We start from the raw sequence: 72,089 nt of genomic DNA on the forward strand, positions 1-72,089 counted from the left end.
GCTCCTCTGTCCATGGGATTCTCCAGGCAAGAATAGTGGACTGGATTGCTGTTTCCTTCTCCAGGGATCTTCCCAACCCAGGAATCGAACCTAGGTCTCCTGCATTGCAGGCAGATGCTTTACTGACTGAACTATGAGGGAAGCCTAACACAACATTGTAAACCAATTATACTTCAATTTAAAAAAGTTAAAAAAAAATAACTAACATTTAGGGGAAACATCATCATTTTGAGGTTCAGCATAAGGAAATCTGAAACATTTTTTCTCTTGGACCACCTCATCTTCTAAAAAAGTGACAGTGTTCCCTACAGCCTTGTACAGGGTCTTTATTTTAGAGAAGTGAAGGTCTATTATTTCTTGTCACCTTAAATCCCACATCACTCATCTATAGCCTACACTAAGTCAGGGCTTAGGGAGCAAATTACAAAATAGCAAAATAGCTTAGGAAAACAGCAACTTCCATTGTTGAAGGAAGAAGTGAAGGTGGGGATGTATGCTGTAACACACAATCTCTGGACATATCGAATTGATTCAGGCATTCCACTAAACCATCTCTTTCTAATTCATGAGCCAGAAAAATAACACCTTTTACCATTATAAGTCTACTCTAAAGTGGTAGAAATGTATACCACATAGCCTGGGACCCCCATTTCTTCATTTCAATAGCTGATCTCTAACATCTCAATTTGAAGAATCTGGATGTTAATCTTTATGAATTCCAGCACATCAGAAGGTTACTGATGTATCTGAACTACAGCACTGGAACTGAAATTTTCAATTCAATAGTCAGCAAATCCTCTAGGACTGATCAAGTCTTCTGACTTGGAAGACCCTTATATAGGTGTTATATTTAGCTTTCTTGAAACCCTATGCCCAAAGGAAAGCTACAAATCCACAGCTGGGCTCATAAATGCCTTAGAGATATAGGCATACCTCATTTCTCATAAAAGATATGCTCTTAGAATTTAATCATAATTTGGAACCTGCACAAAATCATATATGAGGCTTGTAAAAGGTAAATCACTTCTTGGTGTTATTAGTATTCCTATAAATAATTATTTCACAACAACAACAAAAATCACTCTTACTATTTTCATTTACCCCTTAAAAATAAATTCAAATGTTTATATTCAGGGTTTGTTTAGTGGACACTTGACTTTCTTATCGGTCATATTTTAGCCAGCTCTTAGGAGCCAGTTGTATTCCAGTAAATGTTACTAAAAACATTTGCTTTTCGACATGCAGACTGTCCCTGTCACCATGTGTACTGCAGAAAGGCTAGTTGTAAGAACATGGTGTGTGTGTGCTCATGTGCCTAGTCGCTCAGTTGTGTCTATCTCTTTGTGACCTCTTGGACTGTAGGCCATCAGGCTCTCTGGCCATGGGGATTCTCCAGGCAAGAATACTGGAGTAAGTTGCCATGCTCTCCTCCAGGGGATCTTCCCAACCCAGGGATCGAACCCAGATCTCCCGCATTGCAGGTGGATTCTTTGCCATCTGAGTCATCAGGGAAAAACATGGGGATCACAAGCTATATCCAGAAAAGTGCTTCCTACTGCTCCAAGTTTTTTTTTTTCTTTTTTATTCCCATTTGTGAAGGTTTCTCTCTTTAAGCTGAATCTCACCCTGTCAAGTTACACAGAATCCTTTAAGGAACAGAGATTCAAATCACAAACTTTAAATAACAGAGATGAAAGATAACTCTTAAAATGTGGAAGTTTAAATTCTGGCTGTTTAAAATTAGAAACTGAGGTCCAGGGAGATGAAGATAGTGTCCATTTTTATACCAGGAGTTATCAAAAGAGCCATGACAAAATCTAGGTCTTCTGATACTAAAATACATGCTCTTCCTAATATAAAATGTTGCCACGTCTGCAGTACTTGAATCCCTGTAAATGATATCTATTTCTAAGCCTAATTCGTAAGTAGCCAATATGATTAGAAAAAGATGACAGAGTCAAATACTAGCTCATATTTTTTCCTTTGAGTGTGTTTTCTAGGTTCATCTGAAATAAAACAGAAGGGTATTTTTAAAAGCTTTCTCCTATTCATAAAACTGTGAATTCATTCTTAAAAATGATGTTCACATTCTATGTAGATTCCAAATACAGAGATAACTAAGATGGGGAAATTTCAAACATAAAGATCTTGCAATTGAGATCCAATGACTTCCATCAGACTAGTGCTTCTGAGGTCTGAATCTAAGGGAATATTTTCAAAGATGAACATGAAACTGAAAGGCATTACAGCCTCCTATTATCTACCTGGAGCTTTAAAGTCATGAAAACCTTGTGTGCAGCTTTGAAAAATTTCCCTGGAACATGAAATACTGTCTCTTCTTCCCAGAGCTGAAGCTGGCTTCTTCCAACCCCAGCTTTGGTATTTCTCTGGATGGCCAGTTAAATGAAACCATCCTTTCAGAAAGTCTGAATGAGTCCAAGAGCCTCCCCAACCACAAACTTCATGCATGCTAAGTCACTTCAGTCATGTCTGACTCTTTGCAACCCCATGGACTGTAGTCCATCAGGCTCCTCTGTCCATGGAATTGTCCAGGCAAGGATACTGGAGTCGGTGGCCATGCCCCCCTCCAGGAGATCTTTCTGACCCAGGGATTCAACCCACGTCTCTTATGTCTCCTGCACTGGCAGGTAGGTTCTTTACCACTAGCACCACTTGGAAAGCCTAACGACAAACTAGGTAGAAAGAAAGTAAGCTCCAGTGGTGAGTAGCATGTAAAGATTTGGTTCCCAAACTTAGCTGCTCATTGAAATAATCCGGAGAACTTTAAAGGTATGAGCTGCTTGCAAACGTTGCAAATATTCAATGGTGTTATGGAAATTTACATTAATATGTTTCAAAAATTTTGACCTATAGATTGAATTTCTGTTTGATTAATTGATTTGTAAGAACCTATGTCCCTTTTATAACTCCTTTTCTGCCTTTTAGGGTTGGAGTTCCATTAAGTTTAACCAGATCTTGATGCACAGATATTACTTGATGATATTGAATGGATTTCCTCTACTATGTAATATTCCTCAACACTGTACATTGAGAAGCATTTTGGGTGCTTAAGAGGAAAACTAAAGCAAGTGCCCAATCCCCAAAGACTCTGAGTTAATAGATCTGAGGTTGCACCAGGGCTTAAATACTTTTTAAAAGCTTCCTGTAGTAGCTAGCCTTCTGGGTGGTCCCCAGTGAATGTCACCTACCAGTACTTGCCTCTTTATAAAGCATTCCTACATTGTGGCAAGGGCTGTTCTACATGACCAATAAAATAGTGCATAACTGATGACATAATTAGGTTATAAAAGACGCTGCAGTTTCCATCTTAGTTGCTTTATCTCTCGCAGATTTTTGCTCTGGGGAGGTCGATCACCATGCCATCAACAGCCCTCTGGAGACGCCTATGTGGCAAGGAACTGAGGCCTCTTGCCACTCGCCACATGAGTGAGTTTGCAAACTGATTCTCCAGCCCTGTCAAGCCTTTCCCTGGTGGCTCAGATAGTAAAAAACCCACCTGCAATGTAGGAGATCTGGGTTCGATCCCTGAGTTGGGAAGATCCCCTGCAGGAGGGCATGACAACCTGTTCCAGTATTCTTGCCTGGAGAATTTCCCATGTTCAGAGCAACCTGGTGGGCTACAGTCCATGGGTTTGCAAAGAGCTGGACATGACTGAGAGATTAAGCACAACACAGTCAAGACTATCAATGACTGTAATGGTCCACATTGACTGCAATCTCATGAGAGACCCTGAGCCAGACTCACCCAATTCAATGGCTCCCAGCCCCTCAAAAATTGTAAGAAAACAATTTCTCCTTCTTTTAAGGTGCTAAATTTCAGTAATTTGTCATACAGCAATAAATAGCTAATATACTCCTCACACGCTTTAATTAGCAGAAAAGAAAAAGTCAGGAAAAAGACTGAAGTTTCTGGATAACCATTATTATTGGCATCTAATTTAGTTCTATTATGATAAGAAGATATATGTGTAAAATTCCATTAAAAACTTTATTGAGTTCTTTTATGGTCCCCAAATGATACATCTTGTTGAAATTTCATGTGCACTTTACACTGATAAATGGAACAATTTGTTTTTCAAGTTAACCATATAATAAATCCTATTTACATATTAAAAAAAATAAAAATAAAAGAATGTGTCTGTTTTGCATTTGCTATATTGTACTGTAAATATCAGTTAGATGATGCTAATTGACAGTATTTTCCAGATCTGTGTTTTTACTCTCTTTCTGCCTAGTTAATCTGTCAATTTCTGAGAGAGGACTATTAAATCCTCCAACTATGATAATGGGTTTATCTATTTATCTTTTTAATTCTGTAAATTTTTGCTTCCTATATTTTGATACTCTATTGTTAGATACAAGAATATTTGTGATTGCTATATCCTATCAATTCACTATTTTTTCTTATTAGATATCCAAATATCCTTCCTTGTCTCTGGTATTTTGACTTAAACCATCAAAGTATAGTAGTAGGAATCCTGGCTTGAGTCTTGATATCTCTCCAACTGCCTAGTATTGTCCATGTAGTACTTCTGATTTTCCTCCTTCTGATCATAGAGTAAGATTGTATTTCCCAGCTTACTTGAAATTGCACAAGACCTATGATTTCCTTTGACTGATAAAATGTTGGCATTTGACTTCAAATTATGTGAGTTGTCCTTCCCTGAACCTTGCCATACTCCAGAGAGTGAAGCCTCCATCAACCTGAGATACCCTACCTCCAAAGACAAAAAGAAGCCACAGTGAGATCCTAGGAGGGGGCACAACCACGATAAAATCAAATCTCATACATGCCAGGTGGGTGACCTACAAACTGGAAAGTAATTATACCACAGAGGATCTCCCACAAGAAGGAAAGTTGTGAGCCCCATATCAGGCTCCCCAACCTGGATATCTGGTGACAGGAGAAGGGGCCCTCAGAGAATGTGACTTTGAAGACAAGTGGGGTTTGAGCACAGTAATTCTGCAGGGGGTTTGAGCATAGTAATTCTGCAGGGGGTTTGAGGACAGTAATTCTGCAGGGGGTTTGAGCACAGTAATTCTGCAGGGCTGGGGGAAACAAACTCCACTCTTGGATGGCACACACAAGGTTTCACACACCAGGACTCAGGGAGAAAAGCAGTGACTTCAAAGAGACTGGGCCAGATGGACTGAAAGTAATGGAGGGTTTCTTACAGATGCAGGGGATGGCTGTGGCTCACTGCAGAGACAAAGACACTGGTGGCAACAGTTCTGGGGAGTCCTCATTGGCCTCTTGAAGGTTGCCATTTTCTTACCAACACTTGGCACCACTCAACAGCCTGTAGTCTCCAGTGCTGGGATGCCTCAGGCTGATCAACAGGGCTGAAACACAGCCCCAACCATAAGCAGACAGGCTGCTTAAAGTCTTACTGAGCCCACAGCCCTCTAGACATGCCCCTTGATATGGCCCTGCCTCCTAGAAAGACAAAACCAGCTCCACCCACCAGTGGGCAGGAACCAGTCCCTCCAACCAAGAAGCCTGCACAAACTTCTTAGCCTCACCCACCAGGTGGCAGACAGCAGAAGCAAGAAGAACTATAACCCTGCAGCCTGCAGAATGGAAATCACAATCACAGAAAGTTAGACAAAATGAGATGCAGGAGGAATATGTCCCAATAAAGGAACAACATAAAATTCCAGAAGAACAACTAAGTGAAGTGAAGATATGCAATGTACCCCCAAATAAAGACCATATATCACAAAAGTGAAAGACTTTCACAAAAGTGAAAGTCACTCAGTTGTGTCCAGTTGTTTGTGACCCCATGGACTCTACAGTCCATGGAATTCTCCAGACCAGAATACTGAGGTGGGTAGCCTTTCCCTTCTCCAGGGGATCTCCCCAATCCAGGGATTAAACCCAGGTCTCCCACACTGCGGGTGGATTCTTTACTGGCTGAGCCACCAGGGAAGCCCAAGAACACTGGAGTGGCTAACCCATCCTTTCTGCAGTGAATCTTCCCAACCCAGGAAAATCAAACCAGGTTCTCCTGCACTGCAGCTGGATTCTTTACCAACTGAGCTATCAGGGAAGCCCATATACAACAGACGCCATGGCTAACATCATACTGAACTGTGAAAGGCTGAAATTTTTACTCTAAACTGGGAACAAGACAAAGATGCCCACTCTCAGCACTCTTGTTCAACATAGTTCAGGAAGTTCCTGTCAGAGCAATCAAAGAAAGATAAATAAATAAAAGGCATCCAAATTGTCAAGGAACAAGTAAAATTATGATTTTTTTACAGATAATACTGTATTATATATACAAAATACTAAAGACTCAAACAAAAGAATGGTTGAAATTAATTAACAAGTTCAGTAAGTTGCAGAATATAAATTAATATACAGAAATCAGTTGCATTTCTATATATTAATAATCAAATATCTTAAAAAGAAATGAAAAACAATGCCATTCATAGTAGCATCAAAACCAATAAAAGACTCATAAATAAATTTAACCAAGAAGTAAAAGACCTATATAATGAAAAACTACAAGACTTTGATGAAAGAGATTAAAGATATAAACAAATTGAAAAATAGCTCTTGTTTATGGATAGAAGAATTAGTGTTACGAAAGAGTACATTTTACTCAAAGTCATCTATAGTTTCAATGCAATCTCTATCAGGATTCCAGTGACATTTTTACAGAAATAGAAAAAAACAATTTTAAAATTTGTATAGAATCACAGAAGATCCCTTTGTATATTGTCACCCTGCTTATTTAACTTATATGCAGAGTACACCATGAGAAATGCCAGGCTGGATGAAGCACAAGCTGGAATCAAGATTGCCAGGAGAAATATCAATAACCTCAGATATGCAGATGACACCACCCTTATGGCAGAAAGTGAAGAGGAAGTGAAGAGGAACTAAATAGCCTCTTGATGAAAGTGAAAGATGAGGGTGAAAAAGTTGGCTTAAAGCTCAACGTTCAGAAAACTAAGATCATGGCATCCAGTCCCATCACTTCATGGCAAACAGATAGGGAAACAGTGAAAACAGTGGCTGACTTTATTTTTCTGGGCTCCAAAATCACTGCAGATGGTGACTGCAGCCATGAAATTAAAAGATGTTTGCTGCTTGGAAGAAAAGCTATGACCAACCTAGACAGCATATTAAAAAGCAGAGACAGTACTTTGTCAACAAAGGTCCATCTAGTCAAGACTATGGTTTTTCCAGTAGTCATGTATGGATATGACAGTTGGACTATAAAGAAGGCTTAGTGCCGAAGAATTGATGCTTTTGAACTATGGCGTTGGAGAAGACTCTTGAGTGTCCCTTGGACTGCAAGGAGATCCAACCAGTCCATCCTAAAGGAGATCAGTCCTAAGCGTTCACTGAAGGGTTCACTGGAAGGACTGATATCGAAGCTGAAACTCTAATGAAAGGTTGTTGCTGAATGAAAAGACGCCGGGATTCTTGGCCTCTGGAGGAGAAGAATTCAATCCGGGGCCAGAGATGAGGCCTGATCACTCAGAGCTTTTGTGTAATACAGTTTTATTAAAGTATAAAGGAGATAGAGAAAGATTCTGACATAGGCGTCAGAAGGGGGGCAGAAAGAGTACCCCACCATTAGTCTTCAGCTGGATGTTATGTAGTCACTAGCAGTCTGTTAATGAAAGAAAGGAATGTCTTAAAACTCAGAATGGCACCAGGACCCTCACCCATAAGATGTATTTTGGGGTAATCTTCACACCAGATGATTCATCCCGGGCCATAAAAAGATTAACTTGAATCTTGTAGAAAGGTAGATTACTATACAAATAGTTTCATTTACATAGATTAGGGGAACAATATCTGAGTATAACATACTGGTTTGTCAAGTAGGTTCTGAGCCATTAGGTGGAACCGACTTGAAGACAGAGTTTGGGGTAAATGCATAGTACATTAACATAGCTTAAGACAAACATTTCCATAAGAAAAATGTATTGGTTAACTCAAGGTTTGAGAATAATTAACTTCAAGTGAAACCAGGTGTCGTTATGGCAACACAGTATTTTAAGAGAAACCTCCTTTTAAATTTGTATACAGAAGAAGAAAATATCACTAGTTTGTTTCCTCCTGCCACTTAAGAGAGATAAAAATGTCTGACACTTACAGGCTATTTCCTCCATTTGGAGACCCCTGGCCTTCCTGCCTGTTACCCTCTCACTAATACTTTGGCCACCTGATGCAAAGAGTTGACTCATTTGAAGACACTGATGCTGGGAAAGATTGAAGTCAGGAGAAGAAGGGGACGACAGAGGATGAGATGTTTGCATGGCATCACCAACTCAATGGACATGAGTTTGGGTAAACTCTGGGAGTTGGTTTTGGACAGGGAGGCCTGGCGTCCTGCAGTCCATGGAGTCTTGAAGAGTCAGACACGACTGAGCGACTGGACTGAACTGAGCTAAACAGAAGATCCCAAACAGCCAAATTAATCTTGAGACAGAAGAACAAAGCTGGAAGCATTAAACTTTCTGATTTCAAACTGTAGTAAAAAGCTATAGCAATTAAAACAGTATACTAACTTGGCATAAAAATAGAACTGTACAAAAATGGAACAAAATAGAGATAAAAAATAAGCCTATGTATATGATCAACTAATAGTTAACAACAGAGCCAAGAATACTCATTTGGGAAAGATTAGTCTCTTCAATAAGTGGTGTTAAAAAAACTGGATGCAGAAAAGTGAAATTGGACTCCTATATTACATTAGTCACAAAAATTAGTTCAAAATTGATTAGAGACTTCAACAAAATATCTGAAATTGTAAAAACCCTAGAAGAAAGCATAGGGAAAAACCTTCATGTTGCTGTTCTCACTGATTTTTTTGGATATGATACCAAAAGCACAGTAACAAAATAAAAAATAAACAAATGGGAGACCATCAAACTATAAATCTTCTGCACAGCAAAAGAAACAACCAACCAATGAAAAGGTAACCTTTGGATAGAAGAAAATATCTGTAAACCATATATTGGATAAAGGATTAATATCCAAAATATATGAAGAACTCATACAATTCAATAATAATAATCAAAATGGACATAAGAATGAATAGAAATTTTTCTAAAGAATACATACAAGTGGATAACAGGTACATAGATAATTCTCAGTATCACTAATCATCAGATAAATGCAAATCAAAACCACAATAAGATATCACCTAACACCCATTAGACTGACTATCATCAAGAAGACAAGATTTAACAAGTGAGGATGTGGAGAATTGTGCACTATTTATATATAAATATAAATTGGTTCAGCTACTATGGAGAAAAGAATGAAAGTTCTTTAAAATACTTAAAATGGAACTATTAATGCCTTTTGACTGGCAATCCCACTTCTGAGTATATATCCAAAGGAAATGAAATCAGGATATTGAAAAGATATCTGCAGCCTCACAGCAGCATTATTCACAATAACCAAGACATAGAAACAACCTAAATCTCCATAAATCCATTGGATGAATAAGGAAGATATATCTCTGTATACACCTATGTATAGCTTCTGTGTCTATATCTATCTTCCCATAAAATGAAATATTATTCAGCCATGAGAAAGAAATTCTATTTCTGATAACACAGATTTTGAAAGCATTATGCTAAGTGAGATAAATCAGAGAGAACAATAAATACTCTATAATCGCATGTATATGTGTAACCTAAAAGCTAAACTTTTAGAAGCAGAGAGTAGAATAGTGGTTATTAGGGGCTGTGGATTACTCAGCTTGGGGAGATGTTCATTAAAAGGTACAAACTTCCAGTTAGAAGATCAGTAAGTTCTGGAGATCTCTCTAATCTAGTGATTATAGTTAACAATATTGTATTATACACCTCAATGGTTTTAGATCTTAAATGTTTTCTCAACAAAAAAGAAATAACTATGCAACATGAGAAAGATATTAGTTAATGCTATGGTGGTATTCATATCGTAGTATATAAAGGTATCAAATCAATATATCATACATCTTATATTCACACAATTTTATATGTCAATTATATCTCAATAAAAATAAAAGAAATGTTTTAAGATGATAGATTTTATATATGTAATCATTTTTCAAAGATTTGGTTGGTATGTTTCAGAGAATTTTTTTTTTTCCCTCAACACAAAATACAATATGAAACTAATTTAAAATACTCTGTGGAAGTGTTATATCTCTTTTAGAATTTGTCTAGCAGGTTTTCTGGGCCTCACCAGAAACCATTAGTTAGCATGCATGCTCACTGGGTCTGACTCTTTTGCAACCCCATGGGCTGTAGCCCACCAGGCTCTTCTGTCCATGGGTTATTTCCAGGGAAGAATACTGGAGCGGGTTGCCATTTCCTCCTCTAGGGGATCTTCCTGACCCAGGGATCAAACCAGTGTCTTCTGGTCTCCTGGATTAGCAGGTGGATTCTTTACCACTGAGCCACCTGGGAAGACCCACCAGAAACCACCCCTGCTCAAAATAATCTGTGGAGACAAATATGCTGATATTCATAAACAAGAATGCCTATATAGCAAACTTTTTACTTTTTGAAAAGAGGAGAGTGATACAAAACATCTGGCCACACATTAGGAACATAACTCAACCCCAGTGAGACCAAATCTATGATATAAACATACGTTTTACTACTCATGCTTTTTAAACAACATACAACCTTATGATGGGCATTTTCCAGGATTTCTATTTAGCAGAATTGGTCACCATGGTAACAGTGTGAACACAATGATTCCTATGCTTTCTCATGAAGGTTGAATGACCAAAGTAAGCCACTTGGGAGCTGAGGTTTTCAGTTATAGCAACACATACTCCCCACAAAGTTCATAAAATTGCTTCTCAGTTAATCTGAATCAATTGACATGGTAGTCAAAATGGCTGGCTGATGTTGCTGAAAATCCTGATATTTCCAGCATCTTACTCACCAGAGTTCACCAATGTGACCTCATAGTTTTCAAAGCAGCAGAGCACTGGCTATGCCCACAAGTCTTACATGGTGATTGGTTGCAAGCTAGATAATGGAAAAAGTCATGTAGTTGATTAAACAGGCATCTAGATAAAAACTAAAAATGATTAAAAACATGTGGATAATAAATTCAGATCAGTTCAGTTCAGTTGCTCAGTTGCATCCAACTCATTGCGACCCCAAGGACCACAGTGTTCCAGGCCTCCCTGTCCATCAGCAACTCCCAGAGTCTACTCAACTCATCTCCATTGAGTCGGTGATGCCATCCAACCATCTCATCCTCTGTCATCCCCTTCTCCTCCTGCCCTCAATCTTTCCCAGCATCAGGGTCTTTTCAAATAAGTCAGCTCTTCCCATCAGGTGGCCAAAGTATTGGAGTTTCAGCTTCAACATCAGTCCTTCAAATGAACACCAGGACTGATCTCCATTAGGATGGACTGGTTTGATCTCCTTGCAGTCCAAGGGACTCTCAAGAATCTTCTCCAACACCACAGTTCAAAAGCATCAATTCTTTGGCACTAAGCCTTCTTTATAGTCCAACTCTCACATCCATACATGACCACTGGAAAAACCATAGCCTTGACTAGATGGACCTTTGTTGGAAAAGTAATGTCTCTGCTTTTTAACATGCTGTCTAAGTTTGTCATAACTTTTCTTACAAGGAGCAAATGTCTTTTCATTTCATGCTGCAGTCACCATCTGCAGTGATTTTGGAGCCCAGAAAAATAAAGCCAGCCCCTGTTTTTACTGTTTCCCATCTATTTGCCATGAAGTGATGGGACAAGATGCCAAGATCTTCGTTTTCTGAATGTTGAGATTTAAGCCATCTTTTTCACTCTCCTCTTTCACTTTCATCAAGAGGCTCTTTAATTCTTTTTCACATTCTCCCATAAGGGTGTCATCTGCATCTAAGGTTATTGATATTTCTCCTGGCAATCTTGATTCCAGCTTGTGTTCATCCAGTCCAGCATTTCTCATGATGTACTCTGCATAGAAGTTAAATAAGCAGGGTGACAATATACAGCCTTGACGTACTCCTTTTCCTATTTGGAACCAGTTTGTTGTTCCATGTCCAGTTCTAACTGTTGCTTCCTGACCTGCATACAGATTTCTCAAGAGGCAGGTCAGGTGGTCTGGTATTCCCATCTCTTTCAGAATTTTCCACAGTTTATTGTGATCCACACAATCAAACGCTTTGGCAAGTCAGTAAAGCAAAAATAGATGATTTCTGGAACTCTTGTTTTTTTTGATAATCCAATGGCTGTTGGCAATTTGATCTCTGATTCCTCTGCTTTTTCTAAAACCAGCTTGGACATCTGGAAGTTCACAGTTCACATGTTCCTGAAGCCTGGCTTGGAGAATTTTGACCGTTACTTTACTAGTGCGCGAGATGAGTGCAATTGTGCAGTAGTTTGAGCATTCTTTGGCATTGCCTTTCTTTGGGATTGGAATGAAAACTGACCTTTTCCAGTCCTGTGACCACTGCTGAGTTTTCCAAATTTGCTGGCATATTGAGTGCAGCACTTTCACAACATCATCTTCCAGGATTTGAAATAGCTCCACTGGAATTCCATCACTTCCACTAGCTTTGTTTGTAGTGATGCCTCCCAAGGCCCACTTGATGTCACATTCCAGGATGTCTGGCTCTAGGTGAGTGATCATACCATCGTGATTATCTGGGTTGTGAAGATCTTTTTTGTACTGTTCTTCTGTGTGTTCTTGCCAACTCTTCTTAAAATCTTCTGCTTCTGTTACGTCCATACCAATAAAGATGGGCTTTATTGAGCCCATCGTTGCATGAAATATTCCCTTGGTATCTCTAATTTTCTTGAAGAGATCTCTGGTCTTTCCCATTTTATCGTTTTCCTCTATTTCTTTGCACTGATCACTGAGGAAGTCTTTCTTATGTCACCTGGCTATTCTTTGGAACTCTGCATTCAAATGGGTATATCTTTCCTTTCCTCCTTTGCTTTTCACTTCTCTTGTTTGCGTAGCTATTTGTAAGGCTTCATCGACAGCCATTTTGCTTTTTTGCATTTCTTTTCCATGGGGGTGATCTTGATCCCTGTCTCCTGTACAATGTCACAAACCTCCATCCATAGTTCTTCAGGCACTCTGTCTATCAGATATAGTCCCTTAAATCTATTTCTCTATACTTCCACTGTATAATTATAAGGAATATGATTTAGGTCATACCTGAATGGTCTAGTGGTTTTCCCTACTTTCTTCAATTTAAGTCTGAATTTGGCAATAAGGAGTTCATGATCTGAGCCACAGTCAGCTCCCAGTCTTGTTTTTGCTGGCTGTATAGAGCTTCTCTATCTTTGGCAGCAAAGAATATAATCAATTTGATTTCGATGTTGGCCATCTGGTGATGTTGAATCTTCAGTTCAGTTCAGTTCAGTCGCTCAGTCATGTCCAACTCTTTGCGACCTCATGAATCACAGCATGCCAGGCCTCCCTGTCCATCACCAACTCCCGGAGTTCACTCAAACTCACGTCCATCGAGCCAGTGATGCCATCCAGCCATCTCATTCTCTGTCATCCCTTTTCCTCCTGCCCCTAATCCCTCCCAGCATCAGAATCTTTTCCAGTAAATCAACTCTTCCCATCAGGTGGCCAAAGTACTGGAGTTTCAGCTTTAGTATCATCCCTTCCAAAGAACACCCAGGACTGATCTCCTTTAGAATGGACTGGTTGGATCTCCTTGCAGTCCAAGGGACTCTCAAGAGTCTTCTCCAACATCACAGTCCAAAAGCATCTATTCTTCAGCACTCAGCTTTCTTCACAGTCCAACTCTCACATCCACACATGACTACTGGAAAAACCATAGCCTTGACTAGATGGACCTTCATTGGCAAAGTAATGTCTCTGCTTTTCAATATGCTATCTAGATTGGTCATAACTTTCCTTCCAAGGAGTAAGCATCTTTTCATTTCATGGCTGCAATCACCATCTGCAGTTATTTAGGAGCCCCCCAAAATAAAATCTGACACTGTTTCCACTGTTTCCCCATCTATTTGCCATGAAGTGATGGGACCAGATGCCATGATATTCATTTTCTGAATTTTGAGCTTTAAGCCACCTTTTTCACTCTCCTCTTTCACTTTCTTCAAGAGGCTTTTTAGTTCCTCTTCACTTTTTGCCATAAGGGTGGTTACAGAGATACAAATAAATCTTTCATTTATAGCAATTTCAAAGTAGAATGATAACTGTTACTTTTCTTCTTTCACCTAAGCTGGCTCTAAAATTTACTCTGAGGAAGAGAATAGAGATTTTTATGAGTGAAATTGGCTAATGTTAGCTGATCAGTGTGTATTAGTTTAATAAATGAATAGAAAACTAATGCCAGTCAGTATTTTTAACAGGGAATCCTCATAGAAAAATCAACAAAGAATATTAATTAAAATATGTTTATGATTTTCTAGTTTGTAAATATAATCACAATAATTTAATTTTCAGTCTAGTGAGACAGTTTATAATTACTCCAGTTTTATAGATGAATAAATATAAGGTTAATAATGATTATGCAACTGAAATATACATAACAGGTAAGTGGCAGATTGAAATTAAGTTTAAGGCTTTCTAAAGGTACCACTCATATCTTTCATTAATATAATTCAATAAGGAACTCAAATATAGTAGATAAATTCAAAATGATGCTAAGGAAAACAATGAGGTGAGTTTTATTTATTTTATTACTGTTTCTGTAGACTTTGGAGGAGTTTGAATAAATAAAGTCCCAAATGTCAAAAACAAAATTTTAATAATTTAAGAAGAAAAAATAGGAAACTATCTTTTACACAAGGATAGAAAAGAAGCCTTTAAGTAAAGCACACAAAAAAGAACAAACCATGAATAAAAGATTGGTAACTTTACTGTATTAAAATTAAAGTCACATCTATGACAAAGAATCAATGACGAATAAACTCTAAAGGTGAGTCAAAGACCAAAAAATGTTATTTGCAATGTATATGACAAAAAAGAATTGTTACTCTGAATTTGTAGGGAAACTCTACAACTGAATAACCCTACAGAAGAATGAAGAAAGGAACAGGTATATGAAACTATGGTCAAGTTTGCTAGAAATGCAAGGTAAATAACACAAAGACATGCAGATTAAAACAATAAAATGCAGTTTCACATAGGCTATTTTGGAAGAGTTATAACCCTTGGGAGGAGCACTGACCAACAGACAGTGGCTTTGAAGGCAGCTGATTCAAGACAACCTTTCAGAGAGACAGCCAAGAGAAATAGATGCACTCACTTCACTCCTTCACTTCCATACTTCATTCTGATCTCCTGCTAGAGGTCCCTATTGGCTGAAACAAAACAGAAACTGGAGGGATATGAATATGTTGATATAGTCCATATGGCCAGAGTGCCAGCACAGGTAGGGGTGAGGCAAGGTAGTGAGTATATCTGGAAGGATAGATGAAAGATAGGTGACACAGAGCCTCTGATGTTGGGGTCCCCTGCACCAAATGACAAATGTCTTCAAATATTGCATTTGAAAAATGTACAATATGCGTACCTGAGAAAACTAAATTTTTAAAATGGGGAATGGAGAATATCATTCTTATTTTTAAAAGTCTAGATTTAAACATTGTATTAAAATCCCTCTGTTGATTGAAGTGCATACATTATCTTTCTCCTCGGAACAAGCTTTACAAAACAATCTATTGTCTAGATAGATTACAAAACTAGAGCGTTTTAGTGTATAATGCTGATTTCAAATAGTACATTTTGATGCTTTACAAAAAAGAGTCCTTGAGGGATAAATTTTAAAAAATAATTTCCTAGAAACAGTATAGAGTAGAGACCTATATTTATTCTTACTGTTCTACAAGATTTTTTTATGTTCTTTAAGGCATGACTTAGAGAAATTGCAGGTTCGTTCCAGACTACTACAATAAAGTGAGTATTGCGATAATGTAAGTCGTGAATTTTTTGATTTCCCAGTGCCTATAAAAGTTATGTAATAGCATTATGTCTAAAAAAATAATGTATAATACCTTAATCAAAAAAAATAATGCTGTTGGAAAAATGGCAGTGATAGACTTGTTCTTTGCAGGGTGACTGCAAACCTTCAGTTTAAAAAAAATGCAATATCTGCAAAGAACAGTAAATTGAAGTATGCTTGTAACTTGTTTTTATTTTACAAAGTTTGCTTTTAGCCTTTGCTAGTAATAATCTAAAATGTGAGAGTTCATTTTACGCACTTGACTAGCTCTTTTAATCATACCCTATGGCACTGAATGAGCATCTACATAGCCTAGTTCTCCCTGGATTTAGACAGAAGCATATAAATTGCAATCCAGTGAAAGTATCTCCAACAGCTTTCAACTGAGTTTGAAAATGGTTTTCTTTACTATGTGAGCCAGGGTAGTATCTGTATTAGTGAAGGTCATCCAAACAAAACAAACTTTTAGTTATTAGTAGCATAATGAAATTCAACAATTCACCCAACATATCCAACACTTGAGTACCTTCTAAATGTTCTAGATGTTTGATTTACATCACTGAATTACAGAGAAATATTTCTGTGCTACAGAAACTCATGTTCTAGCAATGGAGACAAGCAATACGTAATATACATAATAAGTTTATAAACTGCATAGTATATTAGAAAAGGATATCTGCTACAGAGAAAATAAAAAGTAGAGCAAGATAAGGGAGACTAGACTGTGGGGAGTATTGCAGAGTTAGGATTAGGATTAGGATTAGCTTCATTGATAAGGTAATGTTTATATCAAGGTTTGAAATAAGCGTGCGAGGTAACCAAGCCTATAACTGGAGGAAGAGCTATATGCTCTCTTTGCTCAGAGAGAAAAACGTCATAGGTATGTGTATGTATATATATATATATATGTGTGTGTGTGTGTGTGTGTATATATATATAAAAGAGTGTGTGTTCTGAAATTAAAAATGTAAATAAGGGTTAACTTAGTCAGTATACCACCTTTTTCCTTAATCTCTCCTTTATCACATCTAAAACACCATACTTTTTACCAAGAGTTCTGCTTCTCAGCTACGGTGGTGACAATAGAAGAATAGTCTCATAATTGTCCATTTACTTTACTTCTAATTATGTATGTAATACCAATTCTATTACCACCAATTATGGTAACTGAAAACAATTAAGAAATGTTTTTGGTTGTTTCCGTTTCCCTTATTGTGTGTGTGTGTGTGGCTTTTTGCATAACATTTGCATACAAGGGCATATAGCCATTACATACTATTTTCTCCCTTCTACTCACATTCACTATTAATTCGATTCATTGTTGTTCAGTCACTAAGTCATATTTAACTCTTTGCAGTCCTATGGACTGCAGCATGCCAGACTTCCCTTTTCTTTACTATCTCCTGGAGTTTGCTCAGATTCATGTCCATTGAGTCAGTGATGTCATCCAACCATCTAATCCTCTGTTGCCCCCTTCTCCTCTTGCCCTCAGTTTTTCTCAGCATCAGGGTCTTTTCCACTGAGTCAGTTCTTCATATCAGTGGCCAGAATATTGGCATTTCAGCTTCAGCATTGGTCTTCCCAATGAATATTGATTTCCTTTAGGATTGACTGGTTTGATCTCCTTGCTGTCCAAGGGACTCTCAGGAGTCTTCTGCAACACCACAATTTGAAGGCATCAGTTCTTCAGTGCTCTGCCTTCTTCATCCATACATGACTAATTACATGACTAGAATTAATTAATTCTATTAGTTATAGAATTATAACTATTAATTCTATAAGTAAGTGTATATTTGGTGCTCACCACCAGTCATATTGACGTATCTCTCTACATGTGGATTTTCTGAAGTTTGCTATTTAATTCCTCAGGGAGCATGGCAAGAGCACATTACTTCTTGTATGCCAATAACACATGTGCTATTCTATACTTGCAAGTCAGCATTGCTGGATACAAAGTCCTTTCCTATATATTAAGCCAATTTTCTCCGGTATAAAATTTTTGTTGTTCAGTTGCCAAGTTGTGTCCAACTCTTTGTGACCCCATGGACCGCAGCATTCAAGGCTTCCCTGTCCCTTACCTCCTGGAGTTTGACCAAGTTCATCCATTGAATTGGTGATGCCATCCAACCATCTCATCCTCTGTGGCCCTCTTCTCCTCCTGCCTTCAATTTTTCCCAGCATTGGTACTACTGTCTAATAGTTTGAAGATAACCTAGTATTATTTCTTATTTACTATTTTTGTCTAGATAACCAAATACTTTATTTTTAGAGTTGACACTAAAAAGTACCTTTCTGTTGATTGTTCTAGGTTGATATTCATAGGTACATACTACACTCTTTCAAATTATAGTTAAAGATATTTCATTTTAATTCAGAAAAGCTTTCTTGAATTATAGTTTTTCATATTTTCCCCCTTGCTTTGGCATTTTCTTCAGGAATGCATATGACTTATGTGTTGGATTTTCTTTGTCTATCTTCAGTATTGGTTATTTTCTCTTGAATTCTTTTCACCTCATTTCCTTTTTATTTTTATTTATATTAAGACATTATTTACTGTGTTTATTCATCTTTCTCCACTGTATTTTTTAGTCCAGTCTTAATTTCTAAAATTATTTCCCCCTTAGTTCTAATTCTTCTTTTAGTTTTATCTTCCCATTTCTAAGTTTTTCTAATTCCTATTTACATTGCTCTTTAAATCATATATTTATATTTTTGTTTTGAAACAGTAAGTTACAGTTTAAATTTTCTTATGGGGTGCCTATCTGGTATGCTTTGCTTATCTATAAGGATGTTATTTTTCTCTATATTCTTTTCTATAGTAATTTTGTGTGGGATTTGTTCCTAATACAGTAGATGCTGGTCAATCTATTTGCATCTAGTTTTCTTGGACTTTCAGAAGGCATAATTAAGGATCACTTTTTTTTTTTCTAGTCTAACAAGTCCCCTGTGTCCCCTATTGTTTTCACATAGTGTGCAAGAATTTGGTGACTTGCTCTCTGAAGCGTTCCAGCTCTGTTTCCCTCTCAATTTTTATCTTGATCTTCTCAGTCTTCTGTCTCCATTGCCCATACCCTATTCAATTTTGATTCTACTACTCCCACTAATTTCTCTTCACTGTTGAACCCTCTCTTGGAAGGGAGTCCTGCTCAGTGTCAAAGTTCACAGGGCCTAAACTGCTCAATTTCTTTAGACTTTGCTGTGGGTCCCTCATATGTCTCTACTTTTGAAGTGGTCAAAACCATTCTCAGCTTTAGATGTTGTTCTGAAGTTGGCTTCCCATGCTTTTAGTGAGTGCCTGGGTTGAGATTCTATATTCTTTGCTGGTGGTGGTGGTTTAGTAGCTAAGTTGTGTCCAACTCTTGTGACCCCATGGACCATAGCCCACCAGGATCCTCTCTCCATGGGGTTTCCTAGGCAAGAATACTGGAGCAGGTTGCCATTTCTTTCTCCAGGGATCGAACTTGCGTCTCCTACATTGCAGGCATATTCTTTACCACTGAACCACCATTGAAGCTCCCTATATTCTTTAGGTCACTCCATTTTTTTAGTTACTCCATTTATGCTTCCTCCTTCAGAAATTATGACACTAGGAAGTTCTAAAAGTTGGCAGATTTTTTTGTCACAAACTTGTACTTTGGGGTTAGAAAGAATATTATTTTTGTTATCCATAGGATTTTAGTTTTGCTATCTAGTTCTGTCTATGGGGATTGGGAAATTACTTCAACTATACTTCCTCTACTGCCTTCCTAGAATCTCCCTCATCTTACCTTTTAAGATTAAAATGTATCTGTTTAAGTTTTCAACTCATGGAAGACTTGAAAACATTATCTCATTTTTTCCATGGACTCTTGGAGTCCATAAATTGCCATAAGAATTGTCATAACAATTATCTAGAACAACCTATAAGATAACGAGCTGTCCTATTTAGTGGGTCACATTCAGTAATTTTTCTTAGCTGAATTCTTGCTAAGACTCAGACCTTTCAAAAGCTGGAAACTGGGATAAATGCCAAATATTCTTCAGGTGGAGGCAGCAACTTTTCTATTATGTACCCAGAATCATCTTTCTCAAAACTTCCGTCTTTCAGTAGAAAAACATGATCATGATTTTCCTTTCAGTGGTTATCACTGATCCCATCTGGACCTGAGTAAGCTAAAGATATTTTGGTAGGTGGCATATGTCCACATCTTCTAATGGGTCATATACCAGGGTTTCATTTTCAAGTTCCCCACAATCATATGAGAGATGAGATTTTGATATTTTAATATAGCTTTTTAAAGATAATCAATGAATCATCATAGTCATCCAATTATTTACTTTTATATTACCCACACAGTTTTTACTCATGATGTTATTTTTTGGGGACCAATCAGTCCCAATGTCTGACTTGTCTAAGATACAGACAGTCTTATTAATGAGTCATTGCCTGACACCCTGCATGATTCAAGAATGTCTTAAAACAACAGTTATCAGGATTTTCAAATCCAGGAAGAAGATTAAAGGACATTCTTTAAATAGATACAGTCAGTACCACAGCACCTAATTAAACAGATTTCTATTAGGAGGTGAAAATGTCATTAAGTTGGCTGTGTGCTGCTGTGACTCAATTTATTCAAGTAAATCTGTAAAGCCAAATGAATGTTCAAGCAGTCATGAGCTTTCTAATAATGTGTCTATTTTAAATTATTTTCCCCAGAAATCAACATGAATTTTGCTAGGCAGTGTTCAGAATCCATTACATTCTACTTTCTCAAAAACTCAGAAGAGATCAGCACCATTATTGTATCCATTACTCTTTGCACAATACTAGCTAGTTAGAATTTGTCAGAGTATACCAGAAGTGGTTCTTTCAGAAGTGACTTGGTTCCAATCCTCAATCCCTTCTCAAACGAAGGGAAATATGGCACTCACAGATTGTTGTGTGATATGTTATAACAAGTATTCTGGAGGGTGATTTGGAATTAGGTATCAAAAAGTCTAAACGAGAATGTTCCCTTAAATTCAGTAATCCCACTTTCAGGAATACATGTATTCTGAAGAATCAGTGAGAGCTGTACACCAAAGGTTATGTGGAAACTATTCTCAGGTGGCTCAATGGTAAAGAATCTGCGGCCAAGCAGGAGATGTGGGTTCAACCCTGGGTCAGGAAAATTTGGAGAAAGAAATGGCAACCCACTCCAGTATTCTTGCCTAGGAAATCCCATGGACAGAGGAGTCTGGCAGGCTAAAGTTCATGGAGTCTCAAAGAGTCAGACACAGCTTAGTGACTAAATAGCAATAGCACCATGCTGTTTAGTTGCTAAAGCACTTTTAGATTAGGGGAATCTAGAAACAGCCATGTTCCACCACCATTAAGGGAACTGATAAAGTATGCAACAGCTGCATAGATAGTGGGAAATCCTGCAGCCATAAGATACCATGTTTGGGAATACTTGAAACTAGGAAACGGTCATTAGGTTTTTTTTTAAGCAAGTTAAAATTGGTAAATTATGAATTTAAATTTGCTTTATGTACATGGACACTGCATGTGCCCATGTGTTCAGGGAAAGAGAGGAGACATAGAAAGACAAAGAGAGACACAGAGAAAGAATTTTAGACCCCACATCAGGCTATACAAAATGGTACATTTCTAGATTTCTTTAATTATTTCATGTCCTTCAATCCCCTCCTCACTCACTGTCATTCTTAGGGCCTCATTCTACCTCAAGGAACTTAAAAATAATATTGGATTTAATAGTTACAGAATATAGATGTAGGAATCAAGTTATTAATCTACAATAATTATCATTTTTTCAGGGCTCCTCGGCTACAGGCTATTCCTATCAAGTACGGTCCTTACCATTTGTCTTTCTCTCATTTATCTCTCTGCTTCTGGAAACTTCGGGGATATTTCTCACAGTGGTCCTGCACATTGACACACATTTGGAACCTGATAACTATTTTCCAGTCTAGAGATCTTTCTTCACTGCTCCCTAGTTCAGGGGGAAGCATTAAAATTCCCCTGGCTCTTTGCTTCTGACTCTTTCTCTCAGACTCTTCAGGGACCCACTGAATCCTCATAAAGGGAATTAAGCCTTAAAGTTCTCGGCTTTCACAATGGTTGGGAGGAGGTAAAAGGGAAACCAATTCTCTTTTCTATTCGTGGAAATGGGAAAAAGTGACGGGAGTACACATTTATTTCTTAGTCACTCTGTTACCTGAACAAGCAGAAAAAATTTAAAACCAGGAAGGTATATAACAAAACAATGTTCATCATTGGGTACAAGGATAATGAGTGGCGATTTTATTTACTTTGGTTTCGTTTTTAGTTTTAGCTATTTTCCTGATTTTCTATAATGAGCATGTAGAACTAGATAAAATTATGATCAGAAAAATAAACATTTCATAGTTAAAAACAGAAAAAACATCATCCTAAAATGACTGATAATTGGTCCCACTGAGAAGAATCATCAGGTATATTTGGTATAAAAATATGCTAAATGGACAGGGGCTCTATAACAATCTAGAAAGGTGGGATGGGGAAGGAGATGGGAGGGAGGTTCCAGAGGGAGGGGATATATGTATACCTATGGCTGATTCTTGTTGATGTTTGACAGAAAACAACGGAATTCTGTAAAGCAATTATCCTTCAGTTAAAAAAAATAAATTTTTTTTAATGCTAAATTTTTTTATTATTCAAGAATTATTGATGAAGAACCAATGTGACAAGACTAACTGGAATAATAAATATAGAATTCCAAATATTGTATATGAGCAGAGAGAAAGAATACGCAGAACTACAGAATATGTGAGCTTAAACTGAGAAGATAAAAAATGTAGGAATGAGGATGAAGAGACAAGATGGTTGCAAGTGAACAAACCAGTCTTTGATCTTATTATGAAAAGTCTACCTGGGAACCCTTAAGAGATAGATAGCAAAAAAGGAAAAGAAAGTTGGACGTAGAGAAGCATCTGTTGGCCTTTTGTCCAGGGCTGTTACCTGAAAAGAAAAAACACTCAAATAATTACTAGACAACAGATTCTGTGCTATCACAGTTTTCTCCTAGCATATTAAGTTAGTGACATATTAATCTCTTTAGGGTTTTCCTTCAAAAAATCCCTCATGAATCATCTTAATTAAGGTTTTTATCAATACCTATCTTGACATTTCATTCATACAGCCAATGGTTTCTGAAGGTCTTGCGTGCTCCAAAAGAGTCAGTACAGAATAAGAGAACAGAGAGTAGAGAGTAAGGGGGAAAGATGATTTAAATATGGCAGAAAGGATGGGTGTTTTAGAAGACCTAACAATGCAGAATAAGAAACATTTTTTTCCTAGTGTTACAAATAGTAAGCAGCCATGATTGGTTTTGTGCAAAGGAATGGAAATGTCAACGTGTGGTTCCCAGTAACATGAATTTAGCAGCAAGAAATACTGGGGCAAAAGTGAAATAAGAAAACACAGTTAAGCGGATATAATGATGTTGGTTTCTCTGTAGAAATAAGGGCCAACCAACTATACCTCCTCTCATTTTGGTGAATTTAGTACTCCATCTAACACCTTGCAGTCTCAGTTTGTAGTTTCCTCACTTCTAAGTATTCCTTCCTCCACCACCTCTCTGCCACCTGCTCACTTACTCACATTCTAAATTTTATCATTACAAAAAGTGGCATCAAACTCTAAAGGTCACCTGTCGCCTCACTAATCAGCAGGATTGATTCCATTTCTCTGGCTGGACAGGTGGAAGTCCTGCCATCCTTCTCCACTCCAAGTGTGTCCCTTCTGAACGTGAAGTGCATAATTCTCCTTGGTGAAGAAGACTATTCCCTCATCAAGAATCACTGATCAGCACAGCGCCATGTAGAAAAAAGCATGTCAGATCAAGAACTCAGTTCCTCTCACTACTATTTTGTTTGGTTCAGTTTTGTTTCCTCCTAAATGAGCACATAATGAGAGAATGCAGACTTTTGACTCTCATTTCTCATGACTCAACTTTTCCTTGGGGTTTATAACCAATTCTATTGATTTTGGACTGTAAGTTCAAAGGAAAGAGCTTCAAGACCACAATAAGCTCTCTCATCAGTTTTTGCAATCAGTTCCCCAGAGATGTGGGCTGTATCTCTGTCAGTGATAAATAGATCAAAGTTTCTCATTTTAATTATAATTGATACAAAAAAGCATTTTTTCCCTGAAGTTGTACTAATTCAATTCTGATCACTTAGAGTAAGGTAAAGTGGCATTAAGTCTTTCCAGCTAAGTTTAAAATTCTATATTTTTCTGTTCTTAAAATTTCTGTTTCTTTCTCTATCAAGTAAATTTTAAAGGACGTATTTTGTTACATGCATGTCAAGACAGACCATGAGTCAAATCTAAATTTCTTTTTAGAATAACACTGTAAATCAATAACATCTGTTAATAAGAACTTTCAATGAATATGAAATGTTAAAAAATATTCTTCATTATAAATGACAATTGCAGTCCTATTTGAGAAGTGATTGAGGCTCATTGTGTCTTTCTCTTTTATGTAAGATGAAAAACAAATATATTTTAAATTAGAATGCTTTTTCTATAGGAAATTATCACTATTCTTGAGAAGTGGGAGAATTTTCTTCAGAATGTTTAAGCCATTTCTTTGTCTAAAATCATAAAAGGTTTGGATTACAAATTGCAGGATAAAGAGAAGCAATATATAGGCTCAAGAGGCCACTCCAATTTAGCGGGTTTTGCATCTACCTCTGTGACAACCTAGATGGGTAGGATGGGATGGGAGGTGGAGGGAGGTTCGACAGGGAGGGGATATGTGTATACCTATGGCTGATTTATGTTGCTGTATGGTGAAAACCAACACAATATTGTAAAGCAATTATTCTCCAATTAAAAATCAATAAATCATAAAATAAAATAATTCAAATTTGTATAAACATTTGAATAAAGAGGTGTTTATTTGGGGTTTGTTAGGACTGCAGCCTGGAAGACACAGATTCAAGAAGTACTTGAATTGTGTTCCACTGGACTACAAAAGGGGGAGGCTTATACAGGGAAAAACTGCAAAGCCACAGTTAGTTACATGAATTGTGTATCAAGAATTATGGTTGGAGCTGGCAAAACAGTAAGTGTGCTTGTTAAGCAAGAATGGGTTGAAGTCTTTCATTGCATTATGATGTCTTCCAGGACAAAAAAAAAAAAAAAACAACTAGCTGCTAACTGATGGTAAAGTGCAACATTTTTATATTACTTAAAAGCACCTTAATCAAACTTTTTCCATTCTCTGGTTTTTGTCTTTTGAGATTTCTACTCAGGAGATGCTAATCAGCTCAAAGCTTCCTCAGCCCCTCTCTAAGGGACTTTCAAGGCTATTTTACAAGCAGAAGTTGTAACTGTCTCAGACTTTTCTATTTACCAAACTCATTGACGCCAATAACCTGGATTACTGGTCTGCATAATTTAGAGGAAGAAAAGATGGGAGTAAAAAAAAAATTTATTCTGTGAAACAAAAGCAAAGTATTGATAAATAAACAACTCAGAGAATAATAATGAAGTTGCCTTCCATTATAGAAGCTCCTGATCCTATTTTTAACTGTTGCCTTTTTTTCTATACACAGGCTTCCCGGGTGGCTCAGATGGTAAAGCGTCCGCCTACAATGCAGGAGATCCAGGTTCAATCCCTGGGTTGGGAAGATCCCCTGGAGAAGGAAATGGCAACCCACTCCAGTACTCTTGCTTGGAAAATCCCATGGATGGAGGAGCCTAGTAGGCTATAGTCCTTGTGGTTGAAAAGAGTCGAACATGACTGAGTGACTTCACTTTCACTTTTTTCTATACATACCAGAATTAATCCTACAGAAAGTTTAGTATTTCATGATCTTTCTGATCTTCATATCAGTCACATTTCAGCTGTGCTGTGTAAACAAATTTAGGCTCTCCCCAATATCTGATGGAAATTTCATTTTACTTTTTAAAACCATTAAAACTGAAATCCTAATCACCATCCAACCTTCTCTGCCTACTCCTCAAATCCCCTGCCATGAAACAAAATCCAGCAGATCTCACTGAAGTTGAATTCCCTTACATGCTAAAAAATAAAATATGGTGTTTAAATGCTGTTGCCAAAATAACACTTAGTTTTGTACTTGCCAGGGCACCATATATAAGCTGGAAATGCCCAGATAAAGCATATGATGGAAGAGACTGAGAGATTTGAAATGGAAAGCCTTCAGTTGTGGAACTGCTTCTGGCTGATACCAATCTGTACAAAAAAGTCACCATTCTGAGACTCAGATTTCTCATTTGTAAAATGTAAATAATGATAAGCATGGGGTAAGGTTGTGGTGAAGATTAACTAGATAATACACATGCTTCACTACTCTGCTCCATCCAACAGAAACTAGCCCACTGGTCTTGGTGTTACTTTTCCTTCCAACCACTGATGAGCCTTCCCTCTCTAGGGAAGTGAGGGCAAAGTTCGGAGCTGCACTTAACCTTGTCCCCACACTAGATCAACAGTGGCCTGCCTCTGCCACTCACACCTAGTGGTCTTCAGGATCCCCATCAAGTTAACTCAGAATTCTGAGACTTCAGACAAAAACTAGAAATTCTGTACAAGTGGTATTATGCAAAGGAGAGAGGAAAGGGAAGAGCAATGAGACATTCATGTAATAAATGTGTGTGAGCAGAGAGGTAAAGCAGGTGCCACCTTAAAGGAATAAAGACCTAAGGATATGGTTTTTATATCTTACTAGTATCCTTCATTGGTTGTCTGGATATCAACTTTATTTTTTTTTAACAAACAGGAATGAAGAGAGCATAATTTATGCAAAGTGTCCCCAAGTTCTCTGTTTCCATTGAAAGACTGCTGTGTAGGGATGAAGAAACACAGATACTCCTAGACTTTGGAATATCATATATTTAGAGTGCCAACAACTATTTGATTGAAGGCAGGAGGAGAAGGGGATAACAGAGGATGAGATGGTTAGATGGCATCACTGACTCAGTGGACATAAGTTTGAGCAAGCTCTGGGAGTTGGTGGTGGGTTACAAAGACAAGTGTCTACTTCTCACTCATGTACTGGGTGGTAGTGAAATATCTTTGACTGTGTCTCGTCTCTCCTTTATTCCAGGATCCAGACTGAAGGAGTGGCTCTGTCTCATTTGCATGGCAGAGGTGAAAGGGCAAAGGTGGAACCACATATAACTCTTAAAGCTTTGGCTGGGACTTAGGGTACAATGCTCCAGTCACATTTCTTTGGCTAAAGCGAGCCATATGTTCAAGCCTATCTTTAGAAGAGTGTGTGTTTGTGCTCAGCTGCTCAGTCATGTCTGATTCTTTGTGACCTATGGACTGTATAGCCTGCCAGACTCCTCTGTCCAGGGAATTTTCCAAGTAAGAATATTGGAGTGGGTTACCATTTCCTTCTCCAGAGGATCTTTCTGACCAGGGATTGGACCTCTGTATCCTGCATTGGCAGGCAGATTCTATATCACTGAGCCACCCAGGAAGCCCCATTTTTATAAGTAGAGGGACTATAATTCTTTTATAGGGAACAGAGAGGAAAACAGGACACAAACATGCACAGAGAGGAAGCATTAGAGGTGAAATTAAAGCTGAGATTCTTCTGATCGTTAAGTGCAGTACTGTTATACCCAGCATGCTCCAGTGGTGAACGGACACAGTTGGCACTGAAAACTCATCTACTGATGAGCAAATGAAGGAAAGAAGAAAGAATGAATGTCATCCATGCAGTTTCTCCTTCCTTATGTGAGGCTGCTCCTGGATAATTATTGAGATTTTGATCACCAGAAATCTTAAATGTCTACACACAACTCATAACTGTGTTGGACTGGGCCAAGGAGACTGGGACAAATGCCAAACGTATACCAAAAAGAATCTAAAAGAAACACCATGACGGGAGGGTTTGTCTATGGGATAATAAGCACCACGACACTTCAAGAGCAGTCTTTGAATAAAAGTTAAAGATGAACTATTGTTACCAGTAGGACACTGAGAATGATAGACATGAGGTTCATCATGACTAAAGGTTCTGATTCTGATTCCTGCACAGATATGCTCACAAGAATGAGTGAAAGATTCGGCTTTAAAGGGAAAGAAAGTGAAAGAGAAAGTTGCTCAGTGGTATCCAACTCTTTGCGACCCCATGGACTATACAGTCCGTGGAATTATCTAGATCAGAATACTGGAGTTGGTAGACGTTCCCTTCTTCAGGGGAATTTTCCCAACCCAGGGATCAAATCCAGGTCTCCTGCATTGCAGGCAGATTCTTTACCAGATGAGCCACTAGGGAAGCCCAAGAATACTGGAGTGGGCAGCCTATCCCTTCTCTAGCAGATCTTCCCAACCCAGGAATCGAACCGGGTCTCCTGCATTGTGGGCAGATTCTTTACCAGCTGAGCTACCAGGGAATTCCAATTTTAAAGTGGACTGTCAATAACATGCACCTATGCATAATGAAATTAAAAGATTCTTGCTTCTTGAAAGAAAATTTATGACAAAGACAGACAATATACTAAAAAGCAGAGGCATCACTTTGTCAGCAAAGCTCTGCATAGTCAAAGCTATGGTTTTTCCAGTAGTCATATATGGATGTGAGAGTTGGGTCCCAAAGAAGACTGAGTGCCAAAGAGTTGATGCTTTTGAAGTGTGGTGTTGGAGAAGACTCTCAAGGGTCACTTGGATAGCAAGGAGATCAAAACAGTTAATCCTAAAGGAAATCAACCCTGAACATTCATTGGAAGGACTGATGCTGAAACTTAAGCTCCAATACTTTGGCCACCTGATGCAAAGAGCCAACTCACTGGAAAAGACACTGATGCTGCTAAAGACTGAAGGCAAAAGGAGAAGGGGGCAGCAGAGGATGAGATGGTTAGAATGCATTGCTGACTCAATGGATGTTAATTTGAGCAAACTCCAGGAGACAGCAAAAGACAGGGAAGCCTAATGTGCTGCAGTCCACGGGGTTGCAAAGAGTTGGACACGACATAGCAATTGAACAACAACAACGCAGCTTGAAATTCACAGATCATCATTTCAATTCAGTTTTCCCCTCACCCATCTGCCTTCTTAGTCATTCAGCAAGTACTTATTGTGAGTCAGTTAGATGCCAGAAATGATTTAACGTACAGAGGATACAAATTGAAAAAGGAATAAAAATTTCCTCTTCACATGAACCTTCTTTGCTAGTGCAATAAACATGATTTCTCTCTCTGCACATGTAAGAAAATAAAATATGTGGACTGCCAGATAGTAATAAATTCTACATAAAAAATGAAGAAAAGGAATAAGTAATCTCAGAGGAAGAGACTGGTAGTGGGAATTGTAATTTAATAGAAGAATTTGAGAAGATGACCCCTGAACAGTACGCAGTGAGGAAGCAAACCAGGCAGATCTAGGTAAGAGTGTTCCAAGCAGAGGAAACAGCTAGTGCAGAACCTTCAAGGGGGACAGTATCCAGCAGGTCTGAGAGAAAGGGAGCAGCCAGTGTGGCTGGAACTGAGTCAGCAAAGAGAATAAAAGGAAAAAATTAGGTCAGAAAGGGCAACGGAAGGAAGAGCAAACCATGTATGTACTGCAAGTCATTATAAGTACTTTGACTTCTCCTCTAAGATGGGAAAATCATTAGAGATTTTTCACAGAGTAGTGTTATCATCTCACTTAAAATGTCAAATGATCATTCTGGTTTTGTTTGCAAGGAGAGAAACAGGGAGACCAATTAGGTGGCTATTTCAGTAATCTAGATGAGAGATAATAATAACTTGTACCAGGTTGGCAGTGGTCAAGATGGGAAAAATGAAGCTTTCTTGATGTATTTTGAAGGTAGAGATGATATAATTTACTGATAGGTTGGATATAAGAGAACAAGAGGAATCAAGGAAGTTTCAAGATTTAACTTCAGCAACTAGAAAGATGGTGTTACCATTATAGAGATAAGAAAGACTATCAGAGTGTGAGATATGATAGAAAAATAAGACATTTGATTTCCAGCAGGTTAATAATAAAATGACTATGTGATAATCAAATGATAATTTTAATTAGGAAGTAAGATATAATTTTTGAATTCAGAAAAGAGGTGTAACTGAAGATAAAATCTGAGAGTCAGAATACAAATGCTTTAAAGCTATGAGATTGAAGGCAGTCATCAAGAGAATAACAACAGAGGGAAAGACCAATCTTTCCAGTTCAGAAGGATGAAAAGAAACCAGAAAAGGAGATTCATAGCCAGTCAGCAGAGTAGGTGAAATAAGAGATCCTGAGATAATTGTTGACCTAAAGTCTAAACAAAGGCAATTTTGGTGGAGAGGTATAACACTGACTGAAGTGAGTTGAAGAGGAAATGGAGTAGAATCTATTTCCAAGTGTAAGATTAACCTTAGGAAGATGACCAGTTTCAGTTCAGTACAGTTCAGTCGCTCAGTCGTGTCCGACTCTTTGCAACCCCATGAATTGCAGCACGCCAGGCCTCCCTGTCCATCACCAACTCCCAGAGTTCACTCAAACTCATGTCCATCGAGTTGGTGATGCCATTCAGCCATCTCATCCTCTGTTGTCCCCTTCTCCTCCTGCCCCCGTTACAAAAGGGAAGGTAGTGTTATAAGCAGGAGCACAGATACAGACAGAAATAGACAGGATGGTGGAATTGTGTGCAAGTTTTCTTCAGACATTTCATTTCTAGAGAAATAGTAACCATTCCTATGAGCCAATAGTGGGTTTTAAGGATAAAACAAGACAATAAGCCCCAGATAGAGTCACTTGTGCTAAGCCCCACATCACCAAACCAAGACTTACCCATAGTTTCAGCTCTCCCAGAAATGGAATCTTTAATCAATCAATTAGGAATTGCCTGATTGGTATTAGTTCAGTGATCTACATTATACACCTCTGCCATCCTTAAAGGAAAGTTGAGATGATCAACTTGTTTTTTTTCCCCAGTGTAACTTCTTCATTCCTGCTCTCTTTTTCGTATAAAAGCCTTTTATTTTGTACAGAAATTCAAGACTTCCTATCTGCTAGATTGGATGCTGTCTGATTTGAATCAGTTTTTTTCTTAAACTCTTAAAATTTTTAATACACCTCAGTTTATCACTTAGCAGGTTGAAACAGTCACCTAGAATAGAGCCAGAGAATGAATGAGCTCCTAGGTGCATTGTTGCTGGAATCATGTTGCTGGGCTTTGCTTAAGCACAGACATGAGTATGATTTTTATGAAAACAAAGTGGGACAAATCAGCAAGGATATGTATCTTTCTCTAGATCTCTTCTACTGTGTGGGAGCAGAAAAGAGTAGGCAGAAATTTGGATTTAATTAGAGCTGGGGTTTTGCCAGATATAGATGATCGAGACAGTGCCAAGGGAGTTAGGGGAGAATGCAGGGCCATATCACAATGGACGAGGGAATCTAAGCTTCATGAGAAGGAAAGCAAGCAGGCATAAGTGGCGATAATGTGGAAGTTTCTGTAGATTGTAGCTCCTAGAGACGTGGTGATCAGAAAATGAAATGTTTCAAGTTGAGATTATGTGGATGGATTTTAGCGTGTGGTAGTAATAATAATGAGTGTGAAGGAGAAGAGTGAAAGAACCAGCTTAAAACAAAATATTTTTAAAAACTAAGATCATGGCATCCAGCCCCATTACTTCATGGCAAATAGAAGGGGAAGAGGTGGAAATAGTGACAGATTTCCTTTTCTTGGACTCTAAAATTACTGCAGATATTGACTGCAGCCTTGAAATCAGAAGAGAGTTGCTTCTTGGAAGGAAAACTATGACAAACCTAGATAGTGTGTCAAAAGGCAGAGGCATTACTCTGCCGACAAAGGTCCATATAGCCAAGGCTATGGTCTTCCCAGTGGTCATGTATGGTTGTGAGAGTTGGACTGTAAAGAAGGCAGAGGGCCAAAGAATTGATGCCTTTGAACTGTGGTGTTGGAGAGTACTGAGAGTCCCTTGGACAGCAAGGAGACCAAACCAGTCAGTATTAAGGGAAATCAACCTGAAATACTCATTGGAAGGACTGATGCTGAAGCTGAAGCTCCAGTATTTTGGTCATCTGATGAGAACAGCCAACTCATTGGAAAAGGCCCTTTTGCTGGGAAAGACTGAGGGCAGAAGGAGAAGAGGGAGTCAGAGGATGAGATGACTGGACGGAATCACCAATGCAATGGACATGAACTTGGGCAAACTTCAGGAGACAGTGAAGGTCAGGGAGGCCTGGCTTGCTGCAGTCCATGGAGTTGCAATCAGACATGACTGGGTGACTGAACAACAACAGTAATGAAGTCAACAGTATGACCTTGGGATTAAACAGGTGAGCAAGAGAGATGAATCACTGAAACAGAGAATGTCAAGGAACTGAGAGACTAATGGATTGAAAGGATCATATATAAATGGACACTAAAATCACCAAAAACTGGAATGCCTTGGCAGTCCAGTGGTTAGGACTCTGTGCTTCCACTGCCAGGCCCTGGGTTTGATCCTTGGTTGAGGAAGTAAGATCCTGCAAACAGTGTGGCATAGGGAAAAATAATCACTAAAAATGATGGCAAGAATAAAACGAGAAAGAGTTAACTGAGCCAGGAACTAAAAGCTTAAAGCAATGAGAGGGAGTATTCTGGGGATCTGTAGATGATTAGAATGAGGAGAGAGAGTGGACATTATAGTCTGATGATATGTGGTATAAAGTGTGCATGTATGTGTGTGGGAGGGGGCAGGGAAGAGGAAAGGAAAATGCTCTAAAGTGGCTAAGAGGAGCAAGGGGTACACCAACATCTCCCAGAGACCAATGGCAAGAGGGTTTGTGATGGAAAATATCACCACTTAGAGCTTCTATTCAGCTTTATCCTGGTGATTCAGATGGTAAAGAATCAGGTGGCAACACAAGAGATCCGGGTTCAATCCTTGGGGTGGGAAGATCCCAACCCAATGGCTACCCACGCTAGTATTCTTGCCTGGGGAATTCCATGGACAGAGGAGTCTGGCAGGTTACAATTCATAGGGTCACAAAGAGTTGGACACAATTGAACAGACGAACACGTTCATAGATGGGTTCTACAGGGGAAGCAATAAACTTAGGGTGACTGAGTTTTTAGTCAAAGCAAGATAGCAAAGGGGACATTTAGTGAAGAGTCAGACGATATCAGGACATCTGCTCATGACTGGCCTTGTATTTCAGAATACACAGCTTTAGGAATTTAGGGTTTTAGGAATGGAGGACACAGGAGGGCACTGGGGGTCAAATGCAAATGCAATCAGCAGTAGTGTCCACAGGAAGGAGGTAGAAATCTGAGAGGCCTGGTCAGTCCAGAGAGAGCCTCAACTCTCCTTTACTTCCACATCAACACACAACCAGGCCCTGCCTCTCCCCCCTCACGGATACTCACCGATTCATCATTACTACCTACCTCAGCACCACCAGAGTTGAGTTCATTGTGATGTTTATTTCTGCTTCCCAATACAGAGCGACTCAGTGCTCCCAAGTCATCCTTTATCCTTCAGATTCTCATCCCCTTACCACTCCATACAGACTTCTCCCAACTCATCACACACTCTACCTCCATTCCCGCCAAACAATCTGGGTGTGAATCATCACTGACTCATGGACCAGCTCGTTTCCCCAGCAGTGCTCGCCTTAAGCCACAGTGACCTTTCCTGACCACCTGTGATGGCAGCACAGTGGGGACCGCAGTTCCTGGACAATGTGCAATGATGGGGTAGTGAGTGAATACTGCTTCTTGTCCCTGGGAGTGAAAGGGAAAGTGAAGCCAAGAACAGAGTTTTACTGCCACAGTTTTCTTCACTCAATTGAGAAATGTATCTGAAAATTACTATAAAACTTCCTATTTTTAAGAGGTGATTTTGTTTTTGTTTTTGTTTTTCAGAGAGTCAAGGACTTTTTAAAGACATTAAAGGATTTACTGCTACTGCTGCTGCTGCTAAGTTGCTTCAGTCATTCTGTGTGACCCCATGGACAGCAGCCCACCAGGCTCTCTGTCCCTGGGATTCTCCAGGCAAGAATACTGGAGTGAGTTGCCATTTCCTTCTCCAATGCATGCGTGCATGCTAAGTCACTTCAGTCGTTTCTGACTGTGCGACCCTATGGACAGCAGCCCACCAGGTTCCTCTGTCCACAGGATTCTCTAGGCAAGAATACTGGAGTGAGTTGCCATTTCCTTCTCCAAAAGGATTTACTACTTTTACTCATATGGAATAAAATACAGAAATCCTGAAGTACTTCCTTTAGAAACATTCTGGTTGGACAAACAGTTTCCATTTTTAAGAGTGATAAGACTAGGTCATCTTAAATCCTTTTTAACACAAAGTTTTTATTAATCCATAAGATCTGAAAATTTTAAATACTGTTTTGATTGAGGTAGCATGCATGCATGATTAGCCGCTTGTCTTGCAGGACTTTTTGCGACCTCATGGACTGTCAGCCCTCCAGGCTCCTCTGTCCATGGGATTTCTCAGGCAAGAATACTGGAGTGGGTTGCCATGCCCTCCTCCAGGGGATCTTCCTGACCCAGGATTGAACCCAAGTCTCCTGCGTCTCCTGCAATGCAGGTTGACTCTTTACTGCTGAGCCCCTGGGGAAGCCTGATTGAGGCAGCAAGTTAGCCAAATGCCTTTACAGTGTTCACAACTGCTATGAACTTAATTGTATCCCCTCAAATTCATACACTGACACTTGAACCCCCAAAGTGACTATATCTGGAGAAGAGGTCTTTAGGAGGTGATTAAGCTCATAGGACTACGGCCTTTTAAGAAGAGAAAGAGGAGTTTCTCTTTCTCTCTTTACCATGTGAGGACACTTAGATGGCAACCAGGAGCAAGCCCTTACAGACACTGCCTCTGCGGGTATCTTAATCTTGGACTTGCCATCCCCAGAACTGTGAGGAAATTTCACTTGCTTAAGCTGTTCAGCCTGTGGGATTTTGTAACAGCAGCCTGAGAAAATTAAGACACTCACCTGCCCACCTTTCTAGGACTGATGTTTATTCCCGAAGGAAACATTGATTCACATCTGTCTTGTTTGGGAGATAAATTCTGAAAATTTGTATAACAGTCAAATATTTGCACAACTTAAGATGCTCTCTTAGACTGCCAATGTCCCACTGGCATGGACTGTGTCTGCTGGTACACCACCAGCACGCTGGCTGAATGAAAAAATGCACGCGAATAATCTCTTTGATGGTGAGCAACTGAAAGAAGGAAAATACTGAGAAATATGCTGGTTTGCAGCACACACATGAAATGAAAGCCTTACTGTCTTTAGCACCTACTTCTGCACTCATTAAGTGTCAGGATACTGCACAGTAGAAAACTCGTATGTGCTTTTTATTTTTCTAATTTAAAATTACTGGCTTGATACTAGCTCAGTCAGTATCAAGATTCTATCTTGAGATCAAAAAAAACAATCATGTTTTAACACCACTGTAGACTTAGGTACCTGAGATTTGGCAATACCCTCCAATAGATGTCAACACATAAAGAAAAAAAAGTTTATTGCACATAAGAAAATCTAAGTACATAAAATCCTTACTCCTAGGTGTTTTTAAAGCCATTCCTGTGGTACTTCAACATTATTAGTACAAGGCAGATTACCCAAATTTTCATTTTTCCTTTCAGTTAGTTTGATCTTGTAAGAAAAGTCATAAAGTGTTACAACTCTTATTAAAAGAGAAAGGAAAAATCATTTAAAAAATATAACTTAGGTCTGTTCTTTGACCTGTGTGTGGTGAGAGTCCTGGCAGAGTGAAGTTGAAGGCCAGCACTTGCAAAGGGAATCCTCCTACACTGTTGGTGGGAATGTAAGTTGGTGCAGCCACTATGGAAAAGAGTATGGAGGTTCCTCATAAAAATGAAAATAGAATTACCATATGTACCCCAATGTTCATCGCAGCACTGTTTATAATAGCCAGGACATGGAAACAACCTAGATGTCCATCAGCAGACGAATGGATAAGAAAGCTGTGGTACATATACACAATGGAGTATTATTCAGCCATTAAAAAGAATACATTTGAATCAGTTCTAATGAGATGGATGAAACTAGAGCCGATTATACAGAGTGAAGTAAGCCAGAAAGAAAAATACCAATACAGTATACTAACACATATATATGGAATTTAGAAAGATGGTAATGATGACCCTGTATGTGAGACAGCAAAAGAGACACAGATGTGTAGAGCAGACTTTTGGACTCTGAGGGAGAGGGCAAGGGTGGGATAATTTGGGAGAATGGCATTGAAACATGTATACTACCATGTAAGAAATGAATCACCAGGCTATGCTTGATGCAGGATACAGGATGCTTGGGGCTGGTGCATGGGGATGATCCAGAGAGATGATATGGGGTGGGAGGTGGGAGGGGGGTTCATGTTTGGGAACTCATGTACACCCGTGGCAGATTCATGTCAATGTATGGCAAAACCAATACAGTATTGTAAAGTAAAATAAAGTAAAAATAAAAATTAAAAAAAAAAAAGAATTACCATATGACCCAGTAATCCCACTCCTGGACATACATTTGGACAAAACTATAATTCAAAAAGATACATGTCCTCTGTTCATAGAAGCACTATTCACAATAGCCAAGACATGAAGACGACCAAAATATCCATTGACAGATGAATGGATAAAGTAGATGTGGTACGTATATACAATGGAATACCACTCAGCCACAAAAAACAATAAAACAATCCCATCTGCAACACGGATGCAAATTGAGATTATCATACTAAGTGGAATCAGTCAGAAAGAGAAAGGCAAATACCATGTGATATCACTTATATGTGGAATATAAAATATGATACAAATGAATCTATCTATGAAACAGAATCGTGGACATAGAGAACAGATTGCCAAGGTGGTTGGTGGTTGCCAAGGGAAAGGGTTTTGGGGGAGGGATATAGTAGGAGGTTGAGGTTAGCTGATAAACCAGTGTATATAGAATGGATAAACAACAAGGTCCTACTGTATAGCACAGGGAACTATATTCAGTGTCCCATGATAAACCACAATGGAAAAGAATATGGAAAAATTATAATATGCATGTGTATGTGTGTATAACTGAGGCATTTTACTTTTCAGCAGTAATTACCACAACATTGCAATTCAACTACATTTCAATAAAAACTAAAAAGAAAAAAAGGCCAGCTCTTGGAAAGCAGAATTCCTTGCCTTCTTGCCCATAAACCCAGATGGCACATTTTTACATTGTGTTAACCTGCAAAAGGAGACCTGGAATAGTTGGCTCCCATAAATGTGTGAACTTTGTATTTTAAAAATGTTAACATCAAAAGCATCAATACGAGTGCCTGACCCATCTAAGCAGAAATAATCTGTGACACTTGTGTGAAGAACTGATGACATCCGTCAAGTGTTCCGTCAACTCCTCCTCTCTTCCTTGTTTCTTTCACTCTTTACTTGTGTTTCAATCTGTCAGTTGTCCCCATATTAATCTCTCCCTCCTGGGAAGGCAATGTGGAAAAATAGCAAACTACAATTTCTCAAGTTTTAGAATGAGTCAGCAGGTCCATTTAATAGCTGCATGATCTTTGACAAATTATTTCATCTCTTTACTCATTCTCCTCATTTCTAATAAGATAAAAATGAAAGTGAAGTCGCTCAGTCATGTCCGACTCTTTGCGACCCCATGGACTGTGGCCTACCAGGCTCCTCCCTCCATGGGATTCTCCAGGCAAGAGTACTGGAGTGAGTTGCCATTTCCTTCTCCTGACCCAGGGATCGAACCCGGGTCTCCCGCATTCCAGGCAGACACTTTAACCTCTGAGCCACCAGGGGACCAAAATAAAAATAGTTATACCTAATATTTTGGTTGCTTTATGAATTAAGTGAAATAATATAGGCAATTCTCCTTGTGTACAGCAAATGATCAAAATCTTAGCCATCATTTCATTTTGGGATTCACCCTAAGTGAGATTATTGATCCACTTTTTTAGGTCTTCTGTCTTATTCCTTTCTACTTCTAAGAATAATAGGGAAGAAAAACTGGTGTGATTCCCATAGAGAAGTTTTATAACATTAGACTTCTGTGCTCTTGTGGGAACTCCTCAGCTCCCTGTGCATCTTTTTCTTGTCTCCGTGTTTCTCAGTTTTATCTCATTTTGCGGTTTTCCATCATTCGTTCCTCAGGGTCAAAAGGCTTTTCGTCTCTTTCTATGGGAAAGCCCGAACTCCCTATAGTCTGTTTTGTTACCATCAGAGCTTCTTCTCTATGTTCATCTGAGCGGGTGTTCTCAGGATGAATTGGTCTCTTCCCCTGTCTTCTTTTGCCAGGTATCTGGGTTGACTGTGTCCCCTTTGCTTTATTTAATTTTTTAAAATTTAAATTTATTTATTTTAATTGGAGGCTAATTACTTTATAATATTGTACTGGTTTTGCCATACATCAACATGAATAAGGGCCTTGGAAAGTTTTCATAACTTTTTCCCTTTGCTCCATTAAGTTACAAACAAAATTCATATTTATTGAATTTAGAGAGGCTACTGCTAGGTTCTTGGGAGCCTGGTGGGCTGCCATCTATGGGGTTGCACAGAGTCGGACATGACTGAGGTGACTTAGCAGCAGCAGCAGCAGCAGCAGCAGCAGCAGCAGCAGCTAGGTTCTTACCCTTTCACTTTCACACTCTTTTTTGCCTCCTCCTTTTCAGCCTTATTAGAAATCATTCTCCTGACTGCTCATTCTCTCACTCTGCTTTCAGAGATCATGTTTCATTTTTCCTTACCCACCAATCTGTTTCTGAGCTCTGAGTTTTCCTGTTTGTTCATCATCCCTTGGATCAAATTTTCTTCTCAAAAGAGGAGAAAACTGTTTACTTGATTAATTTTTTTTTACCTTTTATATCTCAACTTAGATGTCAGGAAATTTACTGTGATGTCTCAGGTTTCTAATTTTACATATTCAGTGTATATTATTCTTCTGTGAGGCACATTTATCAAAATTAAATTACTTCTCTATTTATTTGTCAGCTGGCTGCCTGCTGAATGAGACCATAACTTGCTGTTTTGTTCATGGATATAACTCTAACACCTAACACCATGACTGGCAGATCGTAAATTCTCAGTAAATACTTGAATGGATGAATGAATGAGTTAATTTACATATGATTTGTACACCCCTTTCCCATTATTTCTCATGTACAAGACAACTTCTTTGACTAGTTTGTCTACCAAAGCTAATCATCCTCTACTCTAATAAAAGATATCAGACAAATGACTCATTTATCCCTCCATTCCATACTTTTATATTTATACTTTTCAGTCCAAACTCAAATAAGTATATTTTCTAAACTCTCAGGGATTCAAAATATCTTTTTAATCAGTTCCCAATATATAGCTGTTGATTCTTTCATCCTTAGTTTGCTCAGCGGAGTCACATGTTTCGGTCTGTGAGAGTCTCCCTTTGATGCAGACATGGAAAACAGACTTGTAGACACAGAAGGGAAGGATAGGGTGGGGTGAATTGAGAGAGTAACATTGAAACATACATATTACCATACGTAAAAGTAGATAGCCAGGGGAAATTTGCTGTATGATGCAGGGAGCTTTAATCTAGTGTTGTGACAACCTAGAGAGCTGGGATGTGGTGGGAGGTGGGAGGGAGGGTCAAGAGGGAGGGGACATACATATATCTATGGCTGATTCAGGAAGTTGTCTAGGAGGTAAGCTGAATAAATTTTAAGATTAAAAAAAAAAAAGATTCTCCCCTGTAATCTCTATGGTTTGAAAGCTCCTCTCAGTGTCTCTGAAGCTGATGCTCAGTCAGTCTCCTCTTGACAGTGTTTGCTAAACAGTCGCTTCCTCTCACTGTGGTCCTCAGTGTTTTTTCTGATTCGTTCTTATATTCCTTGTCTTTATGATTCTTGCTGAAGATGGGAGAGGCAGAGACAGGTCTCTTTCAGATCTGCTTCTGCTTGCTTTGTTTTGTCTCCTCCAAGCAGGTATCTTGGGATTTAAGCCTGACATCCTTCCACTACCTTTCTGCCTGCCTGTTCCACAACCTTGCCTGTCAGCACTTTCTCCAGGTGTAGTTTTTCACTGTTCTTTTTCAACATCCTTCCATGCATTTTTATTATTCCTCTGCACTGTGGAGGAAATACTTGGACCCTCATGATAACCTAAAAAGTTAGCAAGCGTCAGATAAGATTTTGGGAAAACCACAGATTTAGTGATGGATGAATCTGCACTCCAGATGAATCTCTAACTGAGGCTGAAAATGTCATCTCCTAATGTGTGAAGCAGCTACCTGTTTTGGTGGAGAATTTGATTCTCCAAAAAATGTTTCATGTGAACTGCCTGTAAGAAAGTCAGTTATAGAGATAAAGGTCAAATTTCCCAGGGAGTATTTATGTCCATAGAAAGGGAAGACTTGGAGCCTGAAACCAAAGTCCTCGAGTCATCTCAGCCTGGCCTTGTGTGATCTTCAGTGGGAACCAGAAGCCCTGTTACTCGGATCAGCTGCTGGTTCAGAGTTAGGAGCAGAGGGGAAGCTGGAGGGAGAGAGTTTGAGGAATGTTGACTAAAGTGAGAATTAAATTAAGATACCTTGCAAAAAAGAGAGCAGCTGTGCAGGGCCAAGGCCTGGGAAGGTGGGTAAGGGAAAAAAGAAAAGTATTGCATGGATTAAAAATTATAATTTTAAGACGGTTAACCAATACACTGAATCCCTTCTTTAATTACATTTGGTTGTTAGACTTATTTATTTATTTTTTGGACTGCAATGCTGTGCAGAGACTGGGCCACAGGGGTTTTTGTTTTGGTTTGGTTTTTGTTTATTGCTTTTTGTGGGTATTTTTCCTTAATGTTGTTCTTTTAGGATTTCATTTCTTGCCTGTGGTTTTATATTTAGTAATAATTCTCAGCTGTGCTTCTGATGAACAAAACCAGCACAGATCTTATACCATGAGCAAATTTTCACCATGAATGCCTGACCACTGGGTAGATGTGAGTCATCCTGGTTCTTGGAATATAAGTACAAGTCAGTGGGGAGAAAGTACAAGTGAGGACAGGATGCTGTAGGCAGGCAGACTGGCACAGCATTACGTGAAATTGTAAACTTGATAGGAATGTAGTTTTTAACCTGAACTCCATGGATCCTCAGTAGCATAAGACACCAGAGTCCTTTTAGGATGGCAAGAGGAGTTGGTCATGGGGGACCAGTCAAGTCAAAATGGCAAAGCAGGAGGTCATGAAACTCACCTCCCTCCACAAACACAACAAAAACACATCTATATGTAGTACAGTTTGCACTGGAAACTGGCAAAAAAGACTCCTTCATAACCAAGGCTGTAAGAAAGAGCCACAGGTAATCAGATAGGAAGGGAAGAAAAGTGAACAGGTTGGGACCTGTGCCCCTGGAAGGAGGCTCAGAGGAAAAGGATGAATACACAGTTGAAACCTGCTCTGGGAGTGAGCAGTGAAAGCCACAGGCTGGGCACCCCAGTCCTGGGGTCCTACATAGAGGAGAGGAGCTTCCTTGGCTGATTGGAGGACCTCTGGGACTAACAGGAGGGCTGTGGGCAGTCTGGGCTCCACTCATGAGCGTGTGCCCCTTGCTTGCCCCCAGAAGCAAAGTGGAAAGGGCAGTTAGAAGAATGCTCAAGCAGCTACTGGGTCTCCTCCAACTGCCTCAGTGTGCACCCCCAGCACCTCAGCCAAAACCAACACTCCAGCTCACTTACTTTATATCACGCAGTGGCACAGGATCTAGGGCTGCCACAACCAGGGAGAAAATTTGGCCACGGGATGCAGAGGCAACCCAGTCCCAGGATGGAGCCTGAGCTGCAGAGGGGCAGCAGTCGTTGTTGGCATGTACACAAGCAGTGCATCAGAAGCAGCCCACAACTCTGATGATGGCTGTTTTACCAGAGGCCACACCAAGATATACACTGAGGGTCCATGTGGGCCCTGCCCGCCCTGCACTGAGACCCCACAACAGTTGTTTTGGACAACTTGGAAATGGACAAATTTCTAGAAACATACTGACTCAAGAAGAAACAGACAATTTGGACAGACAGATCACTAGCAGTGAAATTGAATTTGTAATTAAAACAAACAAACAAACCTCTTAGTAAACAAAAGTCTAGCACCAGATTATTTCACTGGTGAATTCTACCTAACATACAAAGAAGAGCTAATACCTATCCTTCTCAAATTATTTTTAAAAATGGAAAAGATGGAACACTCCCAAATTCATTCTATGAGGCCACCATTACCCTGATACCAAAACCAGGAAAAAACACTAGAGAAAAAGGAACATTTCAGGCCAGTATCTTTGGTAATTATATATGCAAAAATCATCAAAATATTAGCAAACCAAATATATAAAAAGGATTGTATACCATGATCAAAATAGATTTATTCCAAGGACACAAGGTTGTTTGAAATTTTGAAATTAATGAATGTGATACACTACATTAACAAAAGGAAGCATAAAAAAACAAAATCATGTCAATAGATGCAGAAAAAGCATTTGACAAAATTCAGTATCCAGTCATAAAATTTCTCAAAGTTAGTACAAAGAAAACATATCTCAACATGATAAAAACCAGCTATGACAAACCTGTAGCTAGCATCACACTCAACAGAGAAAAACGGAAAGATTTACCTCTAAGTTCAAGAAAAAGACAAAGATTCAGACTCTCACTACTTCTATTCAACACAGTATTAGAGGCCCTAGCCAAAATAATCAGATAAGAAAAAGAAGTAAAAGGCATCCAAATTGGAAGAGAAAAAATAAAACTGTCACTATTTGCAGATAACATGATACTTTATCTAGAAAGCCCTAAAGTCTCCACGGAAATACTGTTAGAACCAAAAAGTGAATTCATTAAAGTTGCAGAAAGTTAATGTACATGAAACTATTGTTTTTCTCTACACTAATAATGAACTCTCAGGAAGAGAAAGCTAAAAATCTCATTGAAAAATCACATCAGAAAGTATAAAATACCTAGGAATAAACTTAACCAAGAGAGGGAAAGACATACTCTGAAAACTATAAAATGCTGATGAAGAAAATTGAAAATGATTCAAAGAAATGGAAAGATATCTCTGTTCATGGATTGAAGACTTAATATTGTTAAACTATTTATACTACTCAAAGCAATCTATTAGATTTAGTGCAATCCCTACCAAAATATCAATGACATTTTTCAAAGAACTAGAACAAATAATCCTAAAATTTATATAGAACCACAAAAAAACCCAAATAGCCAAAACAATCTTGAGAAAAAACAACAAAGCTGGAGATATCACCCTTCCTGACTTCAGACTATACTATAAAGCCAAATCAAAGGAGCATTGTACTGGTGGGGGGAAAAAAAAAAGACACATAGATCAATGAAACAGAATAGACAGCTCATAAATAAACCCATGTACCTATGTTAATCTATGTACCTATCTATCTATATTAACCCATGTACCTCAGTTAATCTATGACAAAGGAAACAAGGACATACAATGGAGAAAAGACAGCCTCTTTAATAAGTGGTACTGGGAAAGCTGGACAGCTACATGTATTAGAACATTTCCTCATGCATGTACAAAGATAAACTCAGAACAGATGAGAGACTTAAAGATAAGGCAGGAAACCATAACATCCTAGAAGAAGAAATAGGTAGAACACTGATAAAAATTGCAGCAATACTTTTTTTTTGGATCTGCCTCCTAGGACAAAATAAATAAAAGCAAAAACAACAAATGAGACCTAATTAAACTTAAAAGCTTTTAAAATCTTTTCCACAGTAAAGGAAACCATCAACAAAACAACAACAAAAATCACACTGAATGAGAGAAAATATTCACAAATGATAGGACCAATATGGGGGTAATATCCAAAATATTAATATCCAATATTGGCTATTATCCAAATATTGAGCTTTCCTTGTGTCAGCTCCTGTGGTAAAGCCACCTGCAATATGGGCAACCTGGGTTCACTCACTGGGTTGGAAATATCCCCTGGAGAAGGGAAAGGCTACCCACTCCACTATTCTGGCCTGGAGAATTCCATGGGGCTGCATAGTCCATGGGATTACAAAGAGTTGTACTCAACCGAGAAACTTTCACACCCAAAATATATAAATAGCTCATACAACTCAATATCAAGCAATCAATCAATCAGAAAATGGGCAGAAAATCCAAAAGACATTTTTCTAAAGAAAACATACAGAGGGCTAAGAGGTACATGAACAGATGCTCAACATCACTAATTATAAGAGAAACACAAATTAAAATAATGACATATCACTTCATACCTGCCAGAATTATTATCAAAAAGTCTAAAAATAACTATTGTCGGCAAAGATGTAGAGAAAAGGGAACCCTTATGAACTTTTGGTGGGAATGTAAGTTGGTGCAGCCGCTATGGAAAGAAACTGGAGGTTCATTAAAAAAAAAAAAAAAACAAACCCTAAAACTAGAACTGCCATAGGATCCAGCAATGCCACTCCTGGGTATATATCTAAAAAAAAAAAAGAAAAGAAAACCACTACTTCAAAAAAATACACGCATCCTGATGTTCATAGCAGTAATATTTGCAATAGCCAAGATATGGAAGCAACCCCAGTGTCCCTAGTAGATGACTAGAAAAAGAAGATGAGATATACACACACGATGGAATATTGCTCAGGCATAAAAGAATGAAAGCCTGCCATTTGCAGCAACATGAATGGACCTAGAGAATATCATGATTATTGAAATGTCTGACAAAGACAAATGCTAGATAATATCACTTAGGTGTGAAATCTAAAAAATAAAATAAATGAATGTGTATATCACAACAGAAATAGACTCACAGATATAGGAAACATCTAGTGGTTACCAGTTTGGAGAAGAGGGAGGGAAGGGGCAAAATAGGTTTATGGATTAAGAGATATAAACTACTATGCATAAAATAGATAAGCAACAAGGATTTATTGTACAGCACAGGGAATTAGGGCAACCCACTCCAGTGTTCTTGCCTGGAGAATCACGTGGACAGAGGAGCCTGGTGGGCTGCTGTCCATGGGGTCGCACAGAGTAGGACACGAACTTAATGGGGTACAATCTATAAAAATACTGAATCAGTATTCTGTACACCTGAAACTAACATAATATTGTAAATCAAATATATCTCAATTAAAAAAAGAGGAGGTCAATGTCAGACCCATTTGAAATGTTGTATATTATTGCTGACCAGTAGAGACAGGATTCCCCAAGGACTGTTTCTATGAAACTTAAGTGAAACAGGCTTTTAATCCACCGCTAAAAATGCTCTCCCTCCAGAACAATAAATTCTCATGAAGAACCAACCCAGAAGACAGAGAAAAGACCTTTGAGTCACGAGTCATGGTTTAAATATTCCATTAATATGGTGCTGGAATTTAAATCCTCAGAGGCTGAGAAATGCTGACACTGAGTCCACAGACCCTCACGGCTGTTCCCAGTCACCCAACTGCAGAGACAGCCATCCCCAGGGAGAACTGTGGCACTTCTCAGGACAAGCATGGGGTAGGTTGACAGCGGCTGGGACTGACAAGACCAACTTATGACTGGTTATCAGTGGACAGGGCAAGATCGTTACCACTAAGTGTTCAGAGCAGAACTCTAGCAGTGAATTTCCTGCCAGGGCTATAAAATGATGCTCAGAGTATCCAAACCAAACCACAGCAAAACAGAAAAAAGTGCTGGAACAAATTAAAGTCCAGATTCAATAAGCGATTTTGTATTTCACAGTAACCCAAAGGGATTCTCAGAATTCTCTTTGTAAAAGCTAATCAGGGCACAGGGATGGAAGAAGGATTTCACATTAGTACTTTCACATTGAGGCAGAATATTAGAGCTTTGATCAGTGATGGCCAAGTGGACTTGGGCAGCCAGGATGCTGCAGGAAATCAGGTCTCCTGAAGTCAGATCTTCCCTACTAAAGCCAGATCTAGGTAAGTGTAGGAAGAAAGCTCCTTCATCCCAATCTGGGGACAGACCACTGGAAGGTTGGAGGCTAAATTCTGGAATTTTATTCCAAAGAGGTTGTGTTGCTCTGATTATTCCTTTGCATTTCCTCTTCTGTTGCATAGTGGAATACTCTAAACAACCATGTTGACACTCTCTACAATTTTAACAGTTGAAGGGAAGTCTGCACTCAATTAGAGGAGCAAAAAATAACTAGTAGCCTTCTGTTCACAGGAGGTAGATAAATCAGGAACATATATTCCTAACCTTCCCAGGTTCACAGACCTTTGAAAGGAGAAAAGTGAAACTTTTAACTGTCATTTTACCTGCAGGAAACTCTCCAATCTTTAAATACAAAGATTGAAAGAAGGGACCTAATGGAAAATCAGAATGATGGTTCTCGTGAGTTTCTGTATGCTTACTCCTAAGAGGGTTGGTAGAGGATCAGGGAAGATAGTGACTGTGTCCTCCTGCCATTCTTCAACAGTAAACTCCAGCCCACCAACGACAGCAAAAATCATGAAGGCCTGGCAGGTATTAAAACAAAGAATGGGAAAGAGTTTGTGGGAGGTGGGGAGAAAAAAAAATCAATAAGGACAAAGATAAACTGGATCATTTCTGAGGTGGGACAAATGAGAATCCACAGATATCAAATTAGAATAAAGATAAAGAGAGATTTGATCATGTTTGCTCATGTTGTGATTTGGATCCACTCATTTTCTTTGAAAATGAAGACATTTAAAATTACTTTGCTCTGGTTTATGCCTAGAATACAGCTCTAGTCAGTCCTTGGAACCCACAAAATATAAAATCTATTATGCTTTATTCATTGTGTTAGTTTGAACTGCTATAATAGAATACGAGACTGGGTGACTTAATACAATTTATCACAGTTCAGGAGGCTGAAAAGGCCAAAATTTCAACTGATTCAGTATCTCGTGAAGACCCGTTTCCTGGTTTATGGTCTTCTCCCTGTGTCCTCCACGTTGGAAGGAGACTAGAGAGCCATATGGGGACATTAATCCCACTCATGGAAGCTCTACTCTCATGACCTTCCCAAAGGCCTGCCTCCAAATGGCATCACGCTGGGGATTAGGATTTTAGCATATAAATTGTAAGGAGACACAAACATTCAGGCTATGGCAATGATAGAAAATGTAGATAGGTGTTACACCCATTTTTTTCAGGTACCAAATAAAAAAGCTGTTAATACTGAATCAAATGATTACCCCAGAATTAAGAGATTCTGCCAATATTTATGAAGAGAAAGGAAAACTCAATTTTTGTCTCCTTGTCTTCCCTGGAGGTAATATTACTTCATCAGTGTGTGTATACCTACTTGATTAGAGGGAATCACTGTGTAGTAAGTACACGTGATAATGAATGTTTAAAACTGTATGATAGACTTTTAGACAGGAATGTTTTTTCTCTTTCCTAACAGGTTATAAATAAATTCCTAGTGGGACGGAACCATATAGGACTCTGTACATTGCTTTCTCCTTTCCCCAACCTTGCTTGGCTGTCCCCTTTCCTGTTTCATTTTCAATATCATATATTTTCTCTTTACTCGCCTTTCCTTTCCTGATCTCAGCCCTTCTCTCACTCTTTCTTCACCTTTAATTTTTCCATTCCACATTTCAATTGGCCCTAAAGAATAGTAAACTCACTGTAAGAAGACTGAATCTGTTGGTGTCAATCAGGGAAGTTGACCCTACAAGTTACGGAATAAAAGACTGATTACAGGAATTATAGTTTACATACCTATGGGGAGAGCTGGGGAATTAAAGTCCCAGAAAGCAATGAAGGATCAGAAGCAAGTCACCAGCCAGCCCTGAGAGAGCCAGAACCAGCAGGGAAATGTGTGAAGCCAAGTGTGTCTCACTGCCAGACGCTGGTGTCGAAGTCTCCCGGGCATTGATGCCTCCGTCTCTGATAAGCCTGGGTTCACAGTTGGTCACTGGGCTGCCAGTGAAGAAGAAGAGATGGAATCAAATCAAAGAAGAGCAGTACAAGCTGGAGCGGGTCAGTATCTTTCCTCTGTTTCTCACTGCAGGTTGAGTAAGGACAAGCTTGGGCCTGCCACTACCTCTGCATGCATCTCTCACTCAATCTAACAAGGATAGCCTTTAGAAGGTAATAGTTGCTGCTTTACTTTTCCCATCCAGTTATTACGTAGATATCTCTTTGGCCAACTCTAAATTAGAATTGTGAGGAAGGGGAAGGTAGTTCCAGCTGATGTAGGCTAACATATACAAAGCTCCTGGAGGAACTAAGGATGCATCATAGATGTGAAGGCAGGACAAGGGAATTTGTAAGTGTCAGCATCACACTGGAATTGGCTTTCTCCATTGAAGTTGACAACCCATTCCAGTATTCTCGCCTGAAAGATCCCATGGACAGAGGAGCCTGACAGGCTGCAGTCCAACAGATTGCAAAGAGTCAGACACAACTCAGAAACTGCATTCAGAGTTTCTTAAAGCAATAAAGATTTTATGGGATTATCTGTTAGATTTATTTTAGTTTCTCTAAATTACCCAACCATAACAATGTATTAGGCATAAATGGATAAATAATGTATTTGGAATAAGTGAATAACAGAGACAGAGTTGCTGCCTTAACATTAATCACCCAGGGAAGGCAGATGTAAATAATGTTGACACAGGGCAGTAGGTGCTAGAGTAAAGGCGGGCCAAGTGTCCTAGGGGAGCACAGAGGAGGTGCCCCAATATGAGCTGGGTGGGAAGATCATGGGGTCTTCACAGACCAGGCAAAGCCAGAAATGAATCTTAAAGGATGAGTACGAGTTTGTCAGAAAGCAAATACTATGGGCAAAATCATGGAATAAACAGTTTGGCGTTGCTGGAAATCAAAGGGCACACATAGGGCGAGCAGAAGATGGGCACAGCAAGGTAAGCAAGCTTATCCACAGCACATGCAGGACCTCGGGCAAGTATATTTTGCATTGTCCTTGTTTATATAAGTAATTTGATTAAAGTCATATAACAAAACTGTGGGCTCATATGAGGTATAGTGATTTGTTGGTGAAGATTCAGGCTAATGGGTAGAAAGGAAGTTTTCACATGTCTGTTTATTTGTGCCTCAGTGCATGTGAAGATTTTGGGTAGTATTGGGCTCTTCCTGATTATGTCATGTAACCATGTACTGTATTGTCACAAGTAGCATTCTTACCTAATTTCTTATCTCCCACTACAAGAAAAATATAGTGACACTTTTGTAATGCCATAGTTTCTCAGAACCTAGTTGCATGGAAACCCTATGGACTATCTTGCCTCTGAAGTTCCCTAATACCACCTATTTAATGCTGGTTATATCACTACTCATGATTCTGCATCATCTCTCATGCCACCTGTGGATACTGTGGGCCTCCAGCTATTCTCTTAAAAGTTGTCATTATGCTTCCATGATGATGGTCACGATGATGACCACAAATGTAACCCTTATGCGGGAAAGTGTGAGAGAGAACGTAATGGAACATATGGTACCATATCTACTTTATGGTAGAACAACATTTCTACACCCTGTCTTCTCTTGAACTCTTGGGGCCACAATCAACAGCATTCCTAGAACGTGATTTTCCTCTGTGGATCTGTCTCTCACACACGGCCACAAACAGGAAATGTAGGTGGGTGTGTCAGACAGGGTAAGAAGTAATGCCTGTCCCTCGTCCAGCTCAAGATCAATCAAGGGGAACACAATGTCACCACATGGGTGGGGATCAGGGAGGACACCCGTCAGAAGGGGCTGCTGCTGCTGCCGTCATAAAAGCGCTCAGATGATATACAAGCATCCATCTGCAGAGAACATGTGGCATGGAGCCCATGAAGAGGGTGGTGAGCCAGCAGAGGGAGACACGCAGAGTAAGTGACGCGTGCTACCACTGTGGCCACCCTGCAATGCTGTAGGCTAGAGATGCCACCACAGTCAGAGCACAGATGGCTGAGGGCCACAAACGCAGCACAAGCTCAAAGACCAGCACTGCAAGTGTCAAGAGCCCACAGTGCTCAGCTCACCCCGTGTCTATCATGAAGGCCATCACTCCAAATCCAAATGTTAGCATCCTTTCGGTGACCCATTTTCAACTAATCATGCCAAAGAAGCACTGTGCTCATCAGCAAGAGAGAGACTGCAACCAAGTCCAGCCACAGTTCCTAGGACAACCCCATAGTCTGAGTCTCTGAGTTTCTTGGGGATTTCTGGTCAACTTCACAGGTTGTAGAGTACCTTGAGGGATATAAATAAAGTCCAGGGCCCCATGAGTACCTGTCTGACCTTGAAATGCCTCATGCGTGTGTTATTTCCACCAAGTTAGTCCCAGGGTTTCCAGGAAGGGGATTCAGAAAATTTTAAGGCAAGTGCTGTAAATATAGTAGGCCGTCATGAAGCCCAAGCTTAGATCAGGGCTGAAATTTGTCCAAGTCTTAGGGTGGTCCTAAAGGGAGGCTAGTGCAAGCTCATGAAATATCTTGTAATAACATAAAATTTAAGATCCTGATCGTGGTAAGTTAGAACTTTCAACATTTCTTACTTTTCTGTGCAATAATGTTATTATAGTAGTAGTAGTAGTTTAGTTGCTAAATCATGTCCAACTCTTGTGACCCCATGGACTATAACCTGCCAGAGTTCTCTGTCCATAGGATTCTCCAGACAAGAATATTGGAGTGGGTTGCCATTTCCTTCTCCAGGGTATCTTCCCAACCCAGGAATCGAACCCAGGTCTCCTGCATTGCAGGCAGATTCTTTACCGACTGAGCTAATAATGTTATTGGGTAAACGGGAAAAAAATGGTGAACTAGATGGGAAACATTTGACAGCCTTTATTGTAGTAGTATGAATTTTGAATTGTCTGTAAAGCGATAGACTAACTACCCTTCTGTAACTTTGTTTTAAAAAATACTCCATGAAATCTTTCATCTGTTATGAAGCATAGTACTTAATTATGCCACAGAACACCCTTTAGAAAAAACTACAAATGACATAAGAACCATTGCAGGGGTTTCACACAGAATAGATTTCCATTTTAGGAAAATTCCTTATAGGAAAGTCAGTAGTTAGAGGAGAGAGAAGAGAAAGGGAAAAATGAAGCATAAAGTTTGGAGAATTTCCAGTGATTCAGACTCCTCTTTCCAATGCGGGGGATGTGGTTTCAATCCCTGGTGGGGAACTAAGGACCCACATGCTGTGAGTGTGGCAAAATAAATTAATTAATTAAAGGAGTAGTGGTTAGGCAGTTTTTGTAAGAACTAGTCAAGTGATGATAAGATCTGAACCAAGCCAGTATTAGCAGGACAGTACAGTCACAAACACATATTTCTTAGATAAATTAAACTGTATGCACCTGGCCAAAAATAACTAAATGAGGAAAAGAGTCACTTAATTATTTCAGGCTAGTGAGCCTGCCACTGCGGTCAATGATAGCAAACTGCAGACTGTGTGTGCGACTGTTTTCCTGGAATTTTGTTATCAAGTACATTTTATGCATGATCAACCAGCCCCTTGGAGAGTGATTCTCATATAGAAGGATACGTATTTTCCACAAAATGTTGGCTTTAAACAAAAGTCAACCACTTCATCTGGGACTCAATCTGTTCCACGGCTGCAGGGAAAACTGGCCATGTTGGACTGACTGAGACACAGTATGTCAGGCTCTGCTGTAACCATTTCCTAAGGTATCCTCAAGGGTAATTTTGACCATATGTGACTGTTCTCCTTTGAAGATGATTTTCCTATCCAATTCCAGAGTAGGCTGCAACTGTATTCACTGATAATCACAAAGAGCACATCTCAACTTCTAACTCTAGTCCTGTGAGTCTATAGCCCCAAACACACATAAATGAGAGTTTAAATAATCTCTGGATAAAAATAGAAAGACCATATGTATTAGAAGCAGAAGGGGCTGGAATTTGATAGGCTCTGGGGGGGTGGGAATCTAAACTCCTTTATTTTTATTTTTGGATAATGAAGCTGACATTCAGAGAGAGAAAATGACCAAGTCTAATCCAATATGACAGAACTAAGATGTAAACCCAAGTACTCTTACACTTTTTAAAATTTTTATATTTTTATAAAAATTTTATATTTTTAAATTTTTAGAAATAATCTCTAGGGACTATAAATCTCTTTTAGAATATGCCATTAAAAAGCTTTTATGAAAGAGTAAACAAATATGATGTTATTTTCTCTTAGCCTCAAAAGACACACAAACTTTAGCTGTGTGGAATCACATGGTACAAATACATATCACCTTGTATGTTACATACATTTCTAAATACCTCGTTTCTCTCTGCTCCATAATAGAATAATTCGATACAAACAGAAAACATCTGAATTTGAGAAACTTTTTAAATATTTTATTCTTCCAGAAATTTATCAGCACTATTCATTCTATTTCCAAAGGCAGAGAAAGGTGGTCCTGCACCATAAACATGGAGAGAGCAATGGGAACCCACTCCAGTACTCTTGCCTGGAGAGTCCCATGGAAGAAGGAGCCTGGTGGGCTGCAGTCCATGGGGTCGCTAAGAGTCGGGAACGACTGAGTGACTTCACTTTCACTTTTCACTTTGGTGCATTGGAGAAGGAAATGGCACCCCACTCCAGGGTTCTTGCCTGGAGAATCCCAGGGATGGTGGAGCCTGGTGGGCTGCCGTCTATGGGGTTGCACAGAGTCAGACACGACTGAAGCGACTTAGCAGCAGCAGCACCATAAACAAATATACCACCACCAACGCCCCCCCACCCCCCCAACTTCATCACATCAGCCACACCAGGAACCAAATCCTCAATGCTGCAATTCCTTTTCAGCCAACATTCTATCTGGACATTTAATTATATTTGGTCTTCAGCTGGCTGGCTAGACCCCTGAGCTTTATTTAAATATTGAATGATGAAATTACAGAGCACTCTCAATCTTCCACAATAGGAGCTCAGATTAAGTCTCAGAAGAAACAGATCAAAGCACAGGTTATGGGTTGGAGAGGAAAACATCCAGGTCCCTCACCGATGGTGTGTGTCTTGGCCAGCCAGGTTGGCCTGTAGGCTTCCATACCTCTTCTGAAGACAGGTGTTGCTCGGAAGAGGCAGGCTTTCTGGAAAACTGAGGGGCTGAAGAGCAGCAGTTAGTATGGTTAGTGGGGGAAGACACAGTGTCATTGAGAGAGTGCTGTGATGTTGGGAGTAATGGATGGAGGGTAGGGTCAAGTAGACCACAGCAGAGGAGCCAAAGGGCCAAGAAGCCAAGCACTGCTGTTCAGAAGCGGCTGGCAACAGGATGGCAGCACTAGTCACACCAGACATGTCACCTGCAGCAACCTCATGGCTCACAGAGATGGTCTGCAGAGACAGGAGCGCAAAGTCACTATGTTGCAGCAACGTTAAAAGAGCAAAGCTTAGCAGCCAATCTTTCTTTCCTAGAATCATCAGAGTGCAGTGAAAACATACTGGGGGGAAAGGGAAGTTATAGAAAAATAAAGTGTAGCCCCATCTGTGTCTTTTAAAAATGTATGTGTTTATGTTTTGCATGTTTATGTTTTGCATGTATATGTATAAGAGAGTGCATGGGTGTACCACATGCATACAGATATATACATCTTTATGAGCCTAAAGCAGAGAAGTACTCTTGCCCGGAAAATCCCCTGGGTGGAGGAACATGGTAGGCTACAGTCCATGGGGTCACTAAGAGTCAGACCTGACTGAGCGACTTCACTTTCACTTTTCACTTTCAGGCATTGGAGAAGGAAATGGCAACCCACTCCAGTGTTCTTGCCTGGAGAATCCCAGGGACGGGGAAGCCTGTTGGGTGCCGTCTATGGGGTCAGACATGACTGACACAACTTAGCAGCAGCAGCATGAGACTAAAGAAATGTCTGAAAGCATACCAAATTGGCCAAACTGTGCTTATGCTTATCTCTAGTTGTCAAATAAGACAGGTAGAGGAAACCACTCTCCTTAATTATACATATTAAGGTTTGAAGTGGAAGACAGTAGTAAAGAAGAAAGAAGAAAGTGGATTTCACTTTCTTTTAGTGCTGTTCCCATTTCTTTATATATATATATACTTTGAGTCTTACAGCCCCATTTAATTGTGGGAATTTGAAAAAAAAAATCTCTTCACATTTGTTATCTTTATTTTTCAAATTTGAGAAACAGATATGCCCATCTGACCAGAGATGTGAAGATCAAATGAGCTGATGCTTCCAAGAGTGTTCTATAGGTGAGAAAGCAATGTCTTTTTCCTTTCCTTCTGGTAAGAAACTATGAGTATACTTGAAATACTCCTGTAGAAGCACTGTCATTTCAGAAGGTAGGAAATGCTTTGTTTTTGCACAGTTCTCATCAATGCAGACTTTTGAAAGTCCTATAACAATGACTGCCCTTGTGGATTTGGTAATGCCAAAGAATACTGCTACAATGTTTTCACCGTAGGCTGCCCATTACTCCCTCCTTATTCTGAACTAAGGCAAGCTTATTAGCTTGCTTAACTGAGAGGTGGCTGAAGTAGCTTTATTTATCTCTTGATTTGCTTTCAAGCTTTTCTTCTTCTTCTTCAGATTATATCCAAGACAAGCAAAATAAATGAGAATAATATCCTAATTTAAAAGATAAGACTAGGTTTTTACTTTTTTTTCTTGCTTATAAGCTGTCTCCCCATATAACACTAATTTTACAATAGGAAAAACATATCTTTTAAGAGTCACATATCAGTCATTAAAATAAATATTAAAGCTTTATAAATGAGGCTTTATAGATTCTTATTACCAATGCTCTTATTAATCTTTGCTAACTAGAATCCTTCAACTCCAGCTTCTAGTAATCATGCACAATGAGCATTAGCTTTCGAGGGAAACCTTTTAGTGTACATGGGAATAATTTGGAGTGCTTATTTAAAATGTAGATTTCTAAGACACACTCATAATTACTCTCATTTAATTTAGGTCTGGGGTGCCTCCCAGGAATCTGCACTTTAACCTGTACCCCCAGATGATTTAGTGCAGGTAATCTAAAAATGTAAGTTCCACTGAACTGGCCTAGGAGATCTAGAGATGAGATGAGCCCTTTGATTGCAATATGGGCCAGAGAATTCTGAGGTGACCAAAAAAAAGGCAAGTAATAGCAGGAAATCTCAAGGGGCATGCCCATGGACCTGTAACATGGCATATATATCAGAATGGTCTGACACACAGGGCTCTTAAAGAATTTGTAGTTGGGCCTCCCTATTGGCTCAGACAGTAAAGAATCTGCCAGCAATGTGGGAGACTTGGGTTTAGTCCCTGGGTCAGGAAGATACCCTGGGGAAGGAAATGGCAACTCACTCTAATATCCTTGCCTGAAAAATTCCATGGATAGAGGATCCTGGCAAGCTACAGTCTATGGGGTCACAAAAAGTCAGACACAACTGAGTGACTAATACTTCCATTTCCATGAATATCTAGGTCTAAAATAGATGTGGAGCCCACTAAATTGTTACTTGATTTGTATTGACAAGAAACCCAACAAACTTCATAAAACATTCACTGTTTGCAGATGACATGATACTATACATAGAAAAAAACCCAAAAGAAACTATCAGAAAATTACTAGAGCTAACCAGTGAATTCAGCAAAGTTGCAGGATACAAAGTCAATACACAAATCACTTGCATTACTATATACTAACAATGAAAAATCAAAAAGAGAAATTAAGGAATCAATGTCATTCACCATTGCAACAAAAAGAATAAACCTACCTAAGGAGACAAAAGAACTGTATAGAAAATTATAAGACACAGATGAAAGAAATCAAAGATGACATAAACAGATAGATATTCTATGCTTCTGGGTAGGAAGAATCAATACTGTGAAAATGACTATGCTACCGAATGCAATCTACAGATTCAATGTGATCCTTATCAAATTACCAATGGCATTTTTCACAGAACAAGAACAAAAAATTTCACAATTCATATGAAAACACAAAAGACCCTGAAAAGCCAAAGCAGTTTGAGAAAGAAGAGTGGAGCTGGAGGAACCAATCTTCCTGACTTCAGACTATACTACAGAGCTAAAGTCAAGACAGTATGGTACTGGCACAAAAACGGAAATATAGACTAATGGAACAAGATAGAGAGCCCAGAGATAAACCCATGTACCTATGGGTACCTTATTTTTCACAAAGGAGGCAAAAATATTCAATGGGGCAAAGACAGCCTCTTCAATAATTGCTGCTGGGAAAACTGGACAGCTACATACAAAAGAATGAAATTAGAATACTTCCTAATGCCATATACAAAGATAAACTCAAAATGGATTAAAGACCTAAATGTAAGACCAGAAACTATAGAACTCTTAGAGGAAAACATAGGCAGAAAACTAGTAACATAAATCAAAGCAAGATCTTCTATTACCCACCTCCTACTGCTACTGCTAAGTTGCCTCAGTCGTGTCCGACTCTGTGCGACCCCAGAGACGGCAGCCCACCAGGCTCCCCAGTCCCTGGGATTCTCCAGGCAAGAACACTGGAGTGGGGTGCCATTTCCTTCTCCAATGCATGAAAGCAAAAAGTAAAAGTGAAGTCACTCAGTTGTGTCCAACTCCCAGCGACCCCATGGACTGCAGCCTACCAGGCTCCTCCATCCATGGGATTTTCCAGGCAAGAGTACTGGAGTTGGGTGCCATTGCTTTCTCCGACACACCTCCTAGACTAATGGAAATAAAAACAAACAAACAACAACAAAAAAAAAAAACCAAGTGGGACATAATTAAACTTAAAGGCTTTTGCATAGCAAAGGAAACTACAAACAAGGTGAAAAGACAACCCTCCGAATGGGAGAAAATAATAGCAAAGAAAACAATGGACAAAGAATTAATTTCTAAAATATACAAGCAGCTTATACAACTCAATGTCAGAAAAACAAACAACCCTATCAAAAAGTGGGGAAAAGACCTAAATAGACATTTCTCCAAAGAAGACATACAGATGGCTGAAAACACATGAAAAGATGCTCAACATCACTCATTATTAGAGAAATACAAATCAAAACTACAATGAGATTTCACCTCACACCGGTCAGAATGGCCATCATCAAAAAGTCTACAAGCAATAAATGCTGGGGAGGGTGTGGAGAAAAGGGAACCCTCTTGCGTTGCTGGTGGGAATGTAAATTGATACAACTACTATGGAAGACAGTATGGAGATTCCTGAAAAAACTAGGACTAAAACCATCATATAAACCAACAATCCCACTCCTAGGCATACACCTTGAGGAAACCAAAACTGGAAAATACACATGTACCTCAGTGTTCATTGCAGCACTATTTACAATAGCTAGAACATGGAAACAACCTAGATGTCCATCAACAGATGAATTGATAAAGAAGTTGTGGCACAGGTATATGATGGAATACTACTCAGCCATAAAAAGGAACACATTTGAATCAGCTCTAATGAGGTGGGCGAACCTAGAGCCTATTATATAGAATGAAGTAAGTCAGAAAGAGAAAGATAAATATACTGATGCATATATATGGAACCTAGAAAGGTGGTACTGATGAATTTATTTTCAGGGCAACAGTGGAGAAATAGACATAGAAAACAGACCTAAGGACATGGGGGGAGAGAAGGGGGGTGCATGAGTTGTATGGAGAGAGTAACATGGAAATTTATAATACCATATGTAAAATAGATAGCCAATGGGAATTTGCTGTATGACTCAGGGGACTCAAAAAGGGGCTCTGTGACAATCTAGAAGGTTGAGATGGAGAAGGAGGTGGAAGGGAGGTTCAGAAGAAAGGGGACATGGGTGGATGGCTGATTCTTGATGTATGACAGAAAACCACAAAATTCTGTAAAGTGAATACTCTTCATGGAAAAAAATAAAGTGGCAAAAAATATCAGAAGCAAGACAAAAATGTCTGCTAATACTACATTAATTCCACCCTATATTGACAGCACTAGACAGTTCAAAAGTACAAGAAAAGGTAAGCACATAAAAGAAGTTAAAGAAAACAACAAAAAATTTCAAAGCAAGTGAACAGAGATCTGATTGGAGACTCCATGAGAGTCACAGTCCCTTTTCCACTTCTCTGACTTGAGTCAGTTCATAGACCCAGAACTCTTTAAAAGTAAAAACGGTATTGAGAAAAAGACCACGGGGAGGCATAGATGGACCAGCATTGGTACTTTGGGGCTGAAGGAGTGATCTGAGACTTTGGGGTTATATTTTTAAATTTATCACTTATCCAGATAATATTTTGTATATTTTATACAAATATTCTGTTATTAGCATTTTAAACTGTTTTCCACTTTCTTTTTTTAAAAAATGAATTTCAAAGGGATATTTTCTATTTAACTTCTTGAACAGAAACATGTTATATTAGAATGCCTATAAAATACCCACTCTTTCTTGATCTATTTCATTATTCAGCAGTAATTACCAACATTCAAAAACCTAAGATCATGGCATCCAGTCCCATCACTTCAAGGCAAATAGAAGGGGGAAATGTAGAAGCAGTGACAGATTTTATTTTCTCGGGCTCCAAAATCACTGCAGATGGTGACTGCAGCTATGAAATTAAAAGACGCTTGCTCCTTGGAAGGAGAGCTATGACAAACCTAGACAGTGTATTAAAAAGCAGAGACATCACTTTGATGACAAAGTTATTTCTAGTCAAAACTACGGTTTTTCCAGTAGTCATGTATGGATGTGAGAGTTTGTCCATAAAAAAGGCAGAGTGCCAAAGAATTGATACCTTCAAATTGTGGTATTGGAGAAGACTCTTGAGAGCCCCTTAGACAGCAAGAAAATCAAATCAGTCAATTCTAAAGGAAATCAACCCAGAATATTCATTGGAAGGACTGATGCTGAAGTCCAATACTTTGGCCACCTGATGTAAAGAGCAGATTCATTGGAAAATATTCTAATGCCAGGGAAAATTGAGGGCAGGAGGAGAAGGGGGTGATAGAGAATGAGATGGTTAAATGGCATCACTGACTCAATGGACATGAATTTGAGCAAACTTGGGGAAATAGTGAAGGACAGGGAAGTCTGGTGTGCTGCAGTCCATCAGGTCACAATGAGTCTGACATGACTTAGCGACTGAATGACAACACTTTATATGTGATTTATTGCCAACATCCGCTGGATCATGGAAAAAGCAAGAGAGTTCCAGAAAAACATCTATTTCTGCTTTATTGACTATGCCAAAGCCTTTGACTGTGTGGATCACAATAAACTGTGGAAAATTCTGAAAGAGATGGGAATACCAGACCACGTGACCTGCCTCTTGGGAAACCTATATGCAGGTCAGGAAGCAACAGTTAGAACTGGACGTGGAACAACAGACTGGTTCCAAATAGGAAAAGGAGTACGTCAAGGCTGTATATTGTCACCCTGCTTATTTAACTTCTATGCAGAGTACATCATGAGAAACGCTGGGCTGGAAGAAGTACAAGCTGGAATCAAGATTGCAGGGAGAAATATGAATAACCTCAGATATGCAGATGACACCACCCTTATGGCAGAAAGTGAAGAGGAGCTAAAAAGCCTCTTGATGAAAGTGAAAGAGGAGAGTGAAAAAGTTGGCTTAAAGCTCAACATTCAGAAAATGAAGATCATGGCATCCGGTCCCATCACTTCATGGGAAATAGATGGGGAAACAGTGGAAACAGTGTCAGACTTTATTTTTGGGGGCTCCAAAATCACTGCAGATGGTGACTGCAGCCATGAAATTAAAAGACGCTTACTCCTTGGAAGAAAAGTTATGAGCAACCTAGATAGCATATTCAAAAGCAGAGACATTACTTTGCCAACAAATGTCCGTCTAGTCAAGGCTATGGTTTTCCAGTGGTCATGTATGGATGTGAGAGTTGGACTGTGAAGAAAGCCGAGTGCTGAAGAATTGATGCTTTTGAACTGTGGTGTTGGAGAAGACTCTTGAGAGTCCCTTGGACTGCAAGGAGATCCAGCCAGTCCATTCTGAAGGAGATCAGCCCTGGGATTTCTTTGGAAGGAATGATGCTAAAGCTGAAGCTCCAGTACTTTGGCCACCTCATGAGAAGAGTTGACTCATTGGAAAAGACTCTGATGCTGGGAGGGATTGGGGGCAGGAGGAAAAGGGGATGACAGAGGATGAGATGGCTGGATGGCATCACTGACTCGATGGAAGTGAGTCTGAGTGAACTCCGGGAGTTGGTGATGGACAGGGAGGCCTGGTGTGCTGCGATTCATGGAGTCGCAAAGAGTTGGACATGACTGAGCGACTGAACTGAACTAGCAGTTTAGAATGTTCCTTTTTAAATGTTGTGGTTACTTAACTCATCTTTCAAAAGATTTTTTTGTTTTCTTTTTGAATACCTTATGAGTCTGCATTACATTCAGATTCTTACCTGTCTTCTTAAATGGAATGTTTTCCTTTTCCATTTGGAAAAAAATGTTAATTAACACATTAGGAATGTACTCGGTACATTTGGTTGCAAATGCAAACAGTCTAATCATCTATTCATTACAATCTTTTGTTTAAATTATTCAAGTGAATAACAGGTTGCAGTCAAACATCACCCAAAGGATTCAGTTATCTTAAAAGTACTCCTTTTGTCTTTCTGAGAAGAGTTATGTATTATGAATTACTCAAATTGCATTTTTGTTTGATCACCATGGTAACTACTGTGGCAACATTTGAAGGGATGGCTACATTAATCACTTCTCTTGTGAACAAGAGATTCTGGCCACACTTTCTGTGCTGAACTTAGCAGAGACCATTGTAGCATCCATAAGAACAAAATATCATCAGAAATTTTGTACTTTGAGACTTTGTATTGATGTTGGTGTGTGTGTGTTCTCAGTCATTCAGATGTGTCTGACTCTTTGCAATCTCATGAACTATAGTCCACCAGGCTGCTTTGTCTATGGGATTTTCCAAGCAAGAATACTGGAGTGGATTGCCATTTCCCAATTCAAGGATCAAGCCCATGTCTCGCATTGGCAGGCAGATTATTTACCACTGAGCCACCTGGGAAGTCCCATATTGATGTTGTAGGAACAGTGAAAATAAGTTTCCCTAAAATTGAATTCCCCTGCCCCATCTATGATTAACCACTCTATCCAAAACTTTATTCTCTTTCCTGTCCCACCTCTTACTCCCCTCAGGATTGAGAAGTATCAAAAAGAGGAAGTGCATTGAAACCAAGCAGGACCCTTTGGGGTATAGAAGTCCCTCTGTGTTAGTTTGTAGCAAAAGGGTTGAGTCTTCAGGCCATTTGTGGAGTTCCAAAGAGCCAACATAAGTAGTTACTAATTAGGGAAGTAAGGGAATGAAGAAAGAAAAGGAAAACAAAGAGTTTAGCATAAAACAGAGTCCTAGTTCCTCCTCAAGAGATACCCACAACAATCTAACACATATCTTTGAGTTGTTCTGCAGACCCTAACGACCCTCAACCCAAGTGGAGGATGGTGCCTGCATGCTAACCACAACCATGTAGAGCCCAGACCAGTCAGAACCAGAAGGTTGAATATTAAGATTCCTGCAGCATCATCCTGTTACCCTACCACTAACCAAAGAAGTCCATAAATTGCCTGTAAAAATCCTTTCCAGAAAACCATTGGGGAGTTCAGGTCTTTTAAGCATGAGCTTCCCCTTCTCCTTGCTTGATAATCTGCAATAAATACTGTACTCTCCTTCACCACAACCCAGTGCCAGTAACTTGGCTTTGCTGCAGGGGCCGAGCAGATCCAAGTTTAGTTTGGTTAAACTTTTCAAGGGGAGGGCACAATTAAAAGAAAGAAATAAACAGTCATTTATCAAGTGCCTACTATGTGTTAGGTGCTTCTTTCAATGACCTGATTTAATCTTCCCAACAGTTCTATGGAGGTAAGTATTACTGCTTTTCCTCTTGACAGATGAGAAACCCAAGGCTCAGAAAAATGAGTTCGTTCTGCCATTCATCTAGTAAATAGCTATCAACTGTTTTCTTTCAGCAACATGGACAAAACCTTACAAATAGATTTAGCGAAGCTGTGATTTAAAACCAAGTCTATCTGACTTCAGAATCCACACTTTCTACATTATATAATTTTGTCTCCCGGCAACATTGAGTTGCAACATGTCTTCCTCACCCTGATGTCTTACTCTGATAATAGCAGTGTAAGTTATATGAGTGAGTGAGTGAGTGAATGTGTGTGTGTCTGTGCGTGTGTGCACACATGCGTGTGTGTGTGTGAGAGAGAGAAACATTGGCTTGGGAACAGATGTCTCTACATTTATGGTCAAAAAAAGGTGTAGAACTGATACTACAAGGAAGCAAACTACAAAGTCTAATGTGGGAAACATGCCCAGTATAATTAAACAGTTTTTAATATGATTATATTTTAAATTTAAATAGTTCAGGCACTGTCTACTGTACTGGGCGGTGCAAGCCCGGAGGAGCTGCTGGTGGAGACCACCTCCTAAGCCTCATTAGCAGCACTCCTCCTTTACCATTTCTGCTCCCCTGCTGCTTGATACTGTGTTATTCACTGCAATTTCCCTGCTGGTTTTTTTTTTTTTTTTTTCAGGAATGTCTCTAAAATTTCTTCTTGCCATGCCAAGCAGCATGACAGAATGCCATTTGTATTTCATTGTCAACAGTCTTAATGAGGGTCATTTTGACCTCACAAATACTGGTAAGTGACTTGTCATCAAGAGCTTTTTTTTTTCTTCTCCAAAACACTCCCTATAATGGTAAAATGGTGAAATAAGCCAAGAGCCTCTCAAACTATTCAGCCAAATGCTCCAAAATCACTTTAAAATAGTGACAAAGATTTCATGTGAACATTGCTCCTCATTCATTTGGTCTCTAAAGAAAACAACAGGCTGCAGAATAGCAGAAGGAAGTCAGGGAGAGAGGAGAGGAAGCATAAGAAAGGAAAGGAGTGCATAATCTTTGCCTGTTTACATAAAACTGAGTGATGATTATCCTACAGTTATCCTTATTAGAGAGCCAGCAGGGTGGAGAGGGAGTGGAGCTGGATGAAGAGTCAGAAATCTTTGCATTATACAGACTTGCTCAGGTAAGTTACATAACCTCTCTGAACCTCAGTGTTTTTCTTGTCTAAATGGGGGGGAACTATACCTACTCCCCTCATCTGCTTAGGTTATTCCAAGTTTCAAATGAAATAATATATGCCAAAAGGATATGCACTATAAGTTATTCTGTTATATAAGAAGAGGCACTCTTCTGTATATCACCACTTTTTGTCTTCCAATAAAAACTTCAGGATGGAAAATAAACAAGAATATATCATTTCTATTTCTTAACAGCCATACAGCCTACTTACCTGCTTTCAACCATTGACGTTTACTTGAAAATATATTTTTTTCTAACAGCTGCCTATTGTTGGGAAGTATCTACTTCCACACTTGTATTACTGCTCCAGCCTGGTAGCAACATAGCATCATACCCAAGGCCAGATTATACCTGGTATGAAAGGAAGGGGCCCACAGTGGGATTCAAAATCAGATGATACCTGCAAAAATAGTACACCTCTGGATCTCTCCTGTCTCCCCTACTTCCACGTGATACCAATTTCCCTTCTGAGCAAGGTACCAGTGTGTGTGTCTGTGTGTTGAGTCGCTGAGTCATGTCCAACTCTTTGCGACCCCATGAACTGTAACCTGCCAGGCTCCTCTTGTCCATGAAAATTTTCAGGCAAGAATACTGGAGTGGGTTGTTGTTTTCCTCCTCCAGGAGATCTTCCCAACCCAGGGATTGAACCTGAATCTATAGAGTATCCTACATTGGCAGGCAGATTCTTTACCACTAGCACCACCTGCAAAGTCCAAGCAGGCACCTCCTTACTCTGAAACGTCATAGTCCAGTCTTGCACCAAGGGTTTCCTTTAACTTTGAGAAAGTTAGTCATTCAATAAGCTTAATTAAACCTCTAAGGCATGCCTAGCAAAATACTCGATGCTCTGTAAAAGGGAAAGAAAGCCCTCATGTGGTTTACAATCTGGAGGCAGAGCTCATATGCATGTGGATGACACATGAGATAGCTTACTTGAGCATACTAGGGGAAAATACCCCTCTGACTTTCTAACAGCCCTCCAGAGCATTGTAACCATTTTCACTGTCAGTCCTACTTTGAAGAAAAAGAATACTGACATCCTGTGGATCAAAATGCAGATGTGTAAATTTTATTTTCCATTCAAATAAAATGACCAGAAAACAGCCTGCACACTACCCATGGAGGACTCCATTAGGTTCAGCCAAACCTAGGTGACTACTAGAGATAGATCAACATATATTTCTCAATTGAGTTTAATAAAGTTTAATTACTCATGATGTTTTATATACCATGTGGGAAAGTTCCAACTATTTTATGATATATTTCCATCACAAGAGTACAGTTCCATTAAATAGATCTAGCATTATTAAAACTTCTGTACCCTAATTATGACTCAAATGAAATGTTATGTTTTCAAAGGCAATATTTCCCTAGGTAATTTATACAAATGTTGCACATCAGATGTGACCCATGTATACATGTAAGCATTGCTTCTTGTGCAGTCCTTTTATTCACTGATGCATTCATCCACCCATTCATCTATTTATCCATCATGGAAGAAGTTTAATATGGAGAAAGCATAGGTGTTTAGGGGCTTCCCTCTTGGCTCAACAATAAAGAATCTGCCCCGCCAGTGCAGGAGATGCAGTTTGATCCCTGAGTCGGGAAGATCCCTTGGAGTAGTAAATGGCAACCTACTCCAGTATTCTTGCCTGGGAAATTCCATGGACAGAGGACTTCTGTCAGGGCTCACAGTATGAGTGCTTTTGTTCCCCACATACTGTAGATCGGAGATAATTTTAGACTAATGTGCACAATCTTGCTAGATATTCTGATTTCCAGTATGCCAAATTAAAATAGTTGAAAACAAAGTCCCTATATTTAAAACAACATGTTTTTGGGGACCATTGAGAAGTTAGTTTTGCTCCAACAGAGCAGCCAAGGAGTAGGGCTATCTCAGTACATGCCTTTTTGTTCATTGGTACTTTGAGAATCAGTCCCGAGTTCTCCTTCAGGAAGGAGAAAAGTAATGAAAACATCAGGAATCAGCAGCAACCACATCTCAACCCAGAAGTCAACAGTTGCTATATCCAGTTCTGTCCACCCTAAGAATGTCAAAGACAATGGATAGTTTCTACCTTTTCTTTTGTGTCTAGAACTTTGCTTAGTGTTAATACATATTTATGGAGAAGGAAATGGCAACCCACTCCTGTATTGTTGCCTGGGAAATCCCATGGACAGACGAACCTGGCTGACTACAGTTCACGGGGTCACAAAAGACTCAGACATGACTGAACAACTAAACAGCAATAGCATACATATTTAACTCAGTCCCAATATGCGAAGGACTGGGAGAATTGAAACTGGCAGATATAAGTGAATTTGCTTTAACTCAGAAGCCATAGTTTGGTGGGGGGAAGAGTGCTTAGCGGAATACCTTGTACATAGCAGAAACATAGCAGATAATTATAATAGTTTCATTCCCCAAACTTTGAGCCACGTACCACCACCCACATACCATCCACTCTTGTCCAAATAAAAGTAGGTCCTTACTCTCAGTTCAGTTCAGTCACTCAGTCGTGTCCGACTCTTTGCGACCCCATGAATTGCAGCACGCCAGGCCTCCCTGTCCATCACCAACTCCCGGAGTTCACTCAGACTCATGTCCATCGAGTCGGTGGTGCCATCCAGCCATCTCATCCTCTGTCGTCCCCTTCTCCTCCTGCCCCCAATCCCTCCCAGCATCAGAGTCTTTTCCAATGAGTCAACTCTTCACATGAGGTGGCCAAAGTATTGGAGTTTCAGTTTTAGCATCAGTCCTTCCAAAGAACACCCAGGACTGATCTCCTTTAGAATGGACTGGTTGGCTCTCCTTGCAGTCAAGTGCTGGAGGAGTTCACTGAAAGATATAAATAAAGTGGAGTGAAATTGTACCATTTGCAGAGATGTGGATGGACCTAGAGACCGTCACATAGAATGAAGTCAGAACAGATATTGTATATTAACACGTATATGTAGAATCTTGAAAAATAGCACAGATGAACCTGTTTGCAAAGCAGAAATAGAGACACAGACGTAGAAATCAAACATACGGACACCAAGTGCGGAAGGAGGGGTTTAAATTGAAAGATTGGGACTGACATATATACACTCCTATGTATAAGTAGATAACTAACGAGAACCTACTGTATAGCACAGACTGGGGAAAGGGGAGGTAACAATAAAGTGAGTTTGATGAGTGTAATAACAAGGGCCCTTCTGTGGCCTCAGCAGGAAGGAGGAACCCCCTCAGTGCCACGGAACTTCATTAAGAGAGTGTATTGTTCTCAGTCATATGAATGACAAGAGGTTTAGGAGGCCTCAGCCTGTGTCCAGCTCATGCTTGACCCTGAAAAATTGTCTGGGTCTCAGGATCTCTATCAGCAATGCAGAGTTTGAGAGCAAAACAATAATACAAATTCACAGAGAAGGCAATGGCACCCCGCTCCAGTACTCTTGCCTGGAAAATCCCATGGACAAAGGAGCCTGGTAGGCTGCAGTCCATGGGGTCGCTAAGAGTCGTACACAACTGAGCGACTTCACTCTCACTTTTCACTTTCATGCATTGGAGAAGGAAATGGCAACCCACTCCAGTATTCTTGCCTGGAGAATCCTAGGGACAGGGAAGCCTGGCGGGCTGCTGTCTATGGGGTTGCACAGAGTTGGACACGACTGAAGCGACTTAGCAGTAGCAGCAAGCTGTTCCCATTCATTTTTCATTTAGGCCTTAATTCGTTCCTTTAATTTTTCATCAAATATTTACAGAGTACCTACTACCATGTGATAGGCACTTTGAGAACAGCATTAATTAGATAATAAACCAGATATTTATTCTGTTCTTGCAGAGTTCATGATAGATAACAAGCAAGTAACTTAATGTTTGGAATCAGTGAAACAAGAGAAACCCATAAGCATACTTTAGCAAATTATAATGCAGCCCATGAAGAGGAGAAAAAGGGAGTCCTGAAGGAAAACAGAGTAAACCTTCTTTGGTATTAGCTCCAGGAGCTCATGTTCTCAGTGAGGCATGAAGGCTAAGAGGAAAGAAAGGGAGTGAAAAGAGTGGGGCAGAAGTGGCAGGGAGAGTGTTTCAGGAAGAAGGAAGAGGGTGTGCTAAGGCCTTGAGGTGGGGGCAAAGCCTGGCAGGCTGGAGCTACTGAAAGGCAACCAGTGACATGTGGGTGGAGTTTCTTAAGGAGAAAGCAATGCCAAAACCCTTCCTTGGAATTCATTTACATTCATTTTAACTTGTTCTCTAAGCAATTCAGTGAGAGTAGGATCAGAGTTCTTAAAATATGAACAAGGTTGGGTTTCATCCCCTCTCATGTCTCTGACTCTTCTTTCCACCTCTGATTCTTCTGCTTCCTGAGCTCACCAGGCGGGTGGTGCCTCAAAGTCTGCCCCTCAAACCTCCTGCCCCTGCTTGCAATGCTTTCTATCCAAATCACCCCATGGCTCAGCCCTTTACCTCCTTCAATCCCTTGCTCCTTGGTAAGGTCATCTCCATCTACCCCATCTGTAATGGCATCTTTGCAGACAACAACCCCCACCCCTGCTTGCCACCCACACACACATCCTATATTTTTCTCCATTGCATTTATCTTCTAAAGAAGCTGTAAAACATTCTTATTTGACCTGCTTAATCCCTCTCCTCTAGACTATAATATCCATGAAGGCAGAGATTTGTGTCTGTTTTGCTCAATGCTATATCCCCTAACTTCCAGAATGGTGCCATAGTCAACATTCAGATATTTGTTGAAAGAATATCATTTAATCTTCACAAGACAACAGTCAATGACTAGTTCAAAGGGGTGGCGTATTAGCTTTCATAAAGTTACAAAAATCATTTCACTGACAGATTAAAATCTTGTATTGATCAAGGCAATAAATACCCATAAGATAAATCCAAATGTTGTATTAATAAGTTTTGACAGTTTTTCTATCTCATGAAATGAAAATCAATGACATAATTTATAAAAGTAATTTTTTGCTATTAATCATGTATTATTTGCAGTGTGACAATTGTTATGTCCATTGATTTGGTTTCAACTTGAAATTCAAAAAGAGTATTAAAAGGTTCACTGTGAGATTCAACTTCTTAAAAATTGCTATGTCTTCTCTTCTGACATTATGGTATAAACTATACCTTTTAATGAATTATATATCCAGATATAAAGAGAAATTTGGTCTTCAGAATATGATTCATTTTGCTGCCATTTAAGTATAAAAAACAAATTGCAAGCAGAGATTTTGTTTGTGGTATTGTTGTCTGTTCTTCAACTCTCAGAAATAAAATGCAAAAGCAAAAGAAGTGCAGCTAGCCAGACAAATGTGTCTCCTTGCTAAAACTATGGTGTTTAAACTTCCCATTCTTGGTACTTATTTTAACTTGATCCCTTTTGCCAGAAACCTGTAAGGCTATGGGATGCCTGGGAAGATGCAGTGAGCTTTTTCTGGAGCTGGGCCCTGTGAAGAGGTGATTAAGTTAAAATGAGGTCACTAGTATGGACCTTAATTCAGTATAACTGTTATCCTTATGAGAAAAGGAATTTGTAACAGACAGGTAGAAAGGGAAGACCAAATGAGAATACAAGAAGGCAGCCATCTACAACCAAGGGAAGAGGCTTCAGAAGAAACCAATCCTGCTGACACCTTGATCTTAAACTTGTAGTTGCAGACTGTGAAAACAAATCCCTGTTGTTTAAACTACCCCACCTGTGGTACTATATTACAGCAGCCCTACAGACTAATACGCTATATCTTTATCTTTCTCTCCCCATGGGAGAAAGGGATACATTAGACTCAGTACCTTTTTCTTTCTTGAAGAACGAGTCCAAATCTTTCTGCCATTATGTAGGGTCAGTAGTCACTGGCCTGAAGGTTGCTAAGTCACTGAATCTGCAGTGTACTTGATGCATCTTTCTGCACATTTTTAAAAATTAGAGTATAGCTGCTTTTACAGTGTCACATTAATTTCTGCTCTAGAGCAAAGGGAATCAGCCACATGAATACACGTAAGCCCACTTCCTTGGATTTGCTTCCCACTTAAGTCAGCACAGAGCACTGAGTAGAGTTTCCCATGGCCTACGGCAGGTTTTCCTTAGTTATTTTATACATGCATGTGTGCATGCTCAGTCATGTCTACTGCTACTCCATGTAGCCCACCAGGACACAGAAGTACGTATATGCCAACCCCAACCCTCCAGGGCACCCCGCCCTCCCTCCCTGCCTTGGTACCCATACATTTGTTCTCTATGTGTGTGTCTCTAGTTCTGCTTTCAAATAAGATCATCTATACCATTTTCCCAGATTTAACACATATGTGTTAATATATGATATTTGTTTTTCAGACTTCTTTAATGCTGCCAGGGTAAGGAATGGGGGCAGGTGACAGCAGTATAGCTGGGAGGGAACCACTGACTGCTTGCTCTGGGGAGAACACACAAGACTCCTGTGGGCTAAGTGGATGCTGCCCAAGGTAGCTGGCTTCCCCAAGGAGGGCCTCCCACTAGAGCAAGAGGACCCCAGTGGCAGGAGCCTCTGGGGGAAATTTGCCACTGTCAATTCACTTATGCCAGGGAGCAGCCCAGGAAAATGCTCTCCCTGAACAAGTTATAGGTGACATGCCCTCAGCATTTCAGACTTAGGTGGCACAGGTTACCGATAGTCAGTTAAAAATTCACATAAAAGCAGTAAAAGCTAATCAGCAGAAACCTCAATGTAATATGTTAGGAGACCAGGAAGGGGAACTCTTGCCTGCAATGATAGCAGAGTCCAACAGGAAGAAGACTGGCTCTTCTCCTTTCCTGTCAAGGACTTGGCCAATGAAAAGCCACAGTATTTTTGTCTACTACAGCCCTCCCGACTTCCTTGTCCTCCCTATAATAGAATTCTCCTGCCTTGGCCATGTGGAGATCTGCGTGATGCTCATGTTGGATAAAGAATCTGCCTGCAGTGCAAGAGATGCAGGAGACGAGGATTCGATTCTTGGGTTGGAAAGATCCCCTGGAGGAGGGCGTGGCAACCCACTCCAGTATTCTTGCCTGGAGAATCCGATGGACAGAGGAGCCTGGTGGGCTACAATCCACAGGGTCGCAAAGAGTCAGACACGACTGAAGTCACTGAGCACGTGCATGCACACCACGGTGGCAGACCCTGAGATGCAATTCCCTGCTGATCTCACATTAATTCGTCTATGCTAGAGAAATATCTGAGTGTCTGTTTTGGTTCAGTAAAGCCACAGCAACCCACTGAAAGGTGAAGGTGAACGTGGAAGTGCTGGTCAGTGACAGGAAGTGTTTTCCCTCCTTCCATCACCAGGAGAGATGGTTTGAAGGTGCAGATTACATCCTACTAATGACTCTGACAGCAATTCTGATGTGAAAGGGGTTTTCTCTACCACCAAGCTATTCTCCAACATCAGCTGGGAGGCCTACAACTCAGGTTAACTCTGACAATATCTGGAGAGAGCATCAGATCCCCCTGGATAAGGGCTCCTGCGAGGCAGCACCCCCTCACCCACCTTCAGACACCAATTGCAAGTCCAGGTTGTCTCCCGTGCTTCTAACTAACCAACTGTAAAGGTTCCTATGACCCCCTTCTTGTATTAGGGGGAAACACTGAGAAACAGTCTACCCTGGCCAGACATGATAGTAACCATTTTTGTGAGTTATTTTACAACAGGAGGTCCTAGTAAGGAACATGGAACTAACAAGCCACCTCCAACTGGAAGAATTCTGGGAAAGGTCAAAAAGATGCCACATGTTGTACCATCTCCCAGAATCCTTCTCACTGGCATCCATCTTGGCTAAGCAATGCATGTGCCACCAGGAAGGATTGGCCACCAGGAAGGATTGGCCAGAATGATTGGTCAGAGGCAACCCAGAAACTAATTCCATCACTATAAAACCAGAGACTGGAAGCCACAGGGCACAGCAGTCCTCCTGGGTTCCCTTACCCTCCTGATCTCCACCCAAGCGTGCCTTCCCAATAAAGTCTTTTGCTTTATCAGCATGTGTGCCTCCTCAGACAATTCATTTCTGAGTGTTAGACAAGAGCCCATTTGGGGGCCCTAGAGGAGGTTCCACTTCCTGCAGCACTTGGGTTTGATTAATTTGCTAGAGCAGCTCAGAGAACTCAGAGAGAGAAACAGTTTACTTTACAGCCAGACAGAAGAGATGCATAGAGCAGGGTCTGGGGAAAGGACACCACCCTTCCCAAATCTTCACATGTTCACCAACCTGATTCCTAAGAGTGGAACCTGGAAACTTCCTGAAGCCTGTCCTCTTGGATTCTTAGGGAGCTTCATTAAACAGGCGTGGCTAATTAAATCATTGCCCATTGGTGACTGAACTCAGCCTCCAGCCTGCTCCCTTTCTTGGAGGTCAGGGGGATGCAATTGAATTTCCAACCAACAACCTCCTCCCCCCCCCCCCACCACACACACACACACATACACACACACACTCCTCTTTCATGGCTCAGCAATAAAGAATCTGCTGCAATGTTGGAAATGCAGGTTCAATCCCTAGGTAGGGAAGATCCCCTGGAGAAGGAAATGGCAACCCACTCCAGTATTCCTGTCTGGGAAATCCCATGTACAGAGGAGTCTGACAGGCTTTAGGGACTAAACAGCAACCACAATCACTTAGCAGCTCCTGGCAACCAGGCCCCATTCTTTTATACTAGAGGCTTTCCCAAAGCCTTTTCATACTGTTCATAGGATTCTCATTACTTTGCCAATAAAGGTCCATTACTTTGTCAACAAAGGTCCATCTAGTCAAGGCTATAGATTTTCCAGTGGTCATATATGGATGTGAGAGTTGGACTATAAAGAAAGCTGAGCACCAAAGAATTGATGCCTTTGAACTGTTGGAAAAGACTCTTGAGAGTCCCTTGGACTGCAAGGATTTCCAACCAGTCCATCCTAAAGGAAATCAGTCCTGAATATTCATTGGAAAGAGTGATGTTGAAGCTGAAACTCCAAAATTTTGGCCACCTGATGCAAAGAACTGACTCATTTGAAAAGGAGAAGGGGACTACAGAGGATAAGATGGCTGGATGGCATCACTGACTCAAGGGACATGGGTTTGAGTAAATTTCGGCAGTTGGTGATGGACGGGGAGGCCTGGCGTGCTGCGGTTCATG

General features: G+C 39.7%; 2 non-coding genes across 2 annotated transcripts; both read left to right on the forward strand.

Annotated features, from left to right (window-relative positions):
- Positions 1-10,175: 10,175 nt before the first annotated feature.
- Positions 10,176-10,236, forward strand: LOC120874010. The gene has a single exon (XR_005723582.1). It is a non-coding gene; the product is annotated as a U7 small nuclear RNA (small nuclear RNA).
- Positions 10,237-25,525: 15,289 nt separating this feature from the next.
- On the forward strand, positions 25,526-25,597 carry TRNAC-ACA. Its single transcript has one exon. It is a non-coding gene; the product is annotated as a tRNA-Cys (tRNA).
- Positions 25,598-72,089: the final 46,492 nt, after the last annotated feature.

Source organism: Oryx dammah, unplaced genomic scaffold, assembly GCF_014754425.2.
Source record: "Oryx dammah isolate SB20612 unplaced genomic scaffold, SCBI_Odam_1.1 HiC_scaffold_14, whole genome shotgun sequence".
Lineage (NCBI taxonomy): Eukaryota > Metazoa > Chordata > Mammalia > Artiodactyla > Bovidae > Oryx > Oryx dammah.